Source organism: Lepus europaeus, chromosome 16 (genome assembly GCF_033115175.1).
Source record: "Lepus europaeus isolate LE1 chromosome 16, mLepTim1.pri, whole genome shotgun sequence".
In the NCBI taxonomy this organism is placed as follows: Eukaryota; Metazoa; Chordata; class Mammalia; order Lagomorpha; family Leporidae; genus Lepus; species Lepus europaeus.
The window spans coordinates 25169423-25241511 of NC_084842.1; positions in this window are offsets into that span (position 1 = coordinate 25169423).

Sequence of the window (72089 nt, forward strand, 5' to 3'; positions counted from 1 at the left end):
AGTTTCAGGACTGTATAAAAGAGGAAAGTCTGTTTCTTCAAACACTATAATTTTGCTTGTTCAAGTACACAGAGCACCTTCTCTTCTCCCCAGCCCATCTTGGGTTCTACTAACAGAAGGAAATGTATTTTTTTCCTTCGTTGCATGAACTGCAAGTGTAAATGTAGGTGGATACACCTACATTCCTGCTCAATAATCAAGCTCTGTTATGTGGACTCATAGGTGCTTTTTCACTTCCATCATTCATTTATAGATTTATATAAGGGAACAGATTTCATGTATTGCATATATACAGTTTTAAGGACATAATGATACTGTTCACCCTCCCTCTTCTCCTTCCTTTCTTATTTTTAAAAGATGTTTCCAATGACATATTCTCAACTTACATTACAATCACAAGCTTAATCCTCCACTAAATAAAGAGTTGAAAAAGTAGTAACTACAAAGACTACTGTTCCTTAGGAGTATAGACAAGGACTATAAACAAGGACTATAAACAATATTCAGATCTCAAGTTGTCAATCTAACTCATATGCGTTTTTGCTGCACTCTATATGTTACTACAAATCAGAGAAAATACATGATACTTGTCTTGTTTGTCATGTTCCTCTTTTAGAAATATGTATTAATTTTTATTATCTATTTTGAAACACAGAGAGACAAAGATCTCCCATCTTTTAATTCACTCCCCAAATGCCTCAACAGCCTGGACTGTGCCAGGCCAAGGCCAGGATCTGGGAACACAGCCTGTATTTGTTTTGTTTTGTTTTGTTTTCTAATTTATTTGCATGGATATCATAAGTACAACTTTAGGAACATAGTTCAACCCGTATTTGAACCATTACCTGCTACCTCCCAGGGTGCACATCAGCAGGAAGTTGAATTTGAAAGCAGAGCTGAGGCTCAAACCCAGGAGCTCAGATATGGAAAGTGGGTGTCCTAAGTGGAGTCTTAACTGCTACGCCAAATGCCCACCCAGTATCCTGCCCATCCTTGACCATCCCCTGCTTCCCTCCAGAGGGCTTCCCCAGACTCTGCTTATGCAACTCAAGATCCTCTGCAAAGCCAGCGCTCGCCTCCCAAGACAGACCATTCTGTCCTAATGGCCAGCTGGAAGGATCTTCCCTTGACTGGGTTGAAATCTGCTTCTCTGTAGTTTCTAACCATGTGATCTAGGTTATACCATTTAGGGCCACTCAAAGAACACGCAGCTCCCTTCAAAGCACAGCTCATCACAAATTTGAGAATTTTCTTGCTACACTGAGCTGATGAGGGCCAAGTGACCCAGATCTCTTCCATCATGCTGTATGTTTCATAAGCTCAGCCCTCTCATCATGCTGTTCCCTTGTCTTGTAATAAAATAAATAAATAAATTTAAAAAAAATTAAAAAAGATGTTCTAATTCCCTTTCAGTGTGTGCTTCCCCCACTGAATCCCATGTCCCAGACTTAGCCCGCACTGTGTTTAGCAGGACAGAACCAGAGCATCCCACATTACCAGCATCCTGCTCTTGAGGCAGCCTAAAAATGCCCTAGCCTTCTTGGTGCCCACCTCACATTTCCTTCAAAATAGGGAATTTAAACTTCTCTGGACATAGTGGGGGAGCAAGACAGGAAGCCTAAATGCTTTCTCAGTCAGTTTGTGATTTCGCAGGTTCACCTTTGCATTTGCTGTGTTTATTTGCAACACATTGTGCTTGTTTGTTAGTACTTTTATTTGCCAACTTGTCATGTGGCTTATTAAGGTGCACAGCATTTTATAAGAGAAGGAATGTTTAATGCCGCAGATTTCCTCAGAACACTTATGTAGGAATAACAAGTTAAGAAAGTTGTGTGTTATTCCATATGTGTCAAAACAGAAAGTTTTAAAGTCAAATATTATGTGCCAGGGCACTATGAAAATTTTGTGGGAAAATGGAATTAAATGATAAGCTTGCTTCAGTACAAAAAATTTGAAAGCCACTTGTAAATTTTCATGATATGTATTTTAAACAGATTTTTTTTCTGAAGATCCCTCATATGCATGGATTTCCATCTTTTGCACCAAAATAAATTTTTCAGATTCCATTTTCCCACAACTTTTTGAAGTACCCTCACTTTTTAGGGAAGCTTATACAAATAAGACCAAATTCTTTCTTTTTTTTTCTGAAAAGATATCTCCAAAGAATGTAATGGAAATTGGAGTGGGTGTATATGAAGCACGATCTGGCATTCATCATGCTACTTTTTTTCTCTATAAAGATGTCAAAGATATTCTAGAGGAATCCTAAACAAAGAGCCCACTGTTCAAGCTCATTTATACATTATTACATATTTCACTCTCTCTAAACATTTCTAAAGTGCGTGATAAACGTTGATAAAAATAACTGGTGATTTCATTTTCATTTGAGTTTATCTATGGTGATATAGATGCTAGGCCTAAGGAGATCTTGAAAAGGAAACTATGAACGTTAATCTTTTGAGTTGTCATTGGCAATGCAGGTAACCTCAAAGGTGAACTTCAGTGTGTAAGGAGGTAATCATGGTTAAGACTGGGGAGCTACAGTGGGTGGCCCTGGATATTTCTGCACTCCCAGTCAGGTCTTCACATGTGTTCTTGGCTGTCCCTAAAATGCTTGTGTGTTCAGCAAGTACCCAGGGATGCTGTCTTATTCCAAAGGTGCAAATGTAACACTAAGAGTGAACTTTCACTCACTCTGGGGCTATGTAGTTAACACAGCAGGCTGTGGTACATTAGCCATTACCAACATCCCATCAGATGGCTACAAGCAAAGTCTACTTACTTCTAACTTAAATTTCAGCAGCTTTCACTAGTTCTGAATATCTAAATTCATATTTGCTAAATAGCACCTTCTTTGCTAGCAACATAACTGGAACAGTTTTATTTTTTTTTCCTCCTTCCTGTTGCTGTCATTCCCAAGGCAAGTCCAGGGCAGGTGTGGAAGAGCTGACGCACACTTTGAGAACAGATGGAAGATCTGACACGTCAATTTATTCAGTTCTACCACTTTGGTTGGTACTTTCTGTATAGGGAAGTCGGCAAAGATGACTATAGCTTTATTATCAACATGATTGTATTAAAAATGTGGTGATTTCTTCCAATGACTGAGAAAGGATTAAGCCAAGAAAATTAAAAAAAAAAAAATTCTCTGCAACATGAGCACTCCAGGAATACACCAAATTCTTTGGAGGCTGTATGTTAGAAACCTCTTGTGTGTGAGAGCTGAAGAAGCTGAGGGGTGAAGTAGGAAGTAGTTCCATTGTCTCGATGAGGAGACCTCTCAGGCAACTGCTCATAAACCCAGATGGAAGTCTGGCTTGGTCCCCCAGGGAGATCATGCCATCTCACCTCAGCTGGGTCCTCATTGCCACTCTGAATTCCTATTGTTCAGATATTGAAGATCCTTGATTCTTTTTAGCATTTATCTTGGGCTTTTAAGAAAAGACAAGTGACTCTTGTTTTTATCTTAAAACAATAGGATATGCTCATTTGAAAAACAAACGAGACAAAATTGGGCAAAAAAAGAACACACAATATCACCTGAAGTACCATCACCCTGATATAACCATCATTAATGTTGATTGTTAACATTCATCTCACTACAAGGACATCCACATAGAAAAGATAACAATTTCTATATATGGATCTATGAACTTGTAAATTCAGTTCTTGAGGTTAGGTAATAATTTGCAATAAACTTCACCGTTTTTAGGTATACAGTTCTATGAATTTTGACAAATAGTCATGTAAGCCCCACCACAATCAAGATGCAGAGTATCATCTTCACCAGGTAATGTTCCCTTATGCTCCCTAAGAGGAAATCACATTCTTCCTCCACCAGTTCCTAGCAAAAATGGAACTGGCTTCTGTCTTTATGGTTTTGCCTTTTCCAGAAAGTCTTGTAAATAGTATCATTCAGTATATGAAATTTCATGTCCAATTTGTCTCACCTAACATAAAGCTTTGGAGATTCTTAAGTGATACTGTGTATAACAATTTATATTTTATTACTGACTACTATGTCATTGTACCAATAGACCACATTTTATTCACTAAAGGACATCAAAATGGTTTCTAGTTTTGACTATTGTAAACAAAGATGCTTTGAACATTTATGTTTGCATAAGATTTTGTGTGGGTATAGGTTTTTATTTCTCTTCAGTGAAAACCTAACAATGGGATAACTGTGGTCCATTTGTGTCTAACACCACGAGGAACTGGCCATTTTCTTCCCAACATGGCTGACCCTCTCTGCCTTCCCACTAGCAATGTCTGAGAGTTCCAATGCCTCCTCATCCCACACCAACGTTGATACTGTTGTGTGTTAAAGTGGTTTCACCCATCTAATAAGAGAACATTTCTTGGTACAAAATTATTTTTATTAAAAGATTTATTTATTTTATTTGAAAGGCAAAGTTACAGAGAGGCAAAGAAAAAGAGAAAGGGAGGTCTTCTATCAGCTGCTTCACTCCCTAAATGGGCACAATGGGAGCTGCACCCATCCAAGCCAGGAGCCAGGAGCTTCTTCAAGGTCTCCCATGCATGTGTGGGGGTCCAAGGACTTGGCCCATCTTCCACCGCTTCCACAGGCCATAGCAGAGAGCCAGGTCTCAAATCAGTGCCCATATGGGATACTGGCTCTGTAAGCGGTGGCTTTACCTGCTACACCACAGCACCGGCCTCAATACAGAATTCTTACACAAAGAACATTGAGTGCTGTGGTAGTTTCTTTGTTGAGAAATATTCTTTGTCTAGATCTTTATTGTCTGGTTCCCAAATCTATTATTTTCTTTCTGTTAAAAAAAAAAAAAATCACACTCTCTGTTACTTGCACTTTCATCTGTTTATTGGTGCCTTTGATGGATTGTCCTATAAAGGACAATTATTTACTGTCTCAATTCTTACCTCTACAATTCTTCTTTTAAAATCACAGTTTTATTATTTGACTTTGTTTTCCTGAAATTGTTATTAAGTCTTTTTAGTGCTAGGGGTCAGCGCCACTGCTCACTAGGCTAATCCTCCACCTGCGGTGCTGGCACACCGGGTTCTAGTCCCGGTTGGGGCGCCAGTTCTGTCCCGGTTGCTCCTCTTCCAGTCCAGCTCTCTGCTGTGGCCCAGGAGTGCAGTGGAGGATGGCCCAAGTTCTTGGGCCCTGCACCCGCATCGGAGACCAGGAGAAAGCACCTGCTCCTGGCTTCGGACTGGCGCAGCACACTGGCCATAGCTGCCATTTGAGGGGTGAACGAACAAAAGGAAGACCTTTCTCTCTCTCTCTCTCTTCTCTCTCTCTGCTTGTCAAAAAAAAAAAAAAGTCCTTTTAGTGCTAAGACTGAAAGAATACTTTTGTGGCTTCATTTAAATTGTACTATTTTTTAAAATCCATTCCTTTATTTATTGAATTCTTTCCTTTTTCCTGCCTTCCCTTCCCATCTCCATCTTCCTTCCTTCCTGTTTTCCTTCCTCTTGTTTCTTCCCTTTTTCCCCACTCTTTGCTCTTCATCTGCTTTCCTCTTCTTCTTTCCATTCCTCCTCCTCCACCTTTTCTGGGCTATATTTGCACAGCTGTGACTCTGTTTTTTGTAGATAGTACATTATCGATATTTTATTTGCTATCACAAAACGAAAGAAATTACCTTGAATTTCTTACCTCTTATCTGACCATGGCCTGTTTGCCTTCCGCCTGTATCAGCAGCAAGTGGGTACTTTATCCTCTTTGCTTTCTATAGCTTGAAAGTCGGGTTGGAAAGCAAAGTGCCAAGTGGTCCTAAGCAAAAAAGTTTGTTGATGGCGAAAGGTTGGAAAATATAAAGGGAAACTTAACTTTACCCTAGTTTCTTACCAATTAGAATATTGCTATTTTTTTTTAGATTTAGTGTTTAAAGTTTCTTTGTTTAAAAATATGTTTTCAGGACATTCTTTAAGTATAACTGCCGCAATAATGAAACGGTGCTCTTTTTCCCAGAACACTATTCATTACTTTATTTCCATGTAAAGTTGATAGATCAGTTTTGAGAGGACAGAATGTTCCTTGTTTTGTTTTAGTAAGATTGCTTTTCTCAATAAATCACTGCAATTATATAACAAGTAGAATGCATCAACCAACTGTATCGCCTCTCTCATGCTCCCTAGCTATGCAGAGCAATGCAGGAGTCAGCATAACAAAACAAACAACTGTATTCTAACACCACTAAACAAGACTGAGATCCCTAAACCACAATATTTTGAGGTCTACTCTTCCTTTGCTAAATAAATAAGATCCAAAAAATACAGACTCAGATGGCAATGTCATAGAATGGGGAGAATGCATGCGGAAGAGAAACTGCACACAAGCATTAGAGTTAGAAAGAACTGACCTTGAGTCTGAACTTGGCCAAACCAAACTATTTAATCATAGACATTGACGTAGCTCACCTGCCCTAAGTCCCAGTCTGCAAAACGGTAAAGTTTCAACTTTTGTTCATTTATTCATCCTTTCATTCTCACAGCTAGTACTGAGGGTACTTCAAAAACACTGATGGACAAATGGAATTAAAAGATGTTTATTTTAGTGCAAAAGCAATTTGAAATCCATGCATGGTTTTTTCATGCGCCACACCCTTGTATATGTCATGGTACCTACTGGAGACATGGGATAAAGCAGGAAGCAAGGCAGACTCTTGGATACCTTGTGCTCCTGGCGCTCACGTTCTGGTGTGAATGGTAAGTATTTACATATAATCTCAAGTGGTTGTAAATCCTCATGAAACACAGTACTACATGGAAAGGGAGGGGAGAGTTGGTGCTGTCTGAGCTGCTGCAGGAGAGCCCGACACCGACATGAGCTTGCTCTGGTCAAGGGACAGAAAGACATTAAGTGAGGGGAGAGTCGGGAGGTAGGCAGAGGCCAGATCACATAGGCAGAGGTAAGAATCTGGAGATTTATCTTAACTGCACTGAGAAGTGATTATAGGTCTTCATTAGAGAATAATAAATCAGGTGTGACTTGTAGATGACCCCAGCTGCAAGAAGGAAAATACAGCGCCGAAAGGCTGGGTGGCAGCAGAGTCGCCCGTTAGGAAGCAGCGGCCATGGGTCCAGAAAAGAACAAGACAGCTTGAGTGGTAGTTTCGGTGTTGGACATCACGGCGGATAGCTGTGTTCCGTGGAATTTAGAGACGAAGTCAGCAGGAGATAATGAGGACTTGGATGCGATGATTAGGAGGAGATATGAGTCCTAGGTCTCTGGCTAAAGAAATTGGGTAAACAGAGTTGTCCGTTACCAGGAGGGAGAAGCCAGCAGAGGGGACAGAGTGGGGAATTGGAGGGTGGGTTTGGATGAAATGCTTTGTTTTTATGCTCTTTATTTTTTAATTTTTAAAAAGTTATTTAGTTACTTAAAAAGCAGAGTGATACACAGAGAGGGAGAGGTAAAGAGAAGAGGGAGAGAGGTCTTCCATCTTCTGGTTCACTCCCCAAATGGCCACAATAGCCAGGGCTGGGCCAGGCTGAAGCCAGGAGCCAGGAGCTCCATCCTGGTCTCCCCGCAAGGTGACAGGGGCCTAAGCACTTGGGCCATCATCTGCTGCTTCCTAGGCACATAAACAGGGAGCCAGAAGAGCAACAGGGACTTAAACCAGTGATCTGGTAAGGGATATCCGTGCCCCAAGCTGCTGAACCCTTTGTGTCAGAATGCTAGCCCCCAGTGTCTGATTTTATAAGATGTATTTGTTTATTTGAAAGGACGAGTGACACAGAGAGAGGGAGAGATAGAGACAGAGGTTTTCCATCCTCTCATTCACTATATGCAACTGGCCGCAACAGCCAGGTTTGGGTCAGGCTGAAACCAGGAGCCGGGAACTCCATCCAGGTCTCCCACATGAGTGGCAGGGGCTCAAGCCTTTGGCCTATCCTCTGCTGCCTTCCCAGATGCATTAGCAGGAAGCTGTATCTGAAGCCGAGCAGCCAGGCCTCCAATTAGGCATTCTCATGTGATACGCTGGCAGCATTGCAAGCAGTGCTTAGCCCACTGGGCCACAACCCTGTCTCCTAGTGTAAACTTTTTAAAAACTAAACAGAAATGAAGAAAAACTACTCTGCTTTAACAGGTGTGCTTCAACCACTATACTTAGCTATGAATTGACCACTAACAGAATTAAATGTCGGTCCCATTAGACTAATTTTTTCATTTTCATTTTATTTTTTTGACAGGCAGAGTGGACAGTGAGAGAGAGAGAGACAGAGAGAAAGGTCTTCCTTTGCTGTTGGTTCACCCCACAATGGCCGCTGTGGCTGGCGCGCTGCGGCCAGCTCACTGCACTGATAGGAAGCCAGGAGCCAGGTGCTTCTCCTGGTCTCCCATGCGGGTGCAGGGCCCAAGCACTTGGGCCATCCTCCACTGCACTCCTGGGCCACAGCAGAGAGCTGGACTGGAAGAGGAGCAACGAGGACAGAATCCGGTGCCCCAACCAGGACTAGAACCTGGGGTGCCGGCGCCACAGGCAGAGGATTAGCCTAGTGAGCCGTGGTGCTGGCCCATTTTATTCATTTTTTTAAAAAATCTTTATTTATTTATTTATTTGCAAAGTGGAATTACAGGGAGAGAGAAAGATATTTCGTCTGCTGATTCAGTCATCAAAAGGCGAAAACATCTGGGGCTGACCAGGAGCTTTATCGGGGTCTCCCACATGGTCCCGAGGACTTGAGCCATCCTCTGCTGCCTTCCCCGGCTAAGAGCAGGAAGCTGGATCAGAAGTGGTGCAGCTGGAACTTGAACCGGCACCCATATGGGATAGGCACTGACCCTTATTAATTAGAGAGGGAGAGAGAGAGGAGGAAAAGGAAAGGGAGAGGGGAGGGGAGACAAAAGAGGGAGAGGTTGTGCATCTGCTGGTTCACTCCCCAAATGCCCACAATAGTCAGGGCTAGGCCAGGCCTAAACTAGGATTCAGGGCACTCAGTCCAGGTCTCCCATGGAGGTGGCAAGGACCTGATTACGTGAGACATCACCACTGCCTTCCAGGCTCTGCATTAGCAGGAAAATACAGTCAGCAACTGAAGCCAGGAGCCACACCCAGGCACTCCGATGTAAGATGCAGGATCTTAACCAGTGCCTTAGCCGCTAGGCCTAGTGCTCATCCCTAATCTATGCTTTCACATGGACAAATAAAAATTAGGTATCTTTGTGGTGTGCAGCATGATTTAAAATATATATACATTACAGAATGGCTAAATTAAGGTAGTTATATACATTACCTCAATTACCATTTTACATATGTGAGTGTGCGTATATGTGTGTTGAACACTTAAAACCTACTCCTGGCAGTTTCCAAGCATGTAATACATTGTTTTTAACTCTAGTCACTATGTTACACAATAGATCTCTTGAACTGATGTCTTCTTGGTTGGTTGTACTTCTTTGCTTCTGTTTTGTTTTTAACTAGGCAAGTTTTATCTCAGGGTTGCATATACCTATAACACAGGATATCTGGTACATAATTGCTAGCATTAGAACTTTAAGGTGTTTTCCAAAGGGCCACCTAACATCTCTGAATCATCCCTATACTTTCACAATAAAATCCAATTCCATTCCGCCTAGTTGAATTACAATCAACAGTAGGACTTTTGGAGTATAAATATCCACACATGTGAAGCATTATCCTAAAAGCATTATTCTACAGTATGAAAAAAAAAAAAAAGGACAAACAGAAGGTGGAGTAAATGTAATAATAGCTCTTCTACTTTTGAATCAAATAAACGGCCTTGTCCTTATGTCAGGAGCAAGGACATTCACACAATTACAGCAAAGGCAACTAATGAAAAGTAAGATCAATAAGTAACAAAAAACAGTTTTTAAGATACTTAAAGGCATACCAGAATTCATTTAAAATTAGATTCCATATGAAAATTACAAGTAACTGAAATGTGTTCAAATATTTGCAGATATAGAAATTACGTATAATTTATGAAAAGTGTCTTAAAATGGTGATAGAGAATGGAATTTGTGTGGGATACGGGATTAAAGAATGTCTTGGCAAAAATGTGCTGCTTAATGAGGCCCTAAAAATGCATTTTTTAATTACAACAAGCAAAGAAATTAGAAATCATAAATATGTAAAAATAAGAAAGAAAATAAAGGCACCAGCACACATTTACTGAGTCTTTCCTTTGCACTGGGCTCTGTTCCCGATGCTGAACAAAGCAATGAACACGATGGGCCCAAATTTCTGCCCGCAGCAAGCTTACATCCCGATGTGCAGATTCCCAGTATTCCACCACCTTTCCAAAACTACAGCGTAAAGTTTAGAGTTGGGGTGTATCTGTTTCTTTTCTCTTTGCATTTATGTATTTTTTTTTATAAATTTGGAATAGTGAGAAGTATTTTATACTTAAAATAATACAGCCACATTTTCTACATCATTAAATATTTGTCAACCTTATTTTTGTGATATCATTTTGTTCTGATGTCTAAGTGTAGTTGATTTGACAAATCCCTCATCATTTCAGGTTATTTCTCTCTTTTTTCCTCATTGTTATAAACAGTATGATGGACATCTTATAGCTGAATCTTTGAACAGATCTAAGACAATACATAGACTACTTTTTTAGAATAAATTATAAGAAGTAAAATTGCAAGATAAAAGATTATAGGATGCTCTCAATTGTTGATGAAAGTTAACACATTTTTAGTATTAAAATTAATATTTTGGAGTGGACCTTTGGGCTAGTAGTTCCACATCTGAGTGCTTCCAGCTCCAGTTTCCTGCTATGCAGATTGGGAGACAGTGGTGATGGCTCAGGTATTTGGATCCCTGCCATGTACATGGGAAACCTGGATTGACTCCTAACTTCATTCAACCTGGCCCAGTCCCAACTATCAAACACATTTGTGGAGTAAACCAGCATATGGGAGATCTGCCTCTCTTCCCCCTCAAATAGATAAATAATTTTTTACAAATTAAAATAACATTTCATATCAACTGCAAAGCATTGTATAAAAGGTAGAATTTTCTTTGTAATTTATTTAACTGAAATAAGAGGAAAACCATTTTACTAAATTTATAATGGTATGATTATTTGGACTAGTATCAATTTCAGGTTATAGTTTTATGTGAGCATATTAGTATTTCCTTTTAAGAGAATAGTTACCATAATCTGGTTTTAAAAGTCTATTTTGTATCTTATTTTATGGAGCAAATGATTTTAAAACCATAATTTTAACAATATGCAGGATAGATTAAAAACACAGAACTGCATCAAACCCCAATCTTTCTGTAAAAATATTTATCTTTTATACAAAGCAGGGATTATAATCACTGTTATGTGGCTGACCCATCCTTGTCCCAGCATTGAGCAGCCAAGAAAACAGATACTCATCTTCTAGGTTTCTGAATTATGACCTCAAATTCCCTTTCCTAAGTTAAGCTTTTTGAACTGCCCATTTTTAATTAGAAATATAACTAAAATTGCCAAATATATAAGTTGCTTGCACTATAGTATTAAAATTTTTCTTAGGTTCTTGGATTTATATTGGAATCAATTGGACATTCAATTGGCAAGATAGGATTTACTGACAGCTACCACTTTGGGCAGGAAAAATAGAAGCAGGTATCGATTGAGAAAATGTCTGTCTCTGTCTTCCAAAGTTCACATAAGGTGAAAGACCTATATACACTTCTGGAATTCAAACAATCCATCAGGGAAGATTCAAGAACAGTTTAAAAATAAAGTCATTACAATGTGCTGCAATGATGGATTCTGTAATAGGGGAAGAGTATCTGGGCCATGCCGGTAGTTCTGCTCTGGATGGATTGTTTGCCGAAAGCACTTTTTAGCCATAATATTTGTGGAGTGGACATTGGGCATGACATTTAAGTTGCAACTTGGAATGCCCACAGCATCCTACGTTGAAGTGTCTGATTCAAATTCCAGCTATACTGCTTCTGATTCAGCTCCCTGCCAAAGTGAGCTCTGGAAAGCAGCAGCTGAAAGCCCAAATACTTGGGTTCCAGACACTCACATGAGTGATCCAGACTGAGCTACAGGCTCGTGGCTTCAGCCTGGCTCTACCCTAACGCTGATGGGCAATAGGGGATGACAAGCAAGATGGAAAGATCTCTCTCTTTCTATCTCTTGATAGATAGATAAGTAGACATAGACATAGACATAGACATAGACATAGACATAGACATAGACATAGACATAGATTTAGAAAGATCTGTTTTTCAGGTAAAATGAACAGATTTTTTTTAATCTTTAAAGACAATATTCATTTTATAATAACCCCTATTTAAAAAACCAGCATCTATTAAGTGACCACTCTGTGCTAAGCATTGGGTGCACCTTGCTGAATACAATCGCAGTGTCAAGCTTACCTACCATCAGTTTAACCTCAAGTCTATACCAATGCTTATCACTCCCACAACTGGAGATAGACAGCTTCAATATGAGGCTGTGAGCCACCATTATCTTCCTGGAAAAAACACTGTGGGGTGCACAGAGTTCTTTGCTTCCCAGCCCCTTGTAACACAGGAGGAGACCTGAGGTCCTGCCTCTTTGAGCCAAGATGAAGCTCGAGAGAAAGGAAGAACACTCCCTCATCTCCTATGCTCTTCTCTTCTTCCTGTTCTGAAATTAATCCATAAATAATCTTGAAGTTAGACTCTCTGGCTACATAGACAAGGTTAAGTAAAAGATGAGAGATTGTGGCATTTTTCTGGTATGGAGAATATACATAATTTAACACACATTAAGGATTAGTGGGTGTTTCCATTGATAACCATCGTTACTCTTTGCTGATGGCAGCACTGGTCATTTCTTGATCTTCAGTACACTCCAAGTACAAAGATGTTTATATGCATGTCTTGTCAAAGTCACAGATAGAAAGAAAAAGGGAGGCTAACGTGATGTGTGCAATTTGCCCAGAAAGCCACCTCTGCTTACAGGCAGAGCACACATTAGATCTCCAATGCTAGGAGTCATGCAGTAGTTGCCCAAATTAACTGCATTTCCCATGCCTCACACTTTGATTGGAGTTGCCTACAGAAAGTCTCGCTGGATTTTTCTTCTTTCCCCCTTATTTATCCTCAAATACCCCTACAAGGTCAACTAGAAAACCTAGTAGAATACCTTGAGGATTTGTAAATGAAGCTAGAAGAAGATACCAATTTGATATATTTTAAAAATCCATTGTGTTCTTGAGATAGAAGACTGAAAAGTAAACCTGTACTAGCATCGGTGTTTACCAAAGGAAAATCTACCTGGTTTGCTTTGATGAGCAGTAGGACAGTAGAGACTAATGACAACCCTGAGAAAGGTTGTCTCTGCATGCAAATGAGGTGCCAGCATCCGTCACAGAAAGTTGCCTAAGGAAATGTGGTATCAGATCCAGAAAGCTGGCTCCCTACCTGGGTCTGTGTGTCAGTAGACAGGCCTGCTTCCAAGCAAGAGTGACTCAGAGAGCTCTCCCCACCTCCAGAACCTGCAGGCCTGACTCTGCCTTCAGGTGGGGGAAGTCCAGGCGTTATTGACTCCAGGAACACCTGCATGCCAGCCTTTGCTTTCCTCAGCTCCATTCCAGAGAAGCAAAGGCAACAACAGAAAGAAGACCCAGCACCTCTGTTAGGAGGAAACCACTCCCTGCGGGTCTTTAGAATAGTATTGTTTTAAATGTCCAAAATTATGTTATATTTTTCTTCGGAGTATTGGTTGTAGTCTCTACTAATTATAGCCTTACCAGGGTTTGGTTCATTTGCTAGGCCTTATAAATATGTAAAGGAGAAGCTATGTTGGGCTTTCTGTCAGACCCATGCATTCCTCATAGCCCTTGAGTAGTTACTCAGGCTCTCCTTACTGTCTCCACTTGTAAAATCTGTGCTGTTCTGATTATATTTCTGCTTAAGATTAATTGTTTCATGGGCTTGGTATGCTTGGAGACATATATCTCAGTGTTCTTAGAAGCATATGAATATTTTTAAACAAATTGATAATAATGAAAAAAAGAACCTCACGGGGCTCACTTTTTGTTCAAGTGTAAGAAAATCAAATCCACTTTTCCAATAGGAGAGTGGTTGCCAAACGCCTGACAATATACCCTATTTAAAGACAAAATGGTTATAGGATGTCTTAGTGCTGCTATAACAGAATACTACAGACTCAGTAATTTATAAAGGACAGACATTTATTTCCCACAGTTCTGGAGTCTGGGATTTCCAACATCGAGGCACCAGCAGAATCTTCTTGCTACAACCTCACAGGGCAGGAAAGGGGAGATAGGAACCCACCCATTCAAGCCTTGGGTAAGGGTCTGACCCTGGTCTATGAGTGCTCCACCCTTGTGAGTGAATCACCTCTTAGAGACCCTACTTATCACATTGGTTTTAAGTTTCAACACATGAACTTTGGAGGAGACAGACTAGACCACCAGGGGATGATACTATATATGCTTTTCTCATCTCAAAAGGTCTATACTAATTGCTTTTTGAGGTTGCACTAGGTTTCTATTGGGAAAATATTTCCTTTGAGCCCCAGAAATGCACCCCTGATTCAGTGGTCACCATTGTGCAAATGGAAAGAAGCTAAAGAAAGAGGGGATGACCAATGTCACTTAACCCTACTTCCTCAACTCCTTACACGGGAATGGGGGCATAGCAGGTGCTTAGGAAGCTTACATGAATGAATAAGTCTTCTTTCCTTAATTTTCATGGAATTATTTATAAAAACAACGCCTTTACCAACACTGGTTCTATAAAAAAGATAACATTATATTCCTTCCCAGTCAATAGCAGCACTTGAGTTAAAACCTTCCAAAAAGGCCCAGTCCCAGGGTTCACCTGGCAGCTTTCATGATGGCTCACTGCAGAAGGCACGTGCATGCAAAGCAGCAGGAGCCCAGGTGGTTCTCTGAGTTATCAGTGCGACATCTGACTGGCAATGCTGACCTCAGAAACTTGCTGGGCAGGGTTTTCTGATGCTGCCAGCAGTTTGGTCTCATTAGAGACACAGTCATTGTGATCAAAGTTCAAATGGGATCAGAGACAGTTTGAAACATCACACTGAAAGTGCACAGTGGCAGCTTCCAATTAGTCCAAATGAGTCTCCTTTGTTGAGATAAAGAGTGAGGAAGCCCAGCTTCAGGCTTGAAAAGGAGCAGGATCCAGAGAGTGGAGGGTTTTCTGCGAGACGGATTGGGGCAGGCAGTGTTAGGTTGGACTCTGTGTACCTTCCAGCTCCTGCAGATGTCATGAATCTAGCAGTTCCCCTGTGCCGGAATCCAACATTTAATTGGTGGGCATTTGCAATAGATCTCAAACGCTGGGAACTATATGATGACATTGATATATATATGTGTGATACATATATATATATATATATGTGTGTGTGTGTGTGTGTGTATATGTGTATATTACTTAAAAGATAAAGACAAGTTCAGAGCATACAATGGCCTATAAAATGAAATGTTCAGTTAACAGTGTAAATTATTGTAGTGGTTCATTGTTAGCATTATTTTCTATCTAATTTCCAATATGGTTGATTGAAAGTCTTACTCCCTCAGTAAACAATTAAGAAATAGTTCTCAACTTTTTATTCCCCAGAGGGTTATAAACATAAAGGAACTCGTGTGTTTTATGGTTATTTCTTATTTGAAGAAAATGTTAATAGAGTAACTGACTCATGTAAATGATTCTTCAAAGGACTCCATGCACCCAGAACTAGAAAAGATAAAAATAAATCCCCTTCTTTTTGAAGCTGGGAAATTTCTAAATGTCCAGAGGCCAAGGCAGCAGTGAGACTTGATGACTCCTAGCTTCACAGCTCTGTCCAAGAGACCTTCGTCCCTGCCTGGTGACTCTGGCAAACAGTGCGGTTTGTCTCCTCCATATGCAATGTCCTCTCTTACTAAGAGAACCCCAGTTCCATTGGAAGTGACAATGTGATCAAGTAAATACTGAACTTCCAGGCATGTATTGCAGCCACTATGGGTCAATGAAATGCTAGCAGCGGTCACGACACAGGACTTCAAGAAATGTTGCCACGTGCCTTCCCTCTCTTCCTGTTTTCTCTTTCTTCTTGCCTGGAATGTGGATGAGATAGCAGAGGGTACAGCGGCACCCTGCACGCGCCAAATATGAGGGCATATACTAAGGATAGCAAAGTATGACGGTAGCAGGAGCGATAATACAGCGATATCGCTTTAATACAGCGATAATACAGCAGAACCTTCTTGTAAGTCTTCATCAGCCGACTTACTCTTTTTGATAGAAGAAAATAGACCCTCCATTTTTTTAAGCCGCTGTTATTTTAATTTCTTCCACAAACTGAAATTGTTTTCCACCTGAAAGAACATCCCAAAGCAGTTCTTCTGTAAGTCATAAAGATTTAGGAAAATAATATTTTCAATCAATTACTTATGCCATCTCTGCCCTTAACATTTGCCATCTGTCATAGAAAATTGCTTTCTGAATCATATTATACTCTGTGGCTTTATGGTGTGACACCTGTCCTCCTGGGTGCTCATCTACACAAGGCTGAGTTCTATTTTGTTTTCACTGTTTGTCACCAGAGGCAAATTCTTTGCCAAGAGTCCAAGCATTAGGAACTTTGCTGTGCTTGTATATTTTTCTTATGCACCATAAAATCAGCATTGTTTCTCCTCCAGGGGGTCCTGTTTGTCTTTATGACTTTATACTGTAAGCAGAATATTCTGGGCTATCTTAAATGAACATCAGATTTATTTCTGCAGATTGTCTAACAACTCCCAGGACAAACGATTCTTCTGTACTGTTTCAGGAGCCACCCTCCTGGGCAGAGTTATCTGACGGAGAGGAACATGTTCCTGGTTATGGAGATGATCTCCCTGACTTGAAGTTTGCTGAACACTTTTAGCTTTTCTATATTCTATACACAGGCTTGCCAGAGAGTGCTCATCACAAAAAAAAAAAAAAAAAAAAAAGAAAGAAATTACAATGGGTGATGATACAAAATATACGGGACAAAGCCAACCATCAAGAGATTGAATGGTGGTGAGATAATTGACGCACTTGATGTGGAGTTTATCAACTAGCCTTGTGTTGTCTCTGTTTTCGCCTCCATATTCTTCAGCCCAACACCAGTCTCTCCTTCCTGAAATTTTATGTGGGGACGTTGCCCTGTGGAAAATAGAAGCCTTCAAGGTGCACCCTGATCCTCTAACTTCTAATAGGAAATTAGAAGGGGCTTAAATGAATTGAGATTAGGTGGGTGTCCTGAAGGGAGGAAAGAAAGGACTTGGGCTCTGAAGGCCCCAGGAGGGAGAGATTTCCTAACAGATGGGAGAGAGGCAGGGTGGAATTTGTCCTGTGAGTCACTGTGGAGTGGCAGGGACCTCAGAGAGGGGGCTGTGTAGCGGCCTTAGAGAGGATGTCCCCTTCAGACATGGATACTCCAGCCTCACTGGGTCTTCCAGAGTCACGTGCGGCAACAAGCAGTGGACTTCCCAGGAAGGATGGACAACTGTAGCACTTCTATAATGACTAGGGTCTCCCTTCAATACTTAGGGGCCTAGAAAGACACAAAGACCTTGGCATGACAGACCCGGGCTCAGGGGAAAACCAAACCAAACCAAAACAAAACAAAAAACAATGGTGGCAAAAGTTTCACTTCCTGCCAGTCCAATGATTGAAAGAAAATTGACTTAAAGAAAAGAGATATGTGATTGTCACTGCCGACCTGACTTCTTGGACTGAGACTCTCATCTACTCTACTGTTGAGAGGAAATGAAACATCTGCAAACACAAATCTTGCAGTCCTGGGGTGAAATTTCCTTGCACTCTCTTGTATTTTTAGCTCTATCTGAGCCTGTGTTGGCCAGGATGGTTTTCTCAGAACTCAGCATCCTATATTCATCAACTTGTTTCTATAATGACAATTCTTGGAGGAGCACATAAACTGAACTGAACCATTCAGATAAGGAAATGCACATTTATTGATGCTGGCAATTCAGGATATATACTTCAAAACATGAGTACACGATAAGTTTAGGTAATTTTATATAAATAAAAATAAATAATTAGAAAAATAAAATAGAAACCAGAGTAACTTTAATTTGTATAAAGAAAGCTCATTGGATGTTATTTCTACCACTACATGTGATGGATAAGGCACAGGAGGAAGCAAAACAGTGCCCTTAAGTCAATTTATGGCCCTTATAAAATTGAGTGTGTATTAAGTGCAATATTTATATATATGAGTGTATAATTGTTTTTCATTTAAAAAAGGGCAATTCTTTTTAAGTAAAACCCATTTTCAATTCAAGGTTATTTTATTTTAATTAAGCCTCCTTAATAGCAATTAGTAATTTACCATTACTTGAGTTATAGATGAAATTAGATCTGATTTGGTGCAAGTCCTCCTTTTTGGCTTCCTAGTAAGTATTGCATTTACTTTGCTAGGAGGCTGGGCACATTGGCTCATTTAGTTCAAAGACCCACCCAATATCTACTTCCCCATCACTCTTTGGTATTGGCTTCTGATATCTTTCAATGCCAACTGGCTAGGGACAAGGATGTTTTAACTACAGAAACCAGTTCAGGGATTAGGAAACCAAGCAAAAAAAAATCCAATAAGACTGCATTTTTGAGGCTTTCTAGGCCTTCAGGAATTTCCCTTGGCAATCTGTACAAATCATGACCAGCGCTTCCGGGGTGAGAGTTCAGGAACACACACGGCACAAATCCTAGCTGTGTCATGTCACTTGAAACCAGTCTGTGGACAGTTTGTACTTCAGAACCCAAACTGTTTCGTCATTGGAATGAAAGTCCCAGCACCACGCTTCAGAGGAATATAAAGTTATGTTTATCAAGAAACAATAGCATTTTTGCATCACATTATCCAATCAAAAATTAGGAGCAGAATTTAAAACTTGGTGGTGCCACAGCTTGGCTAGAGTGCTTTGAGACTAGAACCAGAGATCACATCTGGACAGGACAAGAGAAAACCATGAAGAGCTTACAATGGAAAGAAACTCCTTGAAATTAAACTAGGAGCTCATTGAAAACTTTTCGGATTCAGCATCAGTGTGGCATTTAGGACACTGCTTGGAACACCAGCATCCTATGTATGTTTCTGGGTCTCAGACCCGAGTCCACTTCCAAATCCAGCTTTCTGCTGGTGGGCACACTGGAAAACAGCAAGTGATGACTCGCATCCTTGAGCCCCACCAGTCCTGAGTCAGTGAGCGAATTCCTCTGGTAGGGACGCTCTTGAGCCAAGCACTCTATTTCTCCCTCCCCCCCTCCCTCCCTCTTTCTTCTCTTCCTCCTCCTCCTCCTCTTCCTTCTCTCTCTCTCTCTCTCTCACTCTCTTACTCTCTCACTCTCGCTCTCTCTCACTCTCTCTCTCTCTCACACACACACACACACACACACAGAGGTAATTTAAAATTTTCGTGGACCTGGTGGGGTGTTCTGTACCAGGAGCAAAAGTCAGCCAAAGAGGAAGAAGATGCCAAAGCACAGATCTAAAGGAGATGGGTGCTACAACTGTGGAGGTCTAGACCATCATGCCAAGGAGTGCAAGCTGCCACCCCAGGCCAAGAAGTGCTGCTTCTGCTACAGCATCAGCCATATGGTGACTTCGAGCCCCCGAAGGCCCGGCAGGCCCCCAGCTCCCAGGGAGAGCCAGCCTACTAACGGGAGGATCAAGAGGAGAGCCACAGCCCTGCTGAGCTCCCCGAGGTCCAGAATTCAGCCACAGTGGCTGGGGGCTGGTTTTTTGGCTATTAGGAAGTTCCAAGGAACAGGCATCAACTGCAGAGTAGACAACGTGGGGACAGGGTAGGTTCAGGGGAGCTGGCATTGCCACGTATCCCAGGCTGGGGTTCACAGCATCACCCCTTTTTCCTTGCTGGGAGGAAGGAGTGAGGCAAGGAATTCCAAGCATGCTGTATCCAAATGCAAATAAAGGGTTTGGGGGTATCACCCTGTAACCTGCATGCTTTATCTGAGGCCACGTGTGCAAAATCTCTAGCTTTAGAAAGTCACCTGGATGGGGAAGTGTTCCTTTCAAGGAAGGACATGGAATCATACTTTCCTCGCTGGGGTGAGAAGATTGGTTGTGGGACCAGATTCCTGGACGCAACCCCCAAACCACTGTGTCCTGTGGGAGGGACTCTCTCCGGGAGTAAGGCAGGGTTTGCCACATCTTGTTTCTTCATAACTCGATCCTGGGACAGGGTGCTGGTTTCTTCATAACTCGATCCATGGGACAGGGTGTCCCAAGCAATGGGTTGTGACGATCAGCCAAAAGGGTGGCTAGGGGAACAGTCACAGACCCGCTGCTCCTGAGCTTACTGCTGACCCCATTCTGAGCCAATGCGATTTATTTATTTGCTCCCTTACATAACTGCACCTTGGGTCCCACTTTCTCCAGGATGCCAATGGCACTAGCTGTGTGTGAACGACATATCTTGTGCATTTGAACTTGTTTTTTTTAATATAAATAGTCTGGGATTGTATTTTTGTATATTTTAGTCAAAGGCCCTCATTCCTGCACTGTGTTCTCAGGTCCATGAGCGATCTCAGGGAGGGTCCGCAGCAGCTCCAGGTCTGCACAGCAGGAAGGCTTTTTGTTGTTTTTATCACTGTGGAGAGCAACTACATGGAGTGCACAGCCTATTGAATCGCCTCATTTGGCCAATTAGAGCTGGCTTTTTTGCCACAGTGTCCTCTGGAAACCCCCTTCACCTTGAAAATGTTTCAGGGAGACCAAGTGTGAATGGGGTTGCCCCATGGCTTGATCTCCTTCTCCTGGAAGATTGGAAATCAGTCTGGACAGGCAAAGATGGTGCCGAGAAGTCAGACAGGCCACGCCAGGTGAAAGGCCCAGAGAGGAAGCCGTGGTCAGGGTTGCCTGATCCTAGGACACAGGTCTTTGGCTTCACTTAATAGAGCCATCCTTCACCAACCAGATTTAGGCAAGGCCACTATGCACAACAGGGTGTGTGTATGTCTGTGTGCATACACGTGTGTGTGAAAAATGGGAGCTGGTAAGGACGAGTTGAAGACCAATACCCCTGTACCCATCCTGTGCTGTCCAGGGATAGAAACATGAAGCAATAGGCCGGTGCCGTGGCTCACTTGGCTAATCCTCCGCCTGCAGCGCCGGCACTCCGGGTTCTATTCCCGGTTGGGGTGCCAGGTACTAGTCCCGGTTGCTCCTCTTCCAGTCCAGCTCTCTGCTGTGGCCTGGGAGGGCAGTGGAGGATGGCCCAGGTCCTTGGGTCCCTGCACCCATGTGGGAGACTGGGAGGAAGCACCCGGCTCCTGCCTTCAGATCAGCGCAGTGTGCTGGCTGAGTCGCCATTAGGGGGGTGAACCAACGGAAGGAAGACCTTTCTGTCTATAACTCTGTCTATCTCTCTCTCACTGTAACTCTGCCTGTCAAAAAAAAAAAAAAAAAGAAAAGAAAAGAAAAAAAAAAAAAAAAAACATGAAGCAAGGACTAAAAAACCCTTAATCCTCCCAAATTCTTGGCTTCCAGGGAGACCCTTAAGTGAGGGCCTCAGTGGTGTCCGGAGCCAGTGTCCTGCCCTGTGACTGTAATGATTACTGTGTTGTGGTAACTAAACGAGAAAAAGGGGGTTTCATTTACATGCTGCGAGATCACCGCAAACCTGCCTCACTGTTGAAATGGGACAAACACAGCAGAATGCATTGGGTGGTGTGTGTCTGGCCCTGGGTTCCTGTCTCTCCCAAATGCTGCCCCCCGTTAGTTACTGTATCTGTCTGGGCTTTGTAGGACTTCACTGTGTCTCCGAGGTGGTGATTACTAGGTGGCCTAGTTTGTGTAAATATAATGTGTTGGTCTTTCTCCATGTTCTTTTGGGGTTTTATTGTTTACAAGCTTCTCTTTTTTTTTTTTTTTTTTATTGAGAGAAGAAATAGCCAAAGCATCTTTGACAGAAGGTTCTGCACCAGGCAAAAGGATGTGAAACATAGGAGGCTCTCTTCTTGAAGCGGAGATCTTAAACCGTCTTTTGCGTTCCTCTTCCCCTATCCTATTCTGGATCTTCTGTCCTTAAAATTTGACTCCTACCCTACCCTCTTCTCCATCCCCCCACCCACAAAAGGCAACCTGCACCCCCACATGTAAATAATTAATTGCTGGGGTGTCTCCACACATCTAAAGGATTCATGCAAAAATCCCAAAGAAAATAGGAAGCCTCCACCCCTTGTTCCCAACCTCCTGAGTCCAGGCCATTTCCTGATGTGATTCATGCCAAAGACTTAAGACACTGATGTATTCGCATGGGTCAGACCTCAATTTGTATCCTAAAGAAGAGAAGCTACTGGGCTCCTTCTGTGTAGAAAGGGGTTTGGAGACCAAAAAGGGCACCATGAATGTACATCCAAGTCACTCAAGTTTTTATACAGGTGCAAGAAACTTATGTCAAAGTGGCCACAAGATTGTTTAATAGGAGATGGAGGACTGTAACTCCATGTTTACTGCTAGAAACCAAAGCTTTGTGTGAAATCTTGAACTTGTCGGAGGCAGGAAGGGTAGGAGAGCTGGGTCTGGTCTTTCACTGATCTCATTCCTGAGCTGCAGGAGACTAAGCCCCCTTGGGTGGGGTGACCCCATCGCAGGGGTGTGTTTATTTGAAGGCTAATTTTTGCTGTACTGGGTATTTCCTTTTCCATTTTCTAATTGCTTTGTAACACATACGCTGACTCTCCCCAGCCCTTCTCCTTTCCCTGGGGAAATACAATGAATAAATCAAGACTTATCGGTACTGAAAAAAATTGTCATGGAAAATGGAATTAAGAATATGATTTTATGTTGGTGCAAAAATTTTGAAATATTCACAACAAAATGGATGCAATTGTAGACCATTATGCTTAGTGAAGTAAGCTCATCCCTAAAAGACAAATATCATGTTTTCCATGATTTGTTGTTGTTAATACACAGAGTACAAAAAAAGTAATGTATATGAGCAAAATTGATGTTTTGAGCTTTGATTAGTGTTTACAGCCTTTATCTATACTTTTGAGGAACAATGGTTTTTGTACTTACACTTGTTGAATTCTTTACTTAAACTTGAGATTATGAAGTAAGTTGATATATGTCATTGTAAAAACTAAAAATAGGAAAAGAATGAGGGTTGGGGCAACAAAGGGAGAGAAGGTGGGGTAGAAGCATCAGTATGATATTAAAGCCATATATATGAGGCCCGGCATGGTGGCGTAACAGGTACAGCCTCCGCCTGCAGTGCTGGCATCCCATATGGGCGCTGGTTCATGACCCGGCTGCTCCACTTCCAATCCAGCTCTCTGCTGTGGCCTGGGAAAGCAGTAGAAGATGGTACAAGTCCTTGGGCCCCTGAACCCATGTGGGAGATCAAAGGAAGCTCCTGGCTTTGGATCAGCAGAGCTCCAGCTGCTGTAGCCATTTGGGAAGTGAACCATTGGATGGAAAATCTCTCTCTCTGTCTCTGCCTCTCTTAACTCCAACTTTCAAATAAATAAATGTCTCTCTTTTTAAAAAAAAAGCCATATTTATAAAATTTGTTCCCTTATATAAATAAAAATTAAAACAATTTTGAAATATATACATAGTTTTTTCATAATACATATTTTCAATATAACATGAAAAAATTGTTTTGCAACAAAATAAACTCACCCTTTCAGTTCCATTTTTCCACGACTTCTATAAAGTAGCCTTGCACATATATATTTTTTTAAAGATTTATTCATTTATTTATTTGAAAGTTAGAGTTATAGAGAGGCAGAGAGAGAGAGAGGTGTTCCATCCACTGGTTCACTCCGCTATTGACTGCAACAGCTGGAGCTGTGCTGATCTGGAGCCAGGAGCTTCTTCCGGGTTTCCCACACGGTGCGGGGGTCCTTGGCCATCTTCCACTGCTTTCCCAGGCCATAGCAGAGAGCTGGATCAGAAGAGGAGCAGCCAGGACTTGAATCAGCACCCATATGGGATGCTGGCACTGCAGGCAGTGGCTTTACCCGCTACACCACAACGCCAGCCCCCCAATATGTATTGTAAATACCCCATGGGGTTGTTCTTTTCTGAATCTCAAGGGATATTGAAATAGTTATCTTTTGATTTTAGTCCCAAGATTTGTCTATGACACTTCGATAAAGATAATCATTTCCAGTGTGGTTTATTTAGTGGACTTTGGTTGGGGAAGGGATGCCAGAGACAGGGAAAGCACACAGGAAGAAGCAGCCGAAGCAGCACAGTCATGTGGGATTGTCCTTTGTTGAGTGGCTCTTTGCCAATTGTTACTGTACCTCTTATATTTCAATCACTTGAGTTTCACATAAGGAAACTTATGATGTGAATTATCCTCTTTGAGTATAAAGGTGACTCTAAATTATTACATCGTGGCAGCCACATCACAGTCAGAAAAAGTAATGTCTCAACTAAGCTTGCATTCTGGGAGGTAGGCCGGTTGCAAGAATATGGCTAGGCAGGGTGACGTGAAGGTTTATCCTAAAGCAGTTTCTTTATCTTCCCCTGTTGTGTGCCAGTTTCTATTAATCTTCACTCCCACTCACTGCACACAAAACAATTTCTATGGGATCTTTCTTTTGCTCTAAGTCACCTTCTTTGAGTGAATTGTTAAATAATTCCCTGCCTCCTCCTGCTTCTAAAATCCTTAAAATTGGGTTAAGCAAATGTAGTGATAACTAGGGGTGATGTTTCAAATATTTGAATGTGGTGATAATCCAAATTTCAACTGGATATGTCTAATTTTTTATATGCTAAATTTTCTGGTTTGTAGATGAGTTTACAGTCCAATGTGTAGAAGTCTTACCATGCAGGTAGTAAACAAAACTTCATGAAATAAAGATAATTCACAATAGCCCTTTAATTTCTGACTGTCCACTTCCATTCTGGGTTCTCCATCTCTTTCTTGGCACTTAACACTTATTTGTGGAGAAAATTAAATGTTATATTCCTTGCCTCAAAACATATGTTGTTGGTTTCATGAGCTTTTTTTTCCCCTAAGTTATAGCTTCACTCTTCTGTTATACTTCGGCTTTTTATAGTACTATGAGAACAATGACCTCATTCTCTCCAGTTGATAATAACAATGGCATACTTTTTATAACTTGAAAAGGCATGTGCTTATTGATAAGGGAGTTAAAATTAACTATAACACAAGAGTGAGCCATTGCATACCTCACCTTATCTTGTGGAGCAAAATAAATTGGATAAAAAAATGCATGAAGCTTGTGGCTAAGTCTATGTGAGTGATAATCTGTGATCCGCAGAGACCTGGGCCTTCTTTTTATGCTTTATTTCACAGCCAAAAATTTGACAAGTAACCTGATATTGTTGAATGTAATGTTTTCTGAATGGTGCAAATAACACTAAAATAGGGAGAAAATAAAAGTTCTGTAAGGAAGAGGTCACATTTAATTCATGGTCATAACATTTCATGGGTTAATAAAAAATGAAAATTGGCAAAACTTCTCTTTTGGAGGTGATACAGCTCTTCCACTTAGGTCCACACTCTCATCACATTTTCTGTGGAATCAGATACCACCTAAAAAAATTACAAAAATAGGATGAAAATTGATTGGAAGTTTCAAACCTAAACAAAAAGACAATAAGTGAATTAAGGAGCCTGGCTAGATAAGAAACTTGAAGACTGAATAGTTATGATAATCATATGTGATAGCTCTAATATTTCTTTTCTAATTTTTTTAAAGATCTATTTATTGCTTGTTTGTTTGAAAGGCAGATTTGTAGAGAGTCGGAGGCAGAGAGAGAAAGAGAAGTCTTCCATCCACTGGTTCACAGCCCAAATGGCTACAATGGCTGGAGCTGTGCCGATCTGAAGCCAAGAGTTTCTTCCAGGTCTCTCACGCAGGTACAGGAACCCAAGAACTTGGGCCATCTTCTACTGCTTTCCCAGGCCGTAGCAGAGAACTGGATTGGAAGTGGAGCAGCCAGATCACAAATGGGCACCCATATGGGATGCTGGCACTGCAGGCGGCGGCTTTACCTGTTATGCCATAGCACCAGCCCCAGATCCTGTAACATTTTTAAGAAGTCATACATAGCTATCTTCCATGAGCTCAGAATTTAGCAAGGGGGGCAAGGGCTCCTCATAAATGATTGCAGTACAAGGCAGGCAGTGATCTCAGCCAAGTGAGGGATCTTGGTGAACTTTGAGTTTAGAAGGGGAACCTCACTCTTCTAGTCCCCATAAACTCTCTCACCACAATGGTGACCCTAACTCCCTTTCTTAAAAACATCTATTGATTTATTTGAAAGAGTTACAGAAAGAGAGAGGGGAATGCTGCTATCAGCTGGTTCATTCACTCCCCAAGTGGCCACCATGGCCAGGGTCAGGCCAGGCAGAAGCTAGGAGCCTGGAACTCCATCCAGGTGTCCCTTGTGGGTGACAGAGGCCTGGTACGTTGACAGGGAGCTGGATCAGAAGTGGAACAGTTGGTACTTGAACCAGCGCTCACAGGGGAAGTTGCAGATGCTGGCTTAACCCGCTGTACAACAATACCCGTCTCTTCCGGTGAACGTCTAGTGGTCCTTACTATGGTCAAGGAAATGCAAATTTGCTCAAATGGGATTTATCATGTCACTCTCCTGCCAACAGTCTATCAATGGCCATTCTGTATTGCTTTTCAGATAAATTCAACTGTGTCAGATAGCCTGTAGGGCTCCGGGTGCTGAATAATATGATTGTATAATCTGGACTCCTCACACCCAGTCTGCATAGCCCCTGCCTAGTTTGTTCTGTGTTTCCAAGTTGCTGTTGCATTAATCTTCATGTTTCTTACCCAGTTGCTGCAGTTAGTTTTCTCATCTCTGCCTCCAGCACCCTGCTCATGCCACCATCATCTTGTTTCCAGCTGCTCTCCTATTATCAGATATTCACACAGCAGGCAAAGTGTTCGTTATAAAATATGAATGAAATATCTCTTCACATCTTCAATTAAAATGCTTCAAAATAAATTACAATTCCTCTCCTTGAACTTTAGGGTGCTACATTTGCTGCCTTCTTTCTCCTTTTCAGCCTCATTGTTTGAATCCCTGCTTTCCTCCTCCTCTATGCTCTGCACGTCATAGCCCCTTTTGGTGTCTCGAGCACTCTGAACTCCCTCTGATCTCAGGGCCTACATCCCCCCCTACCTGCCTGGAGATGTTCACATGGCTCTTCTAGTCATTGAGGTCTCAACATAAATGCCAACTCCTTTTAAGGCCTTTTCTAACCAGCCAAAGTAGTCCGTCAGCCACTCTTCCATCACTCGACATTGTTTTGCCTTCATGACACTCAGAGTCTGAAATCATTGACTGCTAGGTTGTTGGTTTGTTGGCTTTTTGAACCAGCATTTCTGCATGGTGAAGTTCTATAAGAGAAAATTCTTTTCAGTCTTACTTGTCCCGTGCTTGGTCCAGTGTTTGGGAGACTTGTAGACGTCCAACATGGCTTCCTGGATTAGTGCACCAGTTTTCTCTCTCTCTCTCTTGCCCTTCCCAGTCTTCATTTGCTTATTGCATTTCTGTGTGATCTTATGTCATATCCAGTGGAAACCTCTCTAGAACCTGCAGCTGCTTATAAAATTACCAGTGCTCTTTTACTTACAGATCACCTTCACCAAAGCTAGAAAGAAATAAAAGTCAATAAACCATGCAGGAATCTTTAATGTATAGTTAGAAATTTAAAGACTTGGTGTCATTTTTATCTGCTGTTCATTTCTCTCCATGACTCACAGTGTTTGTGGCTTTGCCTGTTGATTATCTCCAAGGACCTATTCTTGGAAAATAATAGCCACCAGCCCCTTAGGTGTTTCCAGATGACTCACACTTGCTCTTGCTTCAAGCCCTTTCCTCCTCTCTGATCTATGCTTCCACTCATGCACCATCTTCTATAGATCACCCATTATGTCTCAGGCACTGGGAAGATGGAGGTGACTTACAAATGGCCCCTGACCTGAGGAAGCTCACTGTCCCCAGAGAAGACTGATGTACAAAGCAGCGAGAGCCATAGGCTTCATAGCAACTGGAGTGTAAGGATCTGACGGGGGCAATGGAGCCCCAAGAAGAGGGAGTGGTTGGTTTTCCCTAAGCTTTAAAGGGTGGGTCCGGAAGTGCCCTTGGGAGGAGTGACCACAGCTGTGCTTGCAGAGGAACAACAGGCATTCCTAAGGAGGAAGCCAGATGAGTCAAGGCAGGAGTGGCCCAACAGGCCAACGCTTTGGGAAGTGCACCAAGTTTAGGAAGTGTATGGTGGAAGGGAAACGGGGCGGGGAGAGATAACAGAGAGGCACAAAGCAGAGCCATTGGGAGAAGGAGATGTGGCCTCTTCGAACTCTGCATTGTCTTTTGTTTTTATTTATTTGCTTTTTATTTGAATGGCAGAGACAGAGACAAACAGAAACCTTCCATCTGTTCATTCACTCCCCTGCATCAGCTGGAGCTAGACCAGTCCAAAACCAGGTCCAAGAACTCAGTCTGGGTCTCTCATGTGCATGGCAGTGACCCAATTACCTGAGCCATCACCTGTTGGCTCCTAGGGTACACACTAGCAGGAAGCTGGAATCAGGAGCAAAGCTCCTGGATCCAAACCCAGGTACTCCAATATGGGAGGTAGGTATTCCAAATGGCAGCTTAACAACCGAGCCAAATGCCCACCACCGAACATCTCAGTTTTGACTAATGGGGGGAAAATGGCACTAAAGATGTTTATTTTCTGCTCCAAGAAATCCCAAGAAAGCCATAGTCCATTCACAGAACACTCTATGTTGTCAGTCTTTTTTTACTGGATTAAGTCTCATTAAGTCCAATACTATGTTTTCAAAATTCAAGAGGAGGGACAGCATTGTGGTACAATAGATTAAAACACCACCTGCAACACCTGCATCCCATATGGGTGCCAGTTAAGTCCCTGCTACTCCATTTCTGATCCAGCTCCCTACTGATGTGCCTGGAAAAGCAGTGGAAGATGCCCAAATCTATGGGCCCCTACACTCACATGGGAGACACAGATGAGGCTCTTGACTCCTGGCTTCAACTAGCCCTGGAGTTGTGGACATTCTAGGAGTGAATCAGTGGCTGGAAGATCTCTTGCTCTCTCTCTCTCTCTAACTCTGCCTTTCAAATAAATACAATGAATCTAAAAAAAGAGAGAGAAGCCTCCTTACAAACAATAAAATAAAACAAGTTTGTCATTTTCTTTACAGTTTACTGTGGTATTTTTCTTATACCTACTTTAGCTTTTGTATGCAAAACCTAGTATGCACTCATTATAATATGTATTTGGACTCATTCCAATCATAAGAAAATGTCGAAGGTTTTACAGGCACTAATTTTTTTTTGTTTTTTTTTTTGTTTTTTTTTTAACTTTTATTTAATGAATATAAATTTCCAGTGTACAGCTTATGGATTACAATGGCTTCCCCCCCCCCATAACTTCCCTCCCACCCGCAACCCCCCCCCCCGCTCCCTCTCCCCTTCCATTTGCATCAAGATTCATTTTCAATTCTCTTTATATATAGAAGATCAATTTAGTATAAAGATTTCAACAGTTTGCACCCACATAGAAACACAAAGTGAAACATACTGTTTGAGTGCTAGTTATAGCATTAAATCACAATGTACAGCACATTAAGGACAGAGATCCCACATGAGGAGCAAGTGCACAGTGGCTCCTGTTGTTGACCCAACAAATTGACACTCTAGTTTATGGCGCCAGTAACCATCCTAGGCTGTCGTCATGAGTTGCCAAGGCTATGGAAGCCTTCCAAGTTTGCCGACTCTGATCATATTTAGACAAGGTCATAAAAGACAGAGTGAGGATAGTAACCAATGATCCTAAGAGTGGCATTTACCAGGTTTGAACAATTATACAGCATTAAGTGGGGAAGAGGACCATCAGTACACACATGTTGGGAGTAGAGCCATTGGTGGTAGAGTAGAGGTTATGATTACAAAGGAATGAGGCCCAAGTGCACTAGACAGGGCCTAGAACAAAGGACAGAGTCATTATTAGAGGAGCTAAGAAAGGTGCTGTCTAAGCTACAATTAAGTTTTCTGATTGAGAGGCAAATAGAAGCTGATAGAAGGGGCTTGATAATAATCTGGTGGGCTTTAGGCCTTGTAAGTTAAGAGGCCCAGACCTATCTATCTCTTCACATGGGGTATATCCTAAGGGAGGTGTGAACCTCCTAGGGGAAGGCACTCTGTTGACTTTCATTACTTGGCTGGCCTGGGAGGAGAGCTGGCCAGGTAAAGGCAGGGGGCATCTCTAACAAGAAATTTACAGTTCTGCCTGCAATGTTGCTGACCCTACTTGACCATCCCCTCAGCTGCAGTGGTCACTTTGGAAGTTGGGCTGAGTGAAGGGCTTTTCAGCTTAGAGCCAATAAGATCTGTGGCTCTGACCTGGGCATCCTTCGACTCCAGGGCAGGTCCATTTCCAGTGATCCAACTCTTGGCAGAGCTGCCAGGGCTCTTCCCAAGCTGACTTCTGCTGAAGCCCAGGCTTACCACATTGAAAGCCACTGCAGTGGACTGGCCTGTTGGGTCTCCTTGAGGGCAGATCACTGTACAGATCAGCCATTAATAGGCCTGCCACCCATTGCTTCTGATGCCGAGCTTTCTTTTCCTCCTGGTTTGTGTTAAAGCAGACCAGAGGATGCAAGTCAAGGAAGTGCCCGTTTCCCATCTCTAATCTTCGGTGGCCTGAACTACAAGTCTATAGTCACAGGCATGTTCTGTAGTAGTTTTTCTAAGGTAGACAATGCCCATGAGGAAAATTATATTCTCACTTTAAAACTTTCTTTCCCTTTGGTCTGAAAGGGAGGTTTTTTCTACTTACTGTATACTTCGCTGATGGCGAAGTGAATCTAGCTATGAGATTATTATTTAAGTTCTTATTTTGACTATGCTATTACAGAAAAATGTTAGCCATCTCTTTTATAAGGTCTAAAGATTAAATTGTGCATCCTACAGATTCCTTCATAATAGAATTAGTTTCCTACCTTGAAGAGAATAGAGAAATGAAAGAACAAGTTGGGCTTAGGATAGAGAAATGAGGGAGCAAGTCCTAGATCGCTTGCTGACAATAGCAATATCACATGAATACTTAGCAAACCGTTTCAACCATTAGATAACAACTTAAGAAAACATTTACCAGAAGGTCCAATGCCTTCTATAAATTTTAAGAATCATGTATTTGAAAACACCTCTTAAATATCTAACATGGTGTAGTTTGTTTAGCCAGTAAACTTAAGCACAACCATCTAAAATGTTTTTAGTTTCTTTCTACCAACAAGTCTAAAACATATGATACACAGATTCAGGTCCCACAAATTACAATGTATCTTTGATTGATTTTAGCAGCTTAAATTTATGGACAATCTTATCTATAAGCCATTTAAAATAAAACTCTTAATAAAATTTCCCCATGTGGACATACAATATGTACACACATATAATATAGCATAATAGACCAATATAGCAATTTTAATAATAGCTTTTAAAATCTTTAACTCTTTTTGTAGATTGCCAATTGATTTGAATTGCTTTTTCTTTTTAGTAACCTCAGTTAACCATACTTTCTCTCAGTTGGTACTGTTAATACATTATTGGCTTCATCTGTTTACAGATCCATCCCAAAGTACTGAATACAATAAAAGTGGCTGGAAAAAGTCCATAGGAACCTATAGGAGGACAGCTAAACACAGAACCAACAACGCTTTAGTTTTATGAGCGGCAGATCATATATAACTATGGATGACAAAAGACTTTAAGTCGCCATGTTTAAAATTATAAACTCATCAACCAACAAGAGGCACTTGCTTACTTCACAGTATTTTTGAAAGCACCTGTAGGATTTGACAAGTATTTCACCCTTTAGGCCTCTGGGGCTTTCTCATTAAGATAACTATCATGTCTAGTAACACAAGATCATTAGACTTTTTAATTCTCAAACATTTGTATTAATAGCATTTTCCATTATAGAAACTTAAAGTCTGGTACCACATCACATCTTGACAGTCCTTCTAATATAATCCAAATAGACTGATTAGTTGGTGTCTCTATAAGATGAGAGACATAGGTCCTTCGATTTTTTCAGTTGGGCCCAAACTGGAAAAACCAAAGTCCAGGATTTACTGGAAATTTTAGAGACCAGATTGTATGAAACTTTGATTTTTTGAATGCCTGTCAAGAATGCCAAGAAGGCACAAAATCCAAAATATCTGGTTGAAATAAGATTTCTTAAAATCATGACATAACATAGACCAAATTTGATCATTGTTACAAGGTGATTATTCAAATTTTTGAAAAAAGCACATATTTAAATAACCCATAGCTCTTAATAAAGATTCAGCTGTTTTTGAACAATTAGAATTTAACAGACATCAAGAGAACACAATAGATTACTTTAACACATTGCTTTAACAGAGCATCAGAGTTTAATTCTATGTCAAAGAGAAATTGAGCTTCCTGTGACCTTTTGCTGTGAGGTTTCCTTCCTTTACCTTCTTTCATATTGGTGACCATGTTTCTGTGTTTCTGTGTGTAACACATCTTTAAGCATCTTTTGCAGGGCAGGATGAGTGGCAACAAATTCTTTCAGTTTCTGTTTGCTATGAAAAGTCTTAATTTCACCTTCATTCACAAATGAGAGCTTTGCAGGATATAGTATTCTGGGCTGGCAGTTTTTCTCTCTTAGTACCTGGGCTATGTCTCGCCATTCCCTTCTAGCTTGTAGGGTTTCTGATGAGAAGTCTGTTGTGAGTCTAATTGGAGATCCTCTAAGAGTGATCTGACGTTTCTCTCTTGCACCTTTTAGGATCTTTTCTTTATGTTTCACTGTGGTGAGTTTGATTACAATGTGTCGTGGTGAGGATCTCTTTTGGTCATGTTTATTAGGGGTTCTATAAGCTTCCTGTACTAAGATGCCTCTGTCCTTCTCCAAACCTGGGAAATTTTCTGCTAGTGTCTCACTGAAAATGCCTTCTAATCCTTTCTCCCTCTCCATGCCTTCAGGAACTCCTAGAACCCGAATGTTGGGTTTTTTAATAGTATCCTGTAGATTCCCGACAATATTTTTTAGATTTCTAATTTCTTCTTCTTTTCTTTGGTTTGCCTGTTTCCTTTCCTGTTCTCTGTCTTCTAAGTCTGATATTCTCTCTTCTGCTTCGCCCATTCTGTTTTTAAGGCTCTCTAATGTGTTTGTCATTTGATCTATTGAACTCTTCATTTCATTATGATTTCTAGTCACTATCAGAGTTTCTTGTTTCACTAGTTGTTTCATTTCATTTTGATTCCTCCTTAATATTTCACTTTCACGAGAGAGATTTTCTATCTTGTCCATGAAGGATTTCTGTAGTTCAAGAATTTGTTTTTGAGAACTTCTTAATGTTCTTATCAATTTTTTGAGATCCGCTTCTTGCATTTCTTCGATCTCATCATCTTCATAATCTTGAATTGGGGTGTCTTTTTCATTTGGGGGCGTCATAGTGTCTTCCTTGTTCTTGTTAGCTTGGTTTTTGCGTTTGTTGTTTGGCATGTTGGAGATATTTGGTTTCTTCACTGTGGTGTTTTTTCTTGTTACACTATGGCTCTATATTAAGTGGACTGTCTGCTTTTGGTGGAGCCTTAGAGGCTTGAGATGAGTGTGGACTGAGAGCTGTGTTTGGTTCCTCAGGGTTGAGGGTGTGTCAAGGATGACACTCCCAGGTTAGGTGTGGTAAATCTCTCTTTCTTTTTTTGATTTAAAAGGGAAGTAATTCCGCACAGCTGAAGGTAATTGGAGGTAGTTAGCAGGCAAATGATATACCCACAGGAGCCAGAGATCGGAAGCTCTTTCCCAAGGACCACACAGGGAATCTCTGCTGTCCTCAGTGTGGGCTCCAATTCTCCTGCAGTCTCCCACTGGGTTGCCAAGTTAGATGCTAATCTCCTGTTATTTCACCCCTCCCCACAGAGTCAGGTTTTTCTGCTAGGCTCAGGGCTGGTGCAGACCTGAGGTCGCCCTGCTTATGACATATGTCCAAAATGGCGCCTGCTCTGTCTTGCTCGCCTGTGAGAGGTGAGCGGAGAGAGAGAAACTTGTGTCCGTATCAGTCACTTTTTTATTTTTTTTTCTCTCTCTTCTAGTTAGCCTGGTGAACTTTTCCCCACGGAGTTTCAAGCCTCGTTCCCTCTAGCCTCCTCTTTCCGCTTGCCTGTTGGTATCTCGGGCTATGGAGGTTCGGCTCACCTCGCGTTCCAGCGCTGGTGCGTTGAGTCTGCCGCTGGTGTCCCGAACTTGGGCTCCCACGCTCTCCACGCAGGTCCACTGTGAATCACTAGTTCCGGAAGAGTTTCCTCTGCTGTTTCATCCCCTACTCTTCCTTGACCCTGCAGTATCTCCACTTATATTAAACTTTCTCTCCCCCCGGACTAAGTGTGCTTCCTGCCTATTCCGCCATCTTGCCGCCTCTCCCTACAGGCACTAATAAATAATCAGGCCAACACATTATTGGAGACTGTTGTAGCTATCTAGATGGCTCTTGATGTTCTTAGCCTTATTTTGTTTCCATTGTAAGAAATTTGTGAAGTTGTCACAGCAAAGAAAATGGCAAGTTGTCACATTTTTTAACCATATCACTTGAATTTTCTCAATTATTACATACAGCATGTTCACAACACCAATTCTTTAAAATTAAAACACATTCAGTTTTTTGTTTAAAAGTTTGTATTGAAAAATGTGTGGACCTGGTGGAAAGGAAATGTGTCAAATGACAGCCTGTGACAACCAGCAAATTCTCAGTGCCTGTTTCACCCTAGCATTTTCCCTTTGGCTGCAGAGGAGAGAAAAAGGGAGAATAGGAGATAGGAAAATAAGTAGTAAGGAAAAATAGAGCATTTGAAATTCTGATGTTAGAAAAAGAGACTAGAGAGAACTTGGACACTAATGAAAATGTTGAGATTTTCCGGCGCCGCGGCTCAATAGGCTAATCCTCTGCCCGCGGCGCTGGCACACCAGGTTCTAGTCCCGGTCGGGGCGCCGGATTCTGTCCCGGTTACCCCTCTTCCAGGCCAGTTCTCTGTTGTGGCCAGGGAGTGCAGTGGAGGATGGCCCAAGTGCTTGGGCCCTGCACCCCATGGGAGACCAGGAGAAGCACCTGGCTCCTGGCTTCGGATCAGCGCGGTGCGCTGGCCACAGCGGCCATTGGAGGGTGAACCAATGGCAAAGGAAGACCTTTCTCTCTGTCTGTCTCTCTCTCACTGTCCACTCTGCCTGTAAAAAAATAAATAAATAAAAATTAAATTAAAAAAAGAAAATGTTGAGACTTAAAGAAGCTGTGATGTTTTCAGCTGTAAGAGTGGGATGATTAAGTGTGGGGAGGGAGAGGAAGCAACTTCTGTCGTGTGTCTTCTACGTGATAGATGGGGACCCAGGCCTATTAACTCACGGTTTTTTGCCACACTTTTGGCTGGTGATGCAATGGCATGATTGAAATTTTACCTATAAGGAAGGTAAAGCACAATGAGTTAACTGACTTGCCTTGATCACCCAGCTGAGTGGGGGAAATGGAATTAGAATGTGGCTTGCTCATAAAGCCCATGGTCTTTCTCATAGGTAACACAGCTCATTCATCTAAACCAGGACCATGCTAATTAAGCTGCATGATTTAAAGTGGACGTTGGACTAAATGGGTAACAGAAAGGAATGCGAGAAATGCACTGACTTGTACTCTAGTTTTTATTTGTTTGAATTTTGAACTTTTTGAGAAAGCTAAATTTGAGAGGGAAGTATGGTTTTGTAACCTATAAAAAGTAGTGTTCTATTTCACTTACATTTAGTGAGTGATCACTGTGTTCAGGGACTCACAAAGGCATGTTGTACTTCATGAAAACATGGGGATCCATTCCACAGAGCAAATAACCAAGGCAGTGCCTTGTTGTCTTTTGACAGCCAACCACCATTTTGAAGCAAAATGGCATCTGGATGCCAAAGTAGGATCCCAGATGTCCATCACCAGAGAGAGATGTGTGGTGGCAAAGGGGACTTCATGGGCAGCAGGGCCAGGGGAGGGATTGGTGGAAGTGCGTACATCTTACCAGGTACAGACATTTGACTTTTACTCTGCTTTAATTCCTGGGAGCTCTTCAATTTTTTATATTTACTAAAGAAGAACAGAGCTCTCTTGGGGTGCTTTTAGAAATCGCTTTCTTGGATGTTTTGTTTTTCAGAGAAGCAGAGTGGTTACCAGATCAGTGTGCTCAGGGAAGCGAGAGCCCTTGATTAGCAGCCAAGCAGTCTCCTAATGGAACAACACTTCCCTCCCCGGAGTGCGAGTGAGTAATGAAATCTAGAGCTCTCTGTGTAAAGTGCTTATGTTTGCTTAGTGCTGTTCTAAGGTGCACTTCATAAACTTTGATACAACATAAGGGTGGCCCTTAAAATAGATGAATTTGCATGGCCACATACATCCTGCAGCAAAACCTTTATCTGCTCCACATACCCAAGTTGGGCACCTGCAGGTGCACCTCCCTGAACAGACTCCTCATGAGTCTTCGGCCATCAGAGGGGCAGCTCATGCTTGTTAGTCTGAAAATGACAGTAGTTCTAGAATCCTGCCGGGAATATAAGAGTGCAAGGAAAAACAACGCCTTGAATCAAACTAAACAATTATGGGAAAACTGATCATCTCTGATGACTTTTACAGAAGTGAGTGAATTGTTAGATGTGATCTTTATCATGGAATCATTTAAGTATTTCTACAACTACATAAAGGGGAATTGCCTTTATGATGTCTTCACATAAATGTGTGTGTCCTGTTGCATGGTTGGGAGACTATAGTTGATGATTATGTAGTCTATATTTCTCTTAAAAGGACAAGCCTACAAGAAAGGATTTTGAATGCTTTCCCCATAAAGAAATATTAAATGTTTGAGATAAATATGGGCACCATAATTGAACATTATATGATATATACATATATCAAAACAACATATGATGCCCTATAAATATATAAAATTTTATGTATCATTTAAAATTTAAAAGGCATTCAAAATTTTTATAAAGGTTTACATATCAGAAGCCCACTAATAATACTGGAAAAAAAGTATTGTTACGGGATAGTTCAGTGGCATCCAAAGGCAGGCAAAGATACACTTATAATCAGGAACCACATATTATATTCTCTCTCTCTTTCTCTCTCTCTCTCTCTCTCTCTGTGAGTGTGTGTGCACGCTCGTGTGTGTGTGTGTGTGTGTGAACTCTTCTCTCTGGGCAGAGTTTTCAATTCTTTGTCTTGTTCTGGGGATCCTTTAGCCGCCATAAGAGCTTCTAGTGAGCATCTCTCCCATCAAAAGAGAATCACTTTGAGCAGAATCCCTCAACTTCATGATATATGCGTTCTGTCTCATTAAAACATACTTATTGACTATCCAAGGCAATGTCTTGTCAACCTTTGATGCTGACCATAGTTTACTGAGGTGACTAAAGAAAACAGTATCTAAATGTTAAAAGTATCTTAAATGTAAAACACAGTAGCAAATGTGTTCCTGGCCTAGCATATTGCTTTCTCATTGTAATGATGTACATTTTATCTTTATTTTTTGAAATAAATTTACTGTCAGTGTTTTTTTAGATTTGTCTATTTGAAAGAATAACAGAGAGAGAAAGACAGAGACAGGGAGAATGAGAGAGATTGTCTATCTCCTGGTTCATTCCCCAATGTCCACAATAGCCAGGGTTAGGCTAGGCCAAAATCAGGAGCCAAGAACTTTCTCCAAGTCGCCCATGTGGGTAGCAGGAACCCAAGTACTAACCTGCTCTCTCCGAGGCACATTAGCTGGAAGTTAGACCAGAAGCACAGAGCAGACAGGATTTGAAACAGGCATTCTCATACGATATGCAGGCATCTCAAGCAGTGGCTTAACCTGCTGCACCACAGCACCTGCCCCTGATGTGTCCTTTAGAGGGAAGACAGGCTCACCTGCCTTCACAAAAGGGATGTGGTGAAGAAAATTCAGGATGCCTACCTCAAAACCTTGTACAATTGTGCTTCAAAAAGTTTGTGCGTAAAAAAATGGAATCAAGAAGTGTTTACTTTGGTGCAAAAGAATTGAAATCCATTAAATTTCATTTCCATTAGCTTTTGAAGCACTCCCATATTGTTAAGATTTTAATTCAAATTGGACCAGTGTGTTTTGTTGCTATGCTTAAAAATCAAAATTATTACCATTACTTCCTTCATATGAATTTCTCTGCATCTAGAATACCTTTTATTTCTCCCATATTCTTCTTGAACAGCTACTACTCATCTTCAGAACTCATGTGCTTTCTCTGGGCAAATCTTCAACCACTCTTCTCTTTCCTTCCATAACACCCAATTGCTCATACCTTAAAGAACACTTGTCACACTCTTTCGTATAACAAACTGATTAAAGGCTGTAAAGGATGATTCATATTTCAGAGACTACGCTTAAATCTTATGTAGTCCAGATGGTTGACTCCTATAAGTAGCCCAAGAGTAACATCTGAGGAGTGAATCTATATTTCTTTTTTCATCTATTTGGCGCTTACTGAAAGGCTTACCGAAAGTACTAGACACACTAAAGACTCCACGGATTTGTCTTCCCCCTTGAGAATCCCAAATCCCTCCATTTCCTCATCCGACCTGGTTCAGGGATCTTAGACACCAGCTTCATCAAAAAAAATTTTCTAGCATTTTCCATGTTTCTACTCCTGTTTTGAGACATGGTATTTGATTTATTTCTTATTTAATACCATATGCATGTATCTAGGAGATGTGTGAGAACATGTACAAATAAAATATAAAGGAAGCAATCCTGTCACATGTAACTCCTATTGAACAATAAGTTTTCAAGGCAGGTGTTTTGTGTATCAGTTAAGATATCACTTAGGAAGCCTGCATCCCATATCAGAGTGCCTGAGTTCAAGCCCCTGCTCCACTCCTAATCCAACTTCCTGATACTGTCATCCTGGTAGGCATAAGTGGTTGAGTACCTGCTACCCACATGGGAGACCATATAGGAGTTCTAGGTACTTTGCTTGAGACTGGCTCAGTCCTGGCCATTGCAGACATTTGGGAAATTAACCAGTGGATGGAAAATTCTGTCTGTGTCTATATTTCTACCTTTCAAATAATAATTTTTAAAAGTTTGTAAATATCTGCCCAAAAGTGTATATGAGGTAAACCTCACTGATGGATCCATCCTATGTTCCCCCTTTTTTTTATACACACAAAAAAGAATTATCTATCTAGCTGCCTTGTTCAGGCACTATTTGCATAGTTATCCCAAGCACACCCATTGCACATATTTTGGGTATGGTAGGAATCCTATATATGAATTAAAAAAAGCCAAGATCATACCTCAAAGCATACCAGAATAATGTACTTCCTGCTTCTTACTACATAATGAGAAAGAAATATGTATTTTCTCCTATAAAACTTTGAAGAAGTAACTCATTTCTTTTAGCTTTGATTTTTTTATCCATAAACTTAGCCTCCTTGGGTGGTTGTAATGGTTGATATTTTTTATTTGAAACTCCAAGTATATATTAAATATCATTTCCCTCCTCTTTTTCAATTGAAGATGGGACTTGGAAGGCAGGCTCAGGATGGACACTCACGGGGAGGCAGTATTTTATATGTTGTCTATACACACCACTCATTTAGTGTGCATATTTGATAGTTACTTCCACCAACCTACTCCCGTCTTGTATATTTAAAAAGTGGTGACTCCCATGAACTGCTAGAAATCCCTGGCAGTACATGGCAGTAGTGCAGACACTGAACCAAGAGATCAAACAAGACACTCTAGGAGGCAGAGCTGATGCTCCACATAATTGGGTTCCTGACATCACGTAGGAGACCTGGATTGCACTCCTGGTTCCCACCCTTGGGCTAGTCCAGTCCCAGTCATTGACTTCGGGAGTGATCCAGTGTGTGGGAACTCACTCTGTCTCTCTGTCCAAAAAGAAAAAACATCAAATGGGAGAATTTATTTCTCTGCTTTAAGATGCTTTCTGCCATTAAAGGGTCTGTCTAGAAAACACCCAGATCAAAGTCATGGAAAACAGCACTGCAGAAGTAGCCAGATGGCCTTAGCTTTCTAGAAAAGGTTCTTACTAAAATGCTCACACTTCTTGGCCCGGTGAATATGATTGCACTTGTTAGACAGGCACTTTGTGTCTTGAGTGGCTGTTTTAGATTAGGCCACTATGATTGCTCTAACTACACATATGGCAGATGGATATAGTTCTGAATGCAGAGATCAGTCTAATTGTGCGGAGAGTAGTCTAGAACCAGAAGTCAGTAATGAATTTGATAAACCCATGGCAATGGGCCGAAAGCACTAGTTCTTAACCTATTATCTGTTCCAACTTGCATGAGTGATAGAATACAGTGATTAGTAATTTAGAAGCCTTGAAAGAGCGTATATCAGAATGGGAGTAGAATTTATAGTTTTAAAAAGTGCCCTGGGGATGTTTATTGGGATCTGCTTTCTGTAGCAGCATTGACTATATGGATTTTTGCTACTGAGCTAAGCTTATGAAAAGCTTTGAATTATAGCACACTAAAAGAATGTGTTCATTCTCAGATGATCGTTGATTTGAGCCAGACTATGTGTTAGGTGAGGGCCTCTTTTATACACGTGAAGATTTTCTCTACAGTCTTCCACAGGATGTCGCTAAAAATAAAAGTGAACATGAATCCTGAAGATCCCATAAAGTCAATTTGTAAGCTATATATGTGTAGCCCCTTGCTTATTTTTCATGGGGAAAGGGAGGTCATTTTATAGAAATGACTACAAATAAATACACCTCTCCTTTGTTAAGCATATTATTATACTTCTTAAAAGAAATGTGAAAAAGAACAATTTTTAACACATCTGTTTATAAATTATCAATATCAAATCGCAATCTTTGTGGTAGATTAATGTTGGTTTCTTACATGTAGTAAAATGCAGAGTTTCTGAGTTTAACAACAGCCACATTGGAGGCCAAATATGCAAATGTCTCATTCGCTCAGCTCTGGATAGTTTTTGACAAGTGTCCAGTATTAGTTAGCATTCTCTAGAAAAACTTATATGAGGGAACATCAAGAAGTTGGTGGGAAAAAAATGGAATTAAAATATCAGTTTATTTTGGTGCACAAAATTTTGAAATCCACAGGTAGTGTTTTCATAATACACATTTTCCAAGAACTTTTTGAAGATCCCATCCTATAAGGAGGTGAATTCTAGAATTTCCTTCAGGTAATTGTGGAGGCTAACAACTCCCTCCATCTGCCATCTGCAAGCCGGAGACCCAGGAAAGCCAGTGAGTGAGTCCTGGTTGTCTGAGCATGAGAACCAAGATTACCAGTGTCCAAGCAAAGAACATAGATTCTTCTGGTTCAAACACACACAGAGAGAGTGAATTCATTCTTCCTCTGAAGAATTGGATGATGCTCAGCCACATCAGTGAGGGTACCTCTTCACTCAGTCTACTCATTAAGTGCTAGTTTCTACTGGAAACATCCTCAGAGACACACCTAGAAATGTTTTATCAGATATCTGAGCATACTCAGCCCAGTCAAGTTGGCACATAACACTGACCACCACGTGTTGTGAGTATATCCTGATCCTACTTGATAAAACAAATGTCTTGTAAGACGTGGGATATACAGAGCTCAGTAGTTTCAGCATGGGTAGTTGGCCAGAGTTTCTACTGTTGCTCAAATGAGAGAATATGAGTTTTTAATGTCACCGATTCATCAAAGTCATGAAGTCCTTATTTTAACACATAATAGCAAAACTTTCATTTGGAGTAAACGTTTTTTAAGGTGAATGATGCTAGAATATCAAGTAGCCATACATTATCATTTCCCAGGAACTCTCTGATAACTAAAAGAAATGCTATTCTTTGCTTCTGAATTTTTTTGTGAAAGTTTTTTGTAAAGTTACTAGACTCTCAACATATAAAATGAGCCACTAGAGCCAAGTCCTAGACTTCCTATAATAGTTCCACCTCTCTCAAGATTGCTTTAAAAACCCACGGCATGCGATGGTTCAGGGAGCTGTGTTTTTCCCAACTCAGTCATTACCAATTGCACATCCCACATGAAAGCCATGGTTAGCATTTCTCTGTATTTTAGCAGGAAGTGGTGACTCACACCTCAGAGGCAGGGTAAGAAGACAGGTCTCATGGGCATCTTCAAATCAGGCTCCTCTCTGCCCCGTTATGCCATGAAAGAGCTTCATTTTATAATAAAACAGAGAGCAGATCTAAATTAGCATCTACACAGTCTTGAAGAATTGAAGGCTTATGCAATTGCCATAGTTGCCAGGATGGATGTGAATCAAACAGCAGTGTAGAAACCCTTATACCATTTAAAGCAGATTGTATTCTATACACTGGTCCTGGTGGTTCTTGTCACTTTAACAGCCATATGCTTGTCTTCTGTTTTCTGGCAACCTAGATCTGCTCTTTATTTCTTTTTTTCTTTTTTTTTTTTTTTTTTTTTTTTTGTCTGAATAGAGTTTAAGTGGTTTTGGCCATGCACATTTCTGCCTGTCTCCTTGCAAGTCTCCTATGAAGAAGACCAGATGGAATAAAGAATTCTATAATCAAACATTCGCTGGAATTGAAATAATGGGTTGCTAATGTTCCACTCTCATAGGGAAAAGCCAGGGCCTACCCCCACAACAGAATAGCAAGCTGGGCTCCTGTCTTTTTCTACAATGAAGGGTGAAGCATAAAAGATTGCATCGAAAAGAGCAATCACAGAGACAAGGGAGGGCTCAGTTAGGAGCAAGAATTTCAGAGCCTTTAGAACATGAAAGAATTACCCTTGCACTGGAATGTTCTTGTTTTATGGTAGGAATGCCAGCAGAATCTCAAAACAAGGAAAAGAGAAATATGAAAGGCAGAGGGAGGAAAGAGGCAAGTGCCAATCCAACCCAACCAGTTTGAGCAGTGGATTCAGAATGTCATTTTGAATTCATGAATGTTCCTTATTTGTCAGCTGAGCAGAAATAATGAAGAAAGGCTTTTCCATTAAGAACAATCCTATCTCAACAAACAACAGGCTAATTCCTGCCAAATCTCTAGCCAGAATTCACAGTGGACGCACCAGTGGCTCTGTTCAGCGCCTGCTCTCTGGAATGGCAACAGAGTCAAAAGAGGATGCAAGACACAAGGGCCTTCGCTAGACCTTGAGTGGGAAGGAGCATCTGTCAGTCTGCTAGGTCCTGAGCGGACAGGGTGCTGGACAGCAGACTCGTTTCACTAAGGATCAGCTATGCAAGGAGTGGGTCCAGTATCACTCTCATGATTGATGAGCATTGTCCAAAACAAAGAAACCAACTTTTCCAGTGGTACAGAAAGAGAACATTGAATCTATGAATAGTTCAGGAGGTAGCCGGCTTTCATCTCCACAGCTACCACCCTGCTGAATGGGGTACTTTGGGATTTTTTAAAAAATATTTATTTATTTGAAAGGCAGAGTTAGAGAGAGAGACAGAGAGAGACAGAGAGAATGAGAAGGAATGAATGAGAAGGAATGAATGATAATCTTCCATCTGCTGGTTCACTCCCCAAATGGCCACAGTAGCTAGGGGCTGTGCCAGGATGAAGCCAAGAGCCAGGAGCTCCTTCTGGATCTTTCACGGGGGTGTAGAGATCCAGGGACGTGGGCTATTTTCTAGTGCTCTCCCCGAAGCATTAACAAGGATTAATGTGGATTGGAAGTGGAGCAGCCAGGACACAAACCAGTGCCCATATGAGATGCCAGCACCACAGGCTGCAGCTTAACCCACTGTGCCACATCACCGTCTCCTGCTTTGGGATGTTTAAAGCAGCTACAAGGAGAAGGGGAGTCAGGAATAAGGGGAACCAAGGAAGGGGACAGCTGCACAGTGGCCTCTGGCCAGGCGACACAAGGTGGACTGGAGGCACAGTGGGTATTTGGTTCCAGTATATGTTCACCTTGAGTCCACTTTCCTAATTGATCAGCAATGCCGTACCCTTCAAGGGATCTTAATGAAAGCCACATGGACTTCAGTCAGCCTGGGGACTTGCAGGGGGCAGTTAGGTTCTGCCCCAGACCTGAAGTTCCCCCAAAGGGAACCCCTCGAGATAGTACTGGCCATTAGGTTGTTATCTGTTGGAGAAGCAGATGACGTTTTGAGTCCAGTGATTAGAACCTGTTAGCCGACTTTAGAACTCTTCAGTTTAGTGACTTAAGCTAGGCGATGGAGGCCAAGGATCCTGGGGCCTGATGGTTTCTCCCATCTGCATTCAAGGCACTGTGTGGGAGCTTGGTTTCAAGACCAGGCGGCAGCAGTCAATACGATGATTGCATCCCTATTGTGTACTTCTATGATACAAAGTCGCTTCCAGGGGCAAAAGTACCACAGCAGATATTTTACTCTGGTCCATCTGGGGGTATTCAACCATGTCAACCAAATTGCAAATGTTTTGGGAATATTATTTGGGGGAAATGAAGCTTAGAATTGTACTCAGCAGACTCAATAGTCAGATGAAAGACTCAAACACTTGTCAAGAAATGTTCTTACATAAACTATGCTTAAAATGTGCATTTAGAAGCCAGTGTTGTGGTATAGTAGATAAAGCCACTGCCTGTGATGATGGCATCCCATATGGATGTCGGTTTGTATCCTGGCTGCTCCACTTCCCATACAGCTCCCTGTTGATGGCCTGGGAAAAGCATAAAAATATGACCCAAGTACTTGGGCACCTGCCACTCACATGGAAGACCCAGAACAAGTTCCTGACTCCTAGCTTCAGCCTGACCTAGCCCCAGCCACTGTAGCCATCTGTGGAGTGAACCAGTGGATGGAAGATCAATCTCTCTCTGTCTCTGTCTCTTCTTCTCTCTGTATAACTCTGATTTTCAAATAAATAATCTTTTTTAAAATTGTGCATTTAATTCTGAACCCTGAGACTCTGTGTGTGACAATATTTCTAATAGCTTTTTAAAATGTTTTTATGAATTATGAATTTGTGTTCATTTGAATTTCCCCTTGTGTTTAATTTTATGGCTTCAAAATCAAAGTCACAGAAATTATTGAAGTGAGCACAATTTGGCAAAGCAACATTGAAGAGGGTGTGCTACAGTGAGATTTCATGAAGTTAAATCCCCCCACTCATTGTAGTTACTTCCGCTTCTCTTTTTAAAAAATATGTATTTATTTATTTAGAGAGGCAGAACAAAGGAGAGTCAGAGAGACAGAGACAGAAAGAGATCTTCTATCTGCTGGTTCACTTCCCAAATAGCTGCAATAGCCAGGGCCAGGCCAAGCTGAAGCCAGGAGCCCAGAATTCCATCGGGGTCTCCCAGATGGATGGCAGGGGTCCAAACCCTTGGGCCATCTTCCAACTGCCTTCCCAAGCATATTAGCAGGGATCTGGCTCAGAAGCAGAGCATCCAGGACTTGAACTGGTGCTCAGATATGGGGTGTGGGGGTCACAAGCAGTGGCTTAACCTGTGGTGCCACAGCACGGGGCCCTCCATTTCTCTTTCTTCAGTGATATTAGGGGTTCCGTAGTTACAGACATTCAGGGATTCTTGCAGGTTGACTGTCACCCACAGGCCTCAGGACTTCCTGCAGAATCTCCTAAAGATCTGAATCCCAGTGGGGACCTCTACACCCTTGATCTGAGTCGCAAGCCTTGGTGATATCCCTTTCTCAGTCTCCATTCCACAGTACCCATGCGATGTGGTTGGGGAGCAGGAGAGATCTTTGAAGTTGATAGTATTCTCTGGACTTCCCCAATCCCAAGCCATGACTTAGGGACAAATTTGAGGGTTCTTAAATTTCTTGTTCAGAAACAAGAGCACAGGGCAGGGCATCCCTGAGTCTCAGCGTGACTAAGAAATTTACAGTATGTCAATGGGAAAGATGGGCCACTTGCCCTTTAACGAGACTAGCCATCAGACGTGACCTTAGAGAAACGTAGTCACTGGGTGTTAAGTCAGTTTCCGCCTGACGAACAAATTTCCTTAGATGGGAGCCCAATGCTTCCACAGTTTAGTCATCATTCCATGGCCCAGGGGTACACCGGATTGCTCTGGAATAACTCGTTGCTAAGTAGTCTACAGGGTTTAAGTTGTCACATTCCTCATGGAGTCAAGGTTACTAAAATCGTCATTGCCATCTACAGCGGCCCTGGGCAGGGCCGCAGGGTGGAGGGAATTTCACACATGCCATATGTCGCTTACTCATCCTGTGAGATCTGGCTCGGCTCACAGCAGTGGGAGGAGGGGAGGAGGTGCGTCTGGATGCTGCAAACGCAGGGACCCCAGAGCCTGCGAGCATGGATTCTTAGCTATAATTGCTCACGATGACGCAAGTGTTCAGCTTGATTTTACGGTACCCTCATTTCGGCACTCAGCAGTCACCTACACACTGAGCAGGGAGAGAATTTGGTACATCAATCCAAAAGATACTGAAGGTGTTTTCAGAAGGAAACTAATTCAGATTGTTTCTTCCAAACCCAGAGCGAGTATTGTACGTCGTCATTCACTCACTAGGTAGCAAAAATAATATTTGATTTCTTTCTTAGAATAAATTATTTCCTGTTAATTAATAATCCAATACAAAGTGGCTAGGAGAATTAAAATTATATCAAAATTTCATCTCGTATTAGACATAAGTGTAAGCTCATGGAATAGAATTTCTGTTTTATCCTGTGTCCCTTTTTGTTATATAAAAACATCTCCTTTATCCCTCCTACCACACCAAAAAATCCCACTGTGAATCACTTTTTTACCCTGCAAATCTTCCTTAGCCAGACCAAAAAGTTTTAACAAGCTATACTTTCCCTATTTTTATATGACAAATAGGGTTTTTCCTCCAAATTAAATACCATAAATAAAAAATTGTCAAGCACAAATGCCCTTGGAGGTTCTGAATCACCCCCCAGAGGCCCCTCCCTCTGCTCCCCTTCAGACTTCCCTGGGTTTGAATTACAAGCCCAGAGGGGACCGCTGGTGGCAGCTTAGCGTGATTAATGGGGCACTCTGAGCAGGCCCACTCGCCCTGTTCCCCGCCTTGCTTTCTACCTCACTGAATACATGTCCACTGTTTTCTCACTCTCGCTTCAGGCTTCTTCAGTGAAATGACTCTCTCTGGCATAGCTAATGCCCTTCCAACTGCCCTAACCAGCTGATAGTTTCAGTCATTTCCTAAAGTCAGGCTTGTCAGGGTGTAATGTACATATAGGAACGTTCACCCTTTGTACATAATACAGCCATATGAATTTTCAAAAACACATGGAATCACGGGACTTCAAGCACATCAAGATACAGAAAGAGTCTTCACACTCATTTGTAATCAGTGTCTTTCCTTTCCCCAGCCCCTGGTAAACCTGATCTGCCTTCTGTCTCCGTAGTTCCATCTTTTTTAGACTGTCATATTAATAGAAACTTGCACTATGTAGCCTTTTATGTCTGACTGTCATTAGCTTAATGTATTTGAGATTCGTCTGTGTTGTTGTATATATCAGTAGTTTCTTCTCATTTGTTGCTGAGTAGCATTCTATCACGTGGATGTGTCATAGTTTATCCATTCTCCAGCCAAAAGATATTTCAGTTGTTCCCATGTTTTTCTGATTATAAATAAAGCCTCTATAAACATTCACTTACAGGTTTTTGTATGGATTTATGTTTTCATTTCTCTTGGATAAATACCAAGGAATGGGACTGCCAGGTTGCAAGAACTTTTTGTTTAACTGTATCAGAACTTGCCAAAATGTCTTCCAAAGTGGCTGTACCATTTTACATTCTCACTAGCAAGAAGTAAGAGTTCATGTTGCTGTACTTCCTTGCCAGCATTTAGTAGTCAGACTTAAAAAAATAGCCTTTTTGATAAGTTTGCGGTGATATCTCATGGTGGTTTTCATTTGTATTCCTAATGATGAGAGCAGTGTGACCATTGTCTTTCTCTTTGCATCTACCTCTCTTCTTTGGTGAAGTGTCTATACAGAGCTTTTGCCTATGTTTTCAAGTTGGGTGGATTTATTATTATGGAATTGTGGAAGTTCTTTATGGATTCTAAGTACCGGTCTGTGGTCAGACATATTTCACAAATACTTCCTCGCATTCTGTGGCTTCTCTTTCATTTTCTTGCAGTAGAAATAGTTGAAGATTTTGGTTTTGATTAAACACATTGCATTATTTTTTTTCTTTTCTGACTGTGCAGTTGGGTGCTATATAAAAAAATTTTGTCCAACAGAAGGTTATAAATATTTTCTCCTTTGTTCTCCACTATAAGTTTTATAGCTTTTATGGTGGTAAAATACACGAAGTAACTTCAAAAATTCATAGAAAAATGAAATTAAAAGATAGCATGAATTGTCCATGAACTATTTGAAGTCCCCACATGTTTAATATAAAATATATCATTTTAAAGTTTACAGTTGATATTTAGTACATTCACATCGTGAGGTCATCACCACTACCTAGTTTGAAAACATTGTCATTCCCCCAAAAGGAAACTCCATGTCCACTCAGCAGGCCGTCCCTGCTTCCTCTTCTCCCAACCCCTGGCTTCCCCTAATTAGCTTTCTGTCTGTGTGGATTTACCTATTCTGGATATTTTTGTATAAATGAAATTATGTAATATGTGGTCTTTCCTATCTCCCTTTTTATCATGTAACATAAAATTTTTGAGATTCATTCACATTTTAGTACATATCACTACTCCATTCCCTTTTATTACTGAATAATATTTTAATATATAGATGTCCATGTTTTGCTTACCCACTCCTTAATTGATGGGTATTTGGGTTGTTTCTGCTTTGAGGCTACTGTGAATAATGCTGATATGAGCATTTGTGTACAAGTTTTGTTTGAACAACTGTTTTCCATTCTTTTGAGCATATACACAGAAGTGAACTCCTGAATCATCTGGTGATCCTTTATTTAATTTTGGGTGAGAATCACCAAGTTGTTTTCCACAGCAGCTATAACATTTTACATCCCACCAATAGTGAGTGACTGTTCCAGTGTTTGCACAGCCTCACACACTTATTTTCCCTTTTTTTAAATACCCATCCCATCAGGTGTGAAGTGATAGCTCATTGTGAATTTGTTCTGTATTTCCCTAATGACTAATGATGTTGAGCATCTTTTCACGTGATTATTGATCATTTTTATATCTTCTTTAGAGAAATATCTCAAGTCCTTTGCCCTTTGTCGGACCGAGTTTTGTCTTTCTGTTGTTAGCTTTACAGTTTTAAGTGTCGTATTTAGCAATTTGACCTTTTTCAAGTTAAACTTTTTTAACCTTTTTTTTTTTTATTTTTTTTTAAATTTTTTTTTATTTTATTTTTTTTTTTTATTTTTGACAGGCAGAGTGGACAGTGAGAGAGAGACAGAGAGAAAGGTCTTCCTTTTGCCGTTGGTTCACCCTCCAATGGCCGCCGCGGTAGCGCGCTGCGGCCGGCGCACCGCGCTGTTCCGATGGCAGGAGCCAGGTGCTTATCCTGGTCTCCCCTGGGGTGCAGAGCCCAAACACTTGGGCCATCCTCCACTGCACTCCCTGGCCACAGCAGAGAGCTGGCCTGGAAGAGGGGCAACCGGGACAGGATCGGTGCCCCGACCGGGACTAGAACCCGGTGTGCCGGCGCCGCAAGGCGGAGGATTAGCCTGTTGAGCCACAAGTTAAACTTTTAGTAGATGATCGAATGTAATTTATCAAGGCTCATTTTTATGTGTATGTTTCCAGGATCATTTGTTCAAAAGATTATCCTTTCTCCACTGAATTTGAATTTTCTTGACACTTTTGATGAAAGTGTAGCATATTTCTGTCATCTGCCAAACCCCATGCACCTGCTCACCATTGCTGGAAAAGGTTTCCCTCCTCTTCAGTCTTCCAGATGTCTCGCGAGTACCTCGTATGGGCAGGTCTTGATATGAAATCCTGGGGATAGAGGATGAGGTGAATGTAGGTCTGGGTTGCTAGCACATTTGATGCAGGGGAAGAGTGCAGAGGAATTAAAGGAAGATATTAAAACACTGACAGTCCAGTCCATGTGCTCACCCACCTCCAACCCATGTTACAACCAGTGTTACACATTGCACTCCTACACTTCCCGAGTGTATCTCCAATGTTTTACCTCCACTAATCCCTCCCACTTTCACCTCCTTTTAGGCCCTTATTATCTTTGCAACATCTTGACTAGTAGTGTTTCTTTCTTCAGCCTTGTTTTGGAAAACATTCTACCTGAAGTATAAATCTGACTGTATTATTTCTGAGTTTATGAGCCATCAATGCTTTTCATCACCCACAACACAAGTTCAAGTTCCATAGCAAAGGAAGACAGATCTGGCCTTTTGATAGCCTTTGGTCTAATGCAACACTATGCAAGTCTGCTTTTCTTCATCTCACTCCCTTTGCCTGCTGTGTTTTCTACCCAATGCCGGCTTATCCTCAGAGACACAAGCTCAAGGGTCTCCTTCCCTGAAGAAGCTCATTTCATCCCTTCTTCCTTCCCTCCCTCTTGCCCCTTTCTGACTCACACGTTGAAACCTAGGGGCATGTCCTGGGTGTCACCATTCACATGGTAAGAGTAAGTCATTGGCTTTGTTCTACCTCTAAGAAAGTAGGCATCTTCAGGGGAGGGAGTCTGTCACCTTCATCTTGATATTAAGTGCTTGGCAGTATAGGTCACACACGAAACATCTAACAAACAGTTGAATGAAGGAATAAAGCCACACACATATGGACTACATGCATTTGATCCCTTTATTTTTTAAGATTTTTAAAAATTTATTTAAAAGGCAGAGTTACAGCTAGGCAAAGGCAGAGAGAGAGAGAGAGAGAGAGAAGTCCTCCATCTGCTAATTCACTCCCCAAAAGGCCACAATGGCCAGAGCTGCGCTGATCCGAAGTCGGGAGCCAGAAGCCTCCTCCAGGTCTCCCACGTGGGTGCAGGGGCCCAAGGACTTGGGTCATCCTCCACTGCCTTCCCAGGTCACAGCAGAGAGCTGAATTGGAAATGGAGCAGCTGCTATTTGAACCAGGACCCATATGGGATGCCAGCACTGCAAGTGGCGGCTTTACCTGCTATGTCACAGTGCCAGCCCCTAATTATTTTTTTTAAAGATCTGGTGTGTTGGGGCCAGCACTGTGGCTTAGTGGGTTAACACCCTGGCCTAAAACGCCAGCATCCTATATGGGTGACAGTTTTGGTCCCGGCTACTCCTCTTCCAATCCAGCTCTCTGCTGTAGCCTGGGAAAGCAGTAGAAGATGGCTCAAGTCCTTGGGCCCCTGCACCCACGTGGGAGACCCAGAAGAAGCTCCTGGCTCCTGGCTTTGGATCGGCATAGCTCCGGCCATTGCAGCCATCTGGGGAGTGAACCATTGGATGGAAGACCTCTCTCTCTCTCCCTCTAACTCTGACTTTCAAATAAATAAATAAATCTTTAAAGAAAAAAGATCTGGTGTGTATAACTAGAGAGAATTTCTTTATTTTATAGAAAAGGAAGGGAGGCAATACTTCATACTTCTCAGAGACCATTTCTGATTATTTTCCCCAAGAGAAACACATTTTCTTTCCTGCTACCTACTTGGATTTGATAGAAAAAGATTAGAAGGGAACTAAAAGGGTTTTGTACCACTCAGATAATGTAGACACACTTAGAGGAAATTCCTAGCAGAGGCCATGGCCTCAGTATGCAAGATACTGGCATTGTCATTCCTTTGACTAAAACCAGTTGGCCACACAGGGAAATGTTTATGAAAGAAGTTCTCCAAAATCCATCCAGATTTGTTCAAGCATGAATGAGAGATATTTGGGGGCTGCAAATGAGTAGGTGTTAAATACTGAGACATTGGGGCTGGCGCCATGGCTCACTTGGTTAATCCTCCACCTTTGGTGCTGGCATCCCATATTGGCGCCGGTTCTAGTCCCGACTGTTCCTCTTCCAGTCCAGCTTCTGCTGTGGCCTGGGAAGGCAGTGGAGAATGGCCCAGGTCCTTGGGCGCCTGCACCCTTGTGGGAGACCAGGAAGAAGCACCTGGCTGCTGGCTTCGGATCGGTGTAGTTCCAGCCATGGTGGCCATTTTGGGGGTGAACCAGTGGAAGGAAGACCTTTCTCTCTGTCTCTCTCTCTCTCCCTGTCTAACTCTGCCTGTCAAATAAAAAAAAAAAAAATACTGAGGCATTCTCTTTGACACACTCATGGGAAGTTGCCTTTTCTTCTTAGAGTGTTTCTGTAACACAACAAGATTTGACTTTTATTTGTTTACCTAAATATGTTTAAAATGAACCAGTTGTTTGTCCATAAAATATCCCGACACTACCAATAAGCTAAACAGCATGGAGCCTTCTGACAACTCTTTGCTACTGGAGACCTACAGGTGTACCCAACCTGGCGTAGAAGCATTTGTATTCATATCTTGCAGACAAGCAGAAGTGTTCTCTCTCCCTGGAGCTGGGCCCCTCATAGCTGCTTTTCCCCACTCTCTCCATTTCTTCCACTAGGAAGAGCAGCAAATTATACGCTCCTGAAACACACTGCATGATGCTTGTTTCTCCATTCTGCTCATTGATGCCTTCTCGACAGTTCTCTGCTGGTGCTCCTGCATTTGTGCCTCTTTCCCTCTGAGGACTCTATTATGATCAGGCCAAACATCTCATGCTTGAAGACAGTGACTTCAGATTTCTAGTTCTACCCTCTCGAAGCCAAAGCATCAAAGGCACAAATTGCCTTTATTTTATGGTGCTGTAGCTTTTCATTTGCGTGTTGTAGTTTTGTATGTGTGCCCCTTATTGAAGAAGACTCAATTACTGCACTATAAATAAATTACAAGCACATAAAGCACTGACGTGCATAAGAAGAAGTTCCATTCCCCTCTTGGCCTCGTCCTCTGCCCCTTCTCTAGGGAATTCTCAGTGCTTTATTGCTTTTTCCTGGGAATAATGACGGCAGGGTCCATGGATGTTGTAAATGCCAAAAAAGATCCCTGCAGCCCTCCCACTGGGGCTGGTGGCATTGTCTCCAGAAATGGATCAAGGGCATGATTCTTGACTGAAACAGCGTGAGGAATCAGAGTGCCCTTTTCTCAGATTTGTTTCAATCCTAGTGGTAAGACTTATTTGGAAATTCTTGGAATCATGGCCAGCTTCAAGCCAGTGGTGGGGATTAAATCAGATGGTTGTATCTGAATGATTCTGCATGTTTGCCATTTCCGTTTTCACTATGGAGCATGTTCCCAAGTCCCTGGCTATCTCTAAAGACAAATGCATGATATGCCTAGGGAAATGTTCTCTCCCACCCTGCAAAATAACATCATGCAGCATTGAGACCTTGAGGACCCAGTGCCTGAATGTCCGGGTGACAAAATTAGGTCCAGTTGATGACCTGTGGAAAACAGTAGACCAGCTGGAAGGACTAATTAACACCATCAGATGCCATGTGGTAGCTGAGCAGACCTCAGTATGGGCATATGTGAGAGACTTCCTGGGGAGTCTGACCATCTTGGGGAGTTATGGAAGAGATTCTCTACCTGTGTGGGGACAGTACAATCTGTATTGTTACTGTGGCTAGAACTTGACCACTTCCCCCGGAACAGAAAACCTGAGACAAAGCTTACATCCTAATGTAAGCTTTCATGGCGGGAAAGTAAAGGGTATGCAAACTCCAGAAGCAAGAATGAGGAAAAACTAAGACTAAGGCAGGGAAAGAGAACCAGCAAACACAAGGCGATACATTACTGCACCGACTGTAGTTTCTCAAGAAAATATGGGATACTGTTGGATCACATAGGAGTGACGCCACATGGAACTACTACATTTCAACTATGCTAGGTCCCTCTCTCTTTTCTCTGTGGTCAGTATCATTTTCCCCATTCACACTTCCAGCTTCCCTTATGTGAGCCCTGTAGACAGCCATTGGAGGAACCAGAGCACCTCTGAGTCTCAGATAGTTTAGACCTGCATGGTGAATTCCAAGCTTTGAGCTCTGCTGGACATGATGGCAGCCTCTCTCAGGCTCCCGGTATAAGTACAGGCAGCCTGTGGCATGAGGAGATGAGACGGCAGAAGCTGGTATACAAACAGGGATAGAGTGAGTGGGAGCTGCGACCATATGAGCTGGGAAGCTGGAAAGAAACCACAGTTCATGGATGGGGTAGGGCCAAGTGAACTTCAGTGCATAGAATTAAGTTCCTGTATGCACGCCAAGGTTGCCACAGGTTGGGCTGATTCCAGGTTTTGTGAATTATAAATTACATAATCCTTAGAAAAGCACCTTTTATTTTTTTGACAGGCAGAGTTAGAGAAAGGTCTTCCTTCCATTGGTTCACCCCCAAAATGGCTGCTACGGCCGGCTTGCTGCATTGATCCGAAGCCAGGAGCCAGGTGCTTCCTCCTGGTCTCTCTTGTGGGTGCAGGGCCCAAGCACTTGGGCCATCCTCCACTGCCTTCCAGGGCCACAGCAGAGAGCTGGACTGGAAGAGGAGCAACCGGGACTAGAACCTGGGGTGCTGGTGCCGCAGGGGGAGGATTAGCCTAGTGAGCTGCGGCGCCAGCCTAGCAAAGCACCTTCTATTGGAATTAGTATCAAAAGGGAAATGCTGTAAAAGAAATTGAAGAATTTCAGTAGGGATAGATTCTTAGTCTTGGATAAATGGGAGAACTGTTTGAAAACATCACCAAATTAAAAAACAAACAAAACAGCTTCAAACAGAACAAGTTAGGTGATTTGCCCAAGCAGCACCATGGCACAATCCAGAATCCTTCCCTTTTGTTATTTAAAAAAAAAAAAAAAGATTTATTTATTTGAGAGTCAGAGTTACAGAGATGGAGAGACAGAAAAATGTCTTCCATCTGCTGATTCATTCCCCAGAAGCCCACAATGGCTGGAGTTGGGCTGATGCAAAGCCAGGAGCCAGGAGCCTCTTCTGGGTCTCCCACATGGGTACGGAAACCCAAGTGCTTGGGCCATCTTCCACTGTTTTCCCAGGCTTATTAACATGGAGCTGGATCAGAAGTGGAGCAGCCGGCATTTGAACTGACACTTATGTGTGATGCCAGCACCACAGGCAGAGGCTTAACCCCCTACACCACAGTGCCAGCCCCAGAGTCCTTCCTTTTTGCAAATAAATATTTTGTTTTGTTTAGTCAAAAAGCTATACTTTTTGAGAATATATTTTTCTCGTTAAGTCTTACAGTAATTTAAATCATTTTCTCCTCGGATCCTTTTCATATTTATGATTTTATATTTTAATATTTTAATGCTAATTAACTGCATAGAGATTTATAGGCAATTCAAAACAATTATCTTAACATGTCTCAAAGAGTTCCATTTGTATAGGATGATCTGACTACAGGAATGTTAACAATTCTATATAACAGGTTATTTCACAAGTCTACAGAAGAATAATCTGTCTCAACCCCTTAATTAGAATGAAATCCACTTCAGTAAAGTCACAGACATGTATCGCCTAGTTTCATTTGATTAAGGATTGCAGAAATGGTTTTCTCATACTTGACTTTTCATCTCAAGTTTTTGAAATGCTTAAGAAAAAGTTATTGAACACAAGAGGTTTTGAAGCTAGTGGCTTCCAGGTTTCTGAAAGATTAATAGAGCCTAAAAGTTAACAGCTTCAAAAGCTTGTTTCAAGTTCAGGGCCCCTGGCATAGCTGCAGAGGTTGCCCCAGATGTAAAGGGGTAGTATTGTATCTTTCCAGCTAAGTCTGAACCTGCATTTCTGAAGTAACAAACTAATCATGTGCTCTATTTTATATAAAATTCAAAAATACATGCAAAATTAACAGTATTCTAGAACACATTTGATATGAGCAAGTTTAATTAGACTTCTTTTTTTTTAAACTTTTATTTAATGAATATAAATTTCCAGTGTACAGCTTATGGATTACAATGGCTTCCCCCTCCGTAACTTCCCTCCCACCCGCAACCCTCCCATCTCCCGCTCCCTCTCCCCTTCCATTTGCATCAAGATTCATTTTCAATTCTCTTTATATACAGAAGATCAATTTAGTATAAAGATTTCAACAGTTTGCACCCACATAGAAACACAAAGTGAAACATACTGTTTGAGTACTAGCTATAGAATTAAATCAAAATGTACAGCACATTAAGGACAGAGATCCCACATGAGGAGCAAGTGCACAGTGGCTCCTGTTGTTGACCCAACAAATTGACACTCTAGTTTATGGCGCCAGTAACCACCCTAGGCTGTCGTCATGAGTTGCCAAGGCTATGGAAGCCTTCCAAGTTTGCTGACTCTGATCATATTTAGACAAGGTCATAAAAGACAGAGTGAGGATAGTAACCAATGATCCTAAGAGTGGCATTTACCAGGTTTGAACAATTATACAGCATTAAGTGGGGAAGAGGACCATCAGTACACACAGGTTGGGAGTAGAGCCATTGGTGGTAGAGGTTATGATTACAAAGGAATGAGGCCCAAGTACGCTAGACAGGGTCTAGAACAAAGGACAGAATCATTATTAGAGGAGCTAAGAAAGGTGCTGTCTAAGCTACAATTAAGTTTTCTGATTGAGAGGCAAATAGAACCTGATAGAAGGGGCTTGATAATAATCTGTTGGGCTTTAGGCCTTGTGAGTTAAGAGGCCCAGACCTATCTATCTCTTCACATGGGGTATATCCTAAGGGAGGTGTGAACCTCCTAGGGGAAGGCACTCTGTTGACTTTCATTACTTGGCTGGCCTGGGAGGAGAGCTGGCCAGGTAAATGCAGGTGGCATCTCTAACAAGAAATTTACAATTTTGCCTGCAATGTTGCTGACCCTACTTGACCATACCCTCAGCTGCAGTGGTCACTTTGGAAGTTGGGCTGAGTGAAGGGCTTTTCAGCTTAGAGCCAATAAGATCTATGGCTCTGACCTGGGCATCCTTCGACTCCAGGGCAGGTCCATTTCCAGTGATCCAACTCTTGGCAGAGCTGCCAGGGCTCTTCCCAAGCTGACTTCTGCTGAAGCCCAGGCTTTCCACATTGAAAGCCACTGCAGTGGACTGGCCTGTTGGGTCTCCTTGAGGGCAGATCACTGTACAGATCAGCCATTAATGGGCCTGCCACCCATTGCTTCTGATGCCTAGCTTTCTTTTCCTCCTGGTTTGTGTTAAAGCAGACCAGAGGATGCAAGTCAAGGGAGTGCCCAAGTCCCATCTCTAATCTTCGGTGGCCTGAACTACAAGTCTCTAGTCACAGGCATGTTCTGTAGTAGTTTTTCTAAGGTAGGCAATGCCCATGAGGAAAATTATATTCTCACTTTAAAACTTTCTTTCCCTTTGGTCTGAAAGGGAGGTTTTTTCTACTTACTGTATACTTCACTTGTTTCTTACTATACAAATATTTAGATCTCATCAACAGTTCAACACTGTTGTATAAGCTCTGCTTTCAAAAACTTTATGTATATGATAGACTCATCATCAACTATCCATTAATAAAAGACGGGAAGTATATATATATATATATATAACAAGTATTGTATGGACATGGACCCTGAATCCCAGAGATACTGAGTTGATTGTCTTCAGATCTCAGAAACAGTTTTCTGCTCAAGGCTCTACCACTTACTAGTTGTTATGACCTTGGCAAGTTAGAGGACTCTCTGGGAGTCCATGTAAAACAGTGATAAATTTCATGCAAACTCATAGGTTCATTGTGAAATTTAAATAAGTGATTTCTGTTAAGCACTTCATGATGGGAACATGTGAGTACTTAATAAATATCGAATGCGGATAGGCATTGTGGTGCAGTGAGTTAAGCTGCTGCTCGGGATGCCTGCATCACATATCAGAGCGCGAGTTCGATTCCTGGCTGCTCTGCTTCTGATCTCGTTCCCTGCTAATACTCCTGAGAAGCAGTGAGTGCTGCCTTAGCTACTTGAGTTCCTGCTGCCCACTTGGGAGATCTACGTGGATTTCCTGGCTCCTGGCTTCAGCCTGGCGCAGCCCCAGCTGTTGCAGCCATTTGAGAAATGAACTGATAGATGGAAGACCTCTCTCTCTTTTTCTGCCTTTCAAATAAATGAGCCAATATTTTTAAATAATAATAAATAAGCCAATCTCTTAAAATAATAATAAATATTGACTAGCATTATTTAAACTGCTTTTAACAAACTATTATGAGACAATTTTATTCTCCATTTGCTCTCCTAATCGCTAATATATTTTTTCCTGTCTGTTTGCAATCTGACCTCTCGTATAAACTGATCTTTTATCTATTCTGATGAGTACTCTGGCATGATAACTGCTGCTTTAAAGCCGAAGCTAAAGCAAGTGTGGAAGGATATGCTGAGGGCTGTCTGCTGGGGCAATGTGCACAGTCTCATCTTCAGTTTGCTCAGGTCAGTGTGGATTTCAACACATTAACTCTCCAACCACTTTAGGAAAATGCTCCATGCATGTGCTTTTTTTGAACGGATGAAATTTCAATCCTGAACCTGAGCTCTAGGAAGACAGTGGTAGATCCTAACCTGAATGTTTGTATTAGCATCATGCTGACAATCCGGGTTATCGTTTATGACAATCGTGTTCCACACAATGACACTTCAGTTAATGATGGTCCACATATGCGACGGTGGTCCCATAAGATTATAACAGAGCTGAAAATTCCTGCCCCCTAGTGACGTCATAGCCATCGCAATACAATAACACAAGGCATTACTCACATGTAGACACACCTACTGCACTGCTGACTATAAAAATTATAGTATACACAGTTATGTATACTATGTCATACTTGATCCTGTTAAGAGACAGCTGTGTTACTGGCTTATATATTTGCTGCACTGTAGTTTTTACCATCATTTTAGTGCACGGTGCTCCTTTTTAAAAAAGCTTAATATAAGCATTAGGCTGTATTACTCCAGAAGACCCCAAACATCTCAGTTCTACCATGCTCCTGGATTGCATGGAGAGACCCAGCTGTACCAGGAGGGTCTGTGCAAGCGTACTGCGTGAGGTTCCCACAACTGCAACACTGCCTAAGGTCCCAGTGCTTAGGGCCAACACCACTGTTATGTGACACATGACTGCATTTCCTGTTTAGGTTCCCCAGAAACACAGTTGATTGTCCTTAGAGACCTCAACTACGGACATGTCTGGAGGCCTGACATTCTCTCTCCTTCGGTCTGATGATGGTATATGGGGCTTCTTCAGGGCAGCAGGCCAGGCTGAGTCTCCTCAGAAACTTGTCATCTTGTGAGAGTAAGTCTCCCACCTCCAAAGGGGGAGTCCAAAGTACTGCATTGGCTCCAGTGCCGTTTTGATGGTTGCTAGGAAAATAACTGACTGAAGTGTTTTCCTATTGCTAACTACCCATTAGCTGAGTACCGCTGCAAAAAAATTCTTTTCAAAATTGGCAAAAATGACAACTAAATTTAAAATCTTTCTAGTCTTGGCACTCCTTTCAAGCCATGCTCAAATGATTTTTATTTGAATTTGTACTTATGTATGCACATTCCGATGTTCTGCTGATAAATTATTTTTCTATTATAGTCTATATTTTTCAAGGGAAATTGGCAAAAGTTCACTTTCGTTTTTATTTTAAAGATTTATTTATTTATTTGAAAGGCAGAGTTACAGAGAGGCAGAGGCAGAGAGAGAGAGAAAGAGAGAGGTCTTCTATCTGCTGGTTTACTCCCCAAATGGCCGCAAGGGCTATAACTGTGCTGAACCGAAGCCAGGAGCTTCTTCTGGGTCTCCCATGTGGGTGCAGGGGCCCAAGGACTTGGGCCATCTTCCACTGCTTTCTCAGGCCATAGCAGAGAGCTGGATTGGAAGTGGAGCAGCCGGGACTTGAACTGGCACCCATATGGAATGCTGGCACTGTAGGCGACGGCTCTGCCTGCTACATCACAGTTCCGGCCCTGTATTTAAAAATTGATAAGCCATTTGTATTTCATACATGGTATCAATCTATTATCCCAAAACATTTATTTTCTAAATAATTCTATTAATAAAGTGTGTTCAAGGCATATATTAATTATATAGTTTGGGCTGGGGCCGTGGCTCACTTGGTTAATCCTCCGCCTTTGGTGCAGGCATCCCATATGGGTGCCGGGTTCTAGTCCCGGTTGCTCCTCTTCCAGTCCAGCTCTCTGCTGTGGCCCAGGAAGGCAGTGGAGGATGGCCCAAGTGCTTGGGCCCCTGCACCCGCATGGGAGACCAGGAGGAAACACTTGGCTCCTGGCTTTGGATCGGCACAGCGATGGCTGTAGCAGCCATTTGGGGGGTGAACCAATGGAAGGAAGACCTTTCTGTCTGTCTGTCTCTCTCACTGTCTGTAACTCTACCTGTCAAATAACTTTTTAAAAAAATTATATAGTTTAATTGCACTAATTGCTTAACTTCTTTTATTTTAAAGGATTTAGTTAGGCAAACTTAAAAACACAGAAGCTACAGTCTTACAAGGTGATAATCCCAGGAGCTGGGTGCATGGTGCCACTTAGTTAATTGAATGACCAGTTTCTGGAATGTTTAAACTCTGTTGGGGCCTGCAGGAACAAAGGGGACAGTGACCTCCCCACAAAAAGAATGCTGTGGATAAGCTGATCAGTTACTTATCAGCCCTGCTATTGTGGCTGTGCCAACCAGACGTGTTCACATTACTTGAACATGATGTTCACTGGTAGTTGTAGTCAGGGTGATAAAGATAAAATTATGACTTCATTTTCCAAGGATAACTTATGCTTTGTTCTTTGGAATTAGTCATTTTAAGACGACATATGAGGAAAATGTAATACTGAAAAATGTCCCAACTGTGTACCACAGTATTTTTTATGCCCTGTAAAAACTAGGTAGGAAAGATCTTATAGATACCAAACCCACTAAACTCTTCTATTACTGAAAGAACATAATTTTATCAAGGAAGATTAGTTTCAAAGCATATTAAGCGTCAGCATTATACTTGAATAATGAAACAAAGTTCTATTTTGTTCAGGAATGGTTTCCAAATTGTTTTAAAAGAAAAAAAAAATCTTCTCAACGTGGCATACATATGTATTTCCACAACAAAACCTTGAAAAATTGAATTCTTACTGAAAAAGCTTCCAAGACAGCCAATAACCAAAAAATGTTTAAGGAAATCTCGAGCAAAAAGTCACAACTGCATAAGTTTTAGATCTATTTTAAGTTTGGCTTTAGAATACAATATGAAACTGAAAAAAACATTGAGATGGGCAGTGTGGCACAACTGGTTAATCTGGCACCTGAGATGCCCACATTCCATCTCAGTGCCAGTTCAAGTTCCAGCTGCTCCATACTTCATACCCAGCTTCCTGCTAATGCATCCTGGGAGGGAGCTGATGATGGCTCGAGCACTTGGGTTCTGGCCACCCATACAGCAGACCCACACGGAGTTCCTGGCTCTTGGCTTTGGCCTGGCCCAGCCCTGACTGTTGCAGGCATTAGGGAAGTGAACCAGAGAATGGAAGATTTTGGCCGGCTCTACGGCTCACGTGGCTAATCCTCCCCCTGCGGCGCAGTACTCTGGGTTCTAGTCCCAGTCGAGGCACTGGATTCTGTCCTGGTTGCTCCTCTTCCAGTCCAGCTCTCTGCTGTGGCCCGGGAAGGCAGTGGAGGATGGCCCAAGTGTTTGGGCCCTGCACCCGCAAGGAAGACCAGGATAAAGCACCTGGCTCCTGGCTTCGAATCAGCACAGTGTGCCTGCCGTAGCAGCCATTTGGGGGGTGAAGCAACGGAAGGAAGACCTTTCTCTGTCTCTCTCACTAACTCTGCCTGTCAAAAAAATAAAAAATAAAAATAATTAAAAAAGAGAAAATGGAAGATTTCTCTTCACTCTTCCTTTCAAATAAATAAATAAATCTTTAAAAGTGATTTTAGTTTATTAGTTACATTTAGATGGAGATTTAACCTACAATAACCAACAAAAATTATGACTGGACCATGGTGACCAAACTTTGCTGACATTTGGAATGAATTCAGATGTTTAACTTTGATGTCAAAATGTGCAATTTATTTTAACCAAACAAGGTAGATATACGTAAAGTGTATAAATAAAATTTTGTGTTAATTTTATTATGACTGATCAAGGTGAATTATTGACGTAAGGCTACTTACACTCTGGGAATTTGAAGCAAAGGTGGATCCTAAAATTTAAGAAAATAATATTATCTTTTAATAGATATATAATAGTATCAAATAATGATTTTATGACTATACCAGCTAATTTTTAAATCTCACTAGCTGCCCAGGAATGATTATAAATAAGAAAATATTTACAAATAAAATGGCTAATCTTAATTTAGAGAAACTCTCCATCTTGATATAAGTGCAAAGGTTGAAAATCACTTCTTTGCAAAGTGTTAATATTCAAAATACTAATATCCCCAAGTTTTAAATATATTGGAGGTCTCATCTCTTTATTAATAGGATTGATCATAATTTATAAATAGTGAACATCCTAATACTTACAATAATATTTCGTATTTATTGAACAGTATGTGTTTGATGCTGTGCTAAGCCCCCCGAGGGAATTATTTAACTCAGTCCTTCATTGTGTTAAAAAAAAAAAAAAAGGTGCTATTAGTTTCAATTAGAGATGAGAAAGTTGAGGTCTTGCTACTTTGATGTTACCTCAGTTCAGCCATCATTGGAAAAACTAGGAATGCATTTGTTAAAGTATTCATTGCATGGCAGAGTATAATGGAAAGAAAGGAACTTGGGAGTTCAGAGACCTGTGTTCTAGTATAGACTCCAATCTCTCAGGGATTAGGGCTCTGTCTTGGTTACTACTCTATGACAAAACCTATCTTAATGCCTTTGACATTATGAATACTTAATATTCCTTTATGGAACGATTGATTGAATGAATGAAGGAGCTACTAACTCAATGTGTGTCTGTGCCCAAGTTGTTTAACCCTTTTGGATTCCATCCATTTTTAATTCTTTTTCTATTTCTTACATCCCCCTTGTATCTAAAAATGACTTGAGGTATCATAATAAAAGACCCAAATGCATAAGATCTTGAAGTAAAGATAAAAGGCCATGCACGATGTACTTTAAGAGTGATGTACTTTAAATTCATCCCCCAAATCAGAGGTAAGAATAGCAGCTTCCTCTGAGCGTGGACTCGAGACTGCAAGTTGCTGCCGAAACAGAGCATCTGCTTGCTTGGAACCACCCCACCTACCCACTCTCTTCTGCCACATTTGGCCAGAGCAATCTGCTCCTGTAGGAGTCTTGGAGAAAAGAAGAGAAAAACCCAAAATACCAGCTTTGCTGTCTGATTATTTTTAATTATTAAATCATCTTAGTTCTAGATGATCATGTGAGATCCATTGTAGAGGAAATGATCAAAAACTGAAACAGCAGAAAAGCCACAGGCAGTAAAAAGACATTTTTCCCTTGTGAAATCTGAAAGAGCCTATTGAATGGAGGACTTGGAATAGCTCTAAAAAGAAGGGAGAGGTCCAAAGGACACGTTTAAAATATCAAAAATAACCAAGTTGCAGCCAACCATATGTACCAACATAGCTGCACAAAATAGCCCTGATTCTCTCTAGCAGAGGGGTTACTGAAAGTAAGAGATTGTGAGAGAAAGAACAGAAAAACATTCAGCCTTCCCCACAGAAGCCCAGTTTAACTCCATCACTAACTGCCCTGGGGAGGTGGTTTGTTTTGGGTTCAGACAGAGCAATTTGATAAGAAAAGAATCTGAGCTGAATGGTGAGGAAGGTAAATAATTAACCACATCCACAAACAGCAGCAGAAGGGTACCTAGGGAAGGGGGACTGGTTACAGCAAGGTTCCTTCCTGAAGCTTTTCTTTGTCCTTTAGGGTCAGCTTTGACTTTTACTAAGGAAACCACTGACTTTCTCAAGTTGGACCAGATCAAAAAGAGGAGGCCCTTTCCAACACATGAACACAGGCTCCTAGTTCTTCAATGTTGATGACAATGTTTGCTCAGCTGCTTCCTCTCATAACTGTTTTCTGTTTGCACACTCAAAATTAGATATTGGGTGAATCAAAGAGTCATTCAGCAAACTTGTGCTTTAGCATAGCGCTTCTTACATGTCCTGGATCTCCTACCTTTGCATAGTTATCTTGCAGATTCACTCATTGGGAAACTTATAGTAATTTAATGACTCATTCCCCCAACGATGGTCCAAGAGCCTCTACAGGACCAACTACAATGTCCATTTTCTCACTATTTCTGTAAGTACTTTTTCATGTGCTGCATCTGGATTAATAACAGTAATCGGGAAAAAAAATTGAAATAAAAAACTGTGAAGAAGTGAAAAGAATACAGTTTGATTTGGAAAAACTTATCAGTATAAATGTATGCAATCACAATTGTGCCTCTTAAAATTTTACCAGACTTGGGGATTGGAACCCTTGAGAAAATAATAATGGGAATTCAAAATTTGAATTTGAATTAAAAGAGAGAAAATGCAGAACTGTTGGTTATACTTTCCATCCTCTTCTTCAGTCCAGCTCAATTACTTATTTCAAGGGATGATTTAAATCTGAAAATCAAATTAGTTATTTTTATCTACAAGCAAAAATCTTTGATACTATTCAAGAAGGTAGGTGGAGAAGTTACCAACTGTGGACTGTAGACAACAGACGCTATAGTTAATAATTAATGAAAAAATACAACATTCTTCATGATATTTTCATGGATGTTTTATCCCAATGCATAAATATGGAGTAGGGGTTCACATTTTATAAATAATGACTATCTAACAAAAATTGAGAATAAAACTTAAAGAAAAAATCGTTCCTCTACCTTTTGGTAAGTGGGATGCTCAATCTGCTTCGTCTGTTTCTTCAAAGTCATCTCTTGGTTTGTGAATCTGTGTGTCTAGTGGGAGTGAGTATAGGAATGGGAATGCTAATTATTTTCATTATCAATCTTCTTTCTTTTCCTACATTTCTCATGTTCTGTCCAAAATTTCTATTGTGTGTGTGTGTGCACGTGCACATATCATCACCTTATTGCTACTCAAATTCAATACTGAAACAAAACTAGTATGCACCAAGTTTTCAGTTGTTAAAATTATACAAATCTATGTCCTATATATTTAAAAAAACTCATCTGCATTAGTATAAGAATAAGGGTGACAATTTTTTAAACATCTTAATTCACTCGTGTATCTTATAGGGTTTTGTATTTTAATATGAGACAGAATGAATGGAGAAGCTCAATAGCAAGAATGAAGGTGGTTGTCCCAGCCTTCTTTTGGGGCTTAGAAAAAATTTTATCACTATTCAAACTTTAAGAGGAAAAGGAAATATCCAAAGAATCAAGGCCAGATATTGGGTTTGAAAATATTAAAAATCAAGGGCAACTTTGGGGAAATGAGCACATTTTAAAATGAAACAGTTTAAAATTACTTGTGTGATACATATGGTGCATACATTAATTCTTATTTGTATGTCCCATATCACTGCAATGGCACCAATGATGAAACGATGAGAAAGCAAACTCCAGCTAAACTTAGAAAAAATCCCTGACAACAGAGTAATCTTCCTAGGAATGTGGTGCTTTCATCACTGGACTTGGTCCATCCAATTGCAGTTGGGTGATGTTTTTCACTGTTGCTATGAGAGCTCAACCACAAGTTAGCACTTAAATCAACTGACCTACAGAGCGTTTCCCTATCCTGAGAATCTGTCATTCAATAAAGGAAGTGGAAGCTGAAGGGCAATGAATGTGGATACCAGAGATATTTGACATGGAATTGATGTACAGTGCTTGCTTGCTTCTTGAGACACTTTTGATCTGGTCTTGCCATAGTTTATGAAACAATCAAAGCTCCATGTCTTCCTAAGATGCTTTTGAGATTCAGCTGTAATTTGGCACTACCCATCAAACAGCTCTGTCTTTTCTTTGTTGTGTTATACAAGAGAAATGAAATGACTTTGTGTTCCCAAGGACTTCTTGAAGGCCATCTCAAACCCAAGTGAAGAGGGGGAGGAGGAAGAGGAAGTGGATTAGGAGGTGGTAGTGGTGGTGGTGCTGGTGGTGGTGGTAGTAGAGAAGGAACAGTAGGAGGAGAAGGAGAATTTTTAGTGGATACTATAATTCCTCATATCTCCCCTTCAGGACCAACATGTCCCTATGCAGCCCTCAGGAGAATGTATTGCTGAAAGCTCACAGCTCAGTCTCCTTCCAAGAATGACTTCATCCAAAATTATACCCTTCCCATGTAGACAGCCCTAATGCAATGAGTGCATGCAGGGATACAAAGGTCCAACCTCCTTGTCTTCATACGGGATGACTTGGAAGGGTTATCTCAACACAATAGCTTCCTGTGGCCTCTGTTGAAATTGTATCAGTGTACTTACTGGCTCTCTGTTCAATTTTCCTTCTCCTGATCCTTTACAGATATGATAACCAAGAACACTTTCCAATAACCCTCCTTAGTGAATCCCTCCTTATCCCCAGTTTCTAGAAAATAAGCCTAAGGCAATACATACAATGATGATAACAATGATGATGTAGTGGTAGGAGTGGATGCAGTGGTAATGATGGAGATGGAAAGTAAGCTGCATTTCATTTGCATTGTCCTTTTTTTTTTTTTTTTTTTTCGTCCTTCACACTAGCAAGGAAAACACTCATTTGGTCCTCACAATAACCTGTGAGTGGGCAATGGGCTCAAATCATTCCCATTCTATAAATAAAGGAGCTGAGAAATCTAAAGTCAGTAATTTTGTCATGGTGACATAATTATGAATAGATTTGATAGTAAACCCTGTTTTCTGTTCCCATTTTAAATGTTTCACCTGATTACAGAACCTGACTCATCGACAAACTCAAAAAACTGTTTGTTGAATAAATTGGTGTGGTTTCATTTTTCCTTTATCCTTCCTTTCTTCCTTTTGATCCTAAAAATCAGAGATCAAAGGGAAAAACTGTATATAATAATGATTTTGAATTTGCAAGATAATCATAATTTTTTAGATGCTGAATTACTTCATCCATTAATTTCTTTAAACTCACTAACTCACATGACCAACTTTGTTTAGAAAACATAATGACTTATATATTGAATAATATGCAAGGCAAATAAAATTAAATATTTAAAAGAAAACAAGATTTCCAGGCTATGCTGGTGTGCTGTACTATGGTCCTGGATTTGTGTTTATCATAGACCAGTGTAACTTGAATAACTAGTATTAGTGCCCACTAAATGCATGCTCCTCTGCTAGGAGAAGGCACCTAATGAGCCATTTGAGTATAAAACATTTCCACCAAGCCCTCAATGTGAAGAAAGCCTGGAGAACTTCCCCCTACTCTCATAGTTCTACAGAGCCCAAGAGCTCTAAGCAGTGTTTATTGTGAAATAAAAGTATTGATACAAGGAAATGAACTTAAAAGAATTATGTCTGAGTTCATAAGTGATGAGGTATCTGATTGAGATTGTTGACTTCCCCACTGAGTTGCTTCCCCACTGAGAGTTTGTTCCATGAAGTTCTTCTTCAGTGGGTTTAGCCATAGACTTTAAATGCTCTCAGGCCACTTGCTTAATTCACCACAGAAAGATTTCATATGGTTACCTGTGATATTTCACTTTGTAAGAGTTTTAGAAGATTTTCATTAGCAGAACAAGGAAATCTTGAGTGCAGTTGGTCATTGTGATTGAGAAAAAAAGCAAAACCATTTTTCTCTGTTTCACAATGCATTTTGGCCCAATGTAAAGAACAATTGGAAACAGGACAAGGAGCAACTCTCTGGTTCTCAAACAATGACTGTTGCAAGTAAAATGATTTAGCATCTAAATTTTGATAATTCTTTCCTTGCACATGTAGGAGGGCAAAGCTGTGATGCCTTTCCTCACTCACCAAAAAGGTCATGGCCAACATTCCTATAACAAAAGATCATTTAGCAAGCCAAAAATAATAATAAATTTGTTGAACCCAAGTTTTAGGTTACATGGGAGCCTGATGAAGTGTAGACCCAAAGACCCAGGGAAAGCTTTCTATTTTTATGCTTAGCTCCAATGGAACAGACAGCCTTGTTAAAAAAATAAATAAATAAATAAAAAGTGATTGAACATAAGGGTAGGACCTAATGGAAAGACACCATGTATTTTTGCTGGTCTCCCTGTATAGCTTTCTTTTTTACTGAGGGTGGACAGGACCCTCTGGAGTGAGGACCTTCAAGGTAGAGAGTGAAGTTTCTAGGTTTTATGGGCTGCTTTAAGGGAAACAGATTCTAGTAAGACCTGCCTTGAGAAAGAGGAAATCTGGTTTCTGTGACAGGAAGATGGGAGCATGATAGAAGGATCTTGGTTGTGAGGCTTTCAGCTCAGAGTGCTCACTGTGCAAAGCACCAGACACTGAGGCTTGGTGCTCTGAGCCCAACACACAGGTCAATGGGCAGTCCCTCAAAGCAATGAAAAGCATAACACTATTACCTAAAATGCAGGTAGTATGATGAAAATGACCACAATATTTTCCCTAGATAAATGGCAAAAAACAAAAAGACTTTGGGAACATGATCATTCCTTTATGGTTGACTTTCATTAGTTGGATCCAAACAAAACCAAGAGGAGTCTCAACATTTATAATGAATTAAACAGTATTTGAATAAGAAATTGAGTATAGTAGGAAGATTATGTGATTCTCTGACCTTGGATGTCAAAAGTTTTCTAAGCCTAATTTGTCATCTGGCAAATAAAAATAATTCATATTTAGCAATTTTTTTCTTGTAAGAGATAGCATTCATAAAACTTATAGCATTATACTTGCTAAATAAATCACACTGACTGTTATTGCACTGTGCTTTGAAACTGCAAATGATGTTCAGTACAGTAAGAAACAGAACAAAATGCACAAATTAAAAAGAAGATGTTCTCTGAGCTTTTAGGGTTTGTTTATTTATTTATTTATTTATTTATTTATTTTATTTTTTGCCAGGCAGAGTTAGAGAGAGAGAGAAAGACAGAGTTATAGAAAGTGAGAGAGAGACAGAGAGAAAGGTCTTCCTTCCGTTGGTTCACTCCCCTAATGGCCACTACAGCCAGTGATGCGCCCATCCAAAGCCAGGATCCGTATACTTCCTCCCAGTCTCCCGTGCGGGTGCAGGGGCCCAAGCACTTGGGCCATCCTCCACTGCCTTCCCAGGCCACAGCAGAGAGCTGGACTGGAAGAGGAGCAACAAGGACTACTACCTGGCGCCCCAACTAGGACTAGAACCCAGGGTGCAGGTGCCGTAGGCAGAGGATTAGCCAAGTGAGCCATGGTGCCAGCCTGAGCTTTTAGGTTATTAAAAGTTGCCATAACTGCTTTAGACACTTGTGGTCTGAAGCTGCCCATAGGACTTGACCTCTGACTAGAGGATGATATAAAACCTTGGAGAGTCCAGTTTAAGAAGCAATGCCCATCCTTGGAAAGACAGGAAATCATGTTTCCTCTCATGAACCAATGGCTAACAAGAACCTAAAAACCCACTGATGAGTCTCAGAAGCCATGTGTGGGCATGGGACTGTCTGCCACCCTGGTGGGGGGAGACACACTTTGAAGAGAGAATTTGCAGTGGAAAAAGTTGCTTAGGAAGATTCTTCCAGAAAAAGCAATTGATCATATATACCTTTTCAACATGTGAGTTATATCCCTTTTTGCTGTTGCTTCAAATGTATTATGTTAGATCTTAGTTTAAATATACTAGAAGAATCTTTTTTGTCAATTCAATAAGGGGGGAAAAGCATCAAGATACAGCTTGGTATTTTCCAGTAGTGTCCTGGTAATTTATTCATTTATTAATTCAGTCGATCATGTACATACTTGAGTTCTTTGCAGACTCATCTGGATAGAGAGCAAGTTTTTCTTCAGAAAGAGTGATGGCTATGACACCAAAAAGCAATGGTTGAATTGTGTCCCTCCAAAAGCTACATTGAAGTCCTAACCCCCAGAATCTCTGAATGTGACCTTATTTCCAATCAAGTTAAGATGAGGTCAAAATGGATGAAGGTGGGCCCTAACCCGGTGACTCCTGTCCATTTACGTGAAGAGAAATTTAGACACAGACAACACAGGGAAGGTGTTTCTGTGAAGACAGAGGCTGAGATTGGAGTCAACACCACAAACCAAGGAGCACTGGGCACCTAGAGAGAGGCAACGGAGGATCCTTCCCTGGAAAACCCTCCCCTGGAGCCTTCAAAGAGAGCACGGCCCCATATGTACTCTAGACGTTTTAACCTCCAGAATTCTGAGCAAAATTTCTGGTGTTTTAAGCTTCCCAATTTGCCCCAAGTGAACAAAAATAATAATCACAACCTTTTTGATACCATAAAATAAGGACCTTAGAAGTCAAGCAAATTGTCAAGGTCACTTAAATATTAGGAGGCTCGTCTAAGCTCAGAAAGGGTAGAGAATGTAGACCACTAAATTTTACATTATTTCTTTTCTATCACTGAAGAAATTTCTGAGGTCCACTCTGCTGAATTCTCTACTTTGCCTTTACATCAAACCACAGACAAAACAATCTGACCTACTCATTGAAAATATTCATTTCATAAATATATGACCTTGAAAAAGACCAAATAAAAATTGCACATGTTGCCTGTATTTACTCTGTCCATTTCTCCTCTTACTATGTGAATTTTGCCGCTCTTACATAAGTTGATTTTCAACATAAGTTGATTTCAACATAAGTTGAAAAGGGTCTTATAAAGTATGTCCCCATTTTCCCATTGAAAACTTTTTAAATTTTATTTAAGCTACACAAGTTTCATGTATTTCACATATACAGATTTAGAAACCTAGTGATACTTCCCACCCATGCTCCAACCCTTCTTTCTTCTCCTTCTCCCATTTCTACTCTTAAATTCTACAAAGATCTACTTTCAGTTTTACTTAATGATCATAAAGTTAACCCTATAGTAAGTAAAAGAATTCAACAAATAGAATGAAGAGAATAAAAACACTGACCCAGGGTATAAACAATCATTGAATCTGAAAACATTCATTTCACGCCAATTCATTACATTTTAGATACTCTGTTAGTTACCTTGTATCATGGAAAACATATGCTATCTGTCTTTTGAGCCTGGCTTATTTAACTAAGTATAATGGTTTCCAGGTGCAGCCATTTTGTTACAAAGCAGGACTTCATTTTTTTTACAGCTGAGTAGTATTCCATACTGTACGTATACCATAATTTCTTTATCCAGTCAACAGTTGGTGGACATCTGGGTTGATTCTATATCTTAGCTATTGTAAATTGAGCTGCAATGAATGTGGGAGTACAGATAATTCTTTATATGCTGATTTATTTTGGGTTAGATAAATTCCCAGGAGTGAGAGGTCTATATTTCAGATTTCTGAGATATATCCATACTGTCTTCCACAGAGGCTGCACCAGTTTACATTCCCACCAACAGTGGATTAGGGTACCTTTTTCCCCACATCCTTGCCAACATCTATTGTTTGTAGATTTCTGTATGACAGCCATTCTAACTGCAGTGAAGTGAAACCTCATTGTGGTTTTGATTTGCATTTCCCTGATGGCTAGTGATCCTGAGCATTTTTCAAGTGTGTGTTGGCCATTTGAATTTCCTCTTTTGAAAAGTGCTTGTTTAAGTCCCTTGTGCATTTCTTAACTGGATTGTTTGTTTTGTTGTTGTTGAATTAGAGATTCTGGATATTAACCCTTTATCAGTTATACAGTTTGCAAATAGTTTCACCCATTTTGTTGTTTGCCTCTTCATTTTGCTGAGTTGAAAATTTGCTTATTTATCAAAGCTTTCTCCACAGAACATATCAGTAAAATTCAAATCATTCTTTGACTTCTTCTTCTTAAAGTTTACCATTATTATTTTAATAATCATTTTCTTATAGAAAATGTTAGTTCATTGAAGAAAATATAATCAAAGAAAAGTAAATTTTTCTTCTATCCTGATCACTTGTTATCAGACATTGTTAATATGCATACAGAGCCTTCCTTTTTTTTCTGTGACTATGCATGGGGCCTCAGAGAATTCTCAGAGAATGGAATTAAAAGATAATGTGCCAGCGCTGTGGCTCACTAGGCTAATCCTCTGCCTTGCGGCACTGGCACACCAGGTTCTAGTCCCGGTCGGGGTGCTGGATTCTGTGCCAGTTGCCCCTCTTCCAGCTCTCTGCTGTGGGCTGGGA